Source organism: Hylobates moloch, unplaced genomic scaffold (genome assembly GCF_009828535.3).
Source record: "Hylobates moloch isolate HMO894 unplaced genomic scaffold, HMol_V3 SCAFFOLD_14, whole genome shotgun sequence".
In the NCBI taxonomy this organism is placed as follows: domain Eukaryota; kingdom Metazoa; phylum Chordata; class Mammalia; order Primates; family Hylobatidae; genus Hylobates; species Hylobates moloch.
Genome location: NW_026652289.1, coordinates 61,787,286 through 61,859,374, shown reverse-complemented (window position 1 = coordinate 61,859,374; position 72,089 = coordinate 61,787,286). Strand labels below are relative to the sequence as shown.

The 72,089-nt window shown below is 47.4% G+C and overlaps 1 long non-coding RNA gene across 1 annotated transcript; it reads right to left on the bottom strand.

Moving 5' to 3' along the window:
- Nucleotides 1-40,787: 40,787 nt before the first annotated feature.
- Nucleotides 40,788-66,228, bottom strand: LOC116482333 (uncharacterized). Its single transcript, XR_004251841.3, has 3 exons — nucleotides 66,053-66,228; nucleotides 51,542-51,793; nucleotides 40,788-41,077 (listed from the first exon to the last, which is right to left on the bottom strand). It is a non-coding gene; the product is annotated as an uncharacterized LOC116482333 (long non-coding RNA).
- Between the last annotated feature and the right edge of the window lie 5,861 nt (nucleotides 66,229-72,089).

The window sequence follows — 72,089 nt, the reverse complement described above, 5'->3', positions numbered from 1 at the left end:
GAACATATACCAATAACACACTTACACAAATATAGACCAAAGAAAGCCAAACACCTTTTCATACTTGACAATGCTTCCTGTATGATTTTTGTACCAAATAAGCCAAATGTCATTTTTGGACTTTAGAGGACCTAATATTTAAAATATTAGGTTAGAAAGAGACATAATTTATAATTTGACTTGGGAAAGTTTGCCAAATATCAAAGGTTTAAAACACTGGATATCACAAAATAGAATCCCAGGTTACCATAAGTCATTCATTTGGCCAAAATGATAACTCCAAAAAACTTTTTAAAAAGAAAACCTTTACTCTGATAGAGGAGACTTAACTTTCCAAACAAGACCCAATAATGATAGCATGAGGCTAACTGCATTTGTCTCTTCTCTCTCCTCCCTTTTTTCCCTGCCATTTACCCAAAGGAGAAAACAAAACCATTTCATTATCTTTTAACATTACATAAAAATCATCTTCAAAAGAGAAAACCAAATTTCATGCTTGCATTAGTGCATCTTTCATGTTAAAGGTAGTTTTTTAAATAAAATTTTATATCTCTATCCAGTTTATTATTATTATTATTTTTTGAGACGGAATCTCACTCTGTCGCCCAGGCTGGGGTGCAGTGGCACTATCTCGGCTCACTGCAAGCTCTGCCCCCCGGATTCAAGCCATTCTCCTGCCTCAGCCTCCCGAGTAGCTGGGATTATGGGTGCCCACCACCATGCCCGGCTAACTTTTTGTATTTTTAGTAGAGATGGGGTTTCACCTTGTTAGCCAGGTTGGTCTCGATCTACTAACCTCGTGATCTGCCTGCCTCAGCCTCCTGAAGTGCTGGGATTACAGGCATGAGCCACCACGTCCCACCAAGAATTTCATAAACTTTTTAGAACCCTTTACAATTTTCCATCAAACGGCAGATCAGTTTTCTAAGAACACTCTGTTATTCGGACACATGGGTCCAGATTCTGGCCCCACAACAGTATCATTTTAATGTTTTAACCTACAGAAAAAAGCTAAATAATTTCTTTTAATTCTTAGCCAACTTGTTTATACCCACAGAATTTTTTACAAGATCAACCCTTTACAAGCCCCTTCAGTTTTGTTCCATTACTCTTTTAGGTTAAGACAATCTTGAAAACCCTCTGAACTACACAAAATTACATTCCCTTTAACAAAAGCCATATTCCCATGCCTTCTTACCATCTTTTACCAAAAACACACTCCCTACACACCTTGTATGTAAAACTGTTTCTCCAGTGGTCTCAACTACATGTTACAATGTTAAATCTTAGCAACTTTTATTTTTAGTGAAAAACCTGGTAAGTAAGCGATTTTAATTTTGAACTGGGGTGGAGCCTAGGACATCAGACAGAAATGAAGATAAGCTCTGGCTTTTAGCACAGCTGGCAGGCCTGGCTCTCCATATGTCCCCAGGCCTTATCTATCACCTAATGCTCCAAAGTAGGTAAACCAAACAATTTTCAAAAGTCAAACAGTTTGATCTTAAAGCATTTAGCAAATCTGATATCTGACCTTAATTTAGACCAAATGCCTACATTTTCAAGACATTTTATTTTACTGATGATCTTTAAAACTGTCTTTATTTCCGAGAGATTACTAAAGTCACATGAACCAAAAGGCATTAAAGTTTTTATTTTTCTGACAAAATATTTAAGCGCTTATTTTTCTAAGCCCATTAATCAGAGCTCTTTTATACATAAACATCACACACACACACACACACACACACAAAACATATAAATACAAACAGACAGAAGATTCAGCACTTGTAAAATTTGTCATTTGCCAGTTTCTTAATTGGATGTCTGGCTTCAGGGTGGAGCCCTTGGAGGAACAGGGCTGGGAAAGCATGCATTTCTAGGGCCAAATAAGCAGCAAATAAGCAGCTGAAGGCAAAGACAGATCCCCAAAATTAAGGGTGCCATTTTATACTGGATCCTGGATCCCCAAGAGGAGGGAAATACTGTGGGACAGGACAGTGCAGTGCTTCTACCCTGCATTCCATTCAAGGCAACCCAAAGCCAATCAGCCCATTTTGTAATCGGCCCATCTCTCACGGGAGTCTCATCTCCCAGTAGGGGGCAGGGATGTCTCCTTATCTTCCAGATGGCCAAGAGCGTGCGTCTCTGATCCAAGTGTGCAGAATCAAATATCCCTCCATAACTACTATTAGCCATCCCCTAAAGTATATTTTCTACCTAGTATCATAATGTGAAGTAATTTCTGATACCTCCAAAACTCAAAACCATCGGATAACACAATGCAAAACAGAACAGAGCCTTTGATTTTGAGAGGGATCTATCCGCTTTTAATTCCTGGGGTTTCATGAGGAAAACAGAGGGTGTTTTTTCCTCCAAAATGGGGTCTGTGGTGCCTCCTCTGTTTTTCCCAAGGAGTCCCAGGCTACCAGAAGTTATCGTAGGGCCTCTCGTGTGCATTAAGAGAGGCAAGACGAAAAAAAATAGAGAAAAATAATACAGTCGACTGAGAAGAAAAAATCTTGTTCCAGAAAAACAAATTCCAAGAAAAGAAATACGTAAGGGCCTTTTAAAGATACCTATAGCTTGTTTATCCACTTTAAATTAAGCTGACTTTTAACCATAGCACTCTTAAAAAATATCCTTTTAAATTTTTTTATTACCAGACTTTAGCCACACCAAGCGACCAATTTTTGGCTTTTGAATTCTACCACAAGTAACTTCCCACATGAAATTAATCAGTTTTAACTAAGGTTATAAATTAACCATGGACACATAGATGTCTCAAAGAGATGGTAAGCAGTTTTTTTTTTTTTTGCAAGATTTAGAATCTCCCCCAGGGTAGTTTAGAGAAAGGAAAATTCAAGACAGGAAATCAGAAGCTATCCATGGTGGGGCGGCGGAGGGCGGGGGAACCTCAATAAATGGCAAAGTTATATGAATAAAAAACCAGAAAGGAATTATTCCGGAAGCCAAGAATAGAACTCAGGCTGCCATTGTCAAAAAGCAAAGCCTTAGCTACTGAGTTACAGCATTGAGCAGTTTCTATTGCTCTTCTCAGAAGGAGCCTAGAGAAGCCAATTTCAAGCTTGCACAGGCTTTTAACTGCTAAAGATAATTTTTAGGGCTAACATGAATCTCAAAATTCCTGTCCTCTGGATGGCGGAAACCAAGAGAAAGTATCCACACATGGTCATAAGGTTAAACTCTTAAGGACACAAAACAAGACAAAAAAATTTCATCCGGTATGGGTTTCAGAGACTTGCAGCAAAGTTTGTAACTGACCAGCCTGCCAGGCTGGCTTGAAAAGTGGGCTTATAGGGTCCTAAGCCCACATTCTATTCTGCGATACCCCTCTCTCCATTACAGTACCAGAAAGACAAATTCTTAGCACAAAGTACACCAGATTTGCTACTGCCTAAGACTAGTCTCACAAATCCTTTTTCTATTAATCAAACCCTTGCAGAGAGACAAATAGTGACATTTAATATTTACCCAGACAGAGAAAGAGATAGAGAGACTAGAAACTTGGCTGGTAAGAATTTCTTACCCTTTTTGGTGGCATATCAGGTTTCCGGGTTCCCTTTCTCTGCAGCTTCCAGAACGGAGTGGCTTCTGATGACCCTGCTCACTTGTGCTACAGCTGTGGGGTTCAAGCCACTTTAAAAGAGAAAATCACCCTTTACCGTTTTTTGGAACCACAGGCAAGATTCTTAATTTACAAGATGATGCCCAAGGGGCTGCATGGGGAACCGAATTAACATTTTCCATCCCAGCAAAGCACACATAACAAAACAAACATTAATCACCTCATTCAGCACCCAATATCAGCCTGGGAAAGCTCAAATTTTTCCCGTTGGTCCCTGTTGTCTTTGATCTACTCCAGGTGGGGAGGGATGACTTCTGAAAGGTAATTCACAATGGGGTCTCCGGGCAAGGCGAAAAGCCGATAGTCACCCCAAGAGACAGGCCTTTAGGGGTCACGGAATGTGACCAGACAAATAAGGAGTGTTCTCTGAGTTAGACCTGCTGGACTTCCAGCAGCAACCCCTCTGAGATCCCTTCCACATATACAAACACACACAAAGATGAGATAGACAGAAGGCCTTCCAAATCAGATCCCTAACCAAGAACTCCAAGAGTATGCCTTCCAAACTATCCTTCTATTCTCCGTCTGAGAAACCACCTCGAAATCTTCCTGATTGAGGATAAGTCTCTCAAACCAAGACTCTATCAGTTAGAACCAACCAAGACATCCCCAGGAGCCAAAGAAATACCCCACAATGGGGCTACAGATACAGACACCCCATGGTGGAGCTACAAACAGACAACCCTCAATGGGGCTACAGACACCACACCACAGGGCTGTAGAACCAGTCGGGGAAGAAAGGAGGCATTGGCAGCACCTAGGCTACTCACCAATCCAGACATCCCATAGTGTGGCTACAGACAGACACCCCACCATGGGGCTACAGACAGACATCCTGTGATAGGGCTAGAGTTAAGGGACATCTCCCCAGGACTATTTCTCCACTGCAATTAAATCCATGAACATTGGGTCAGCAGTGCCCTGCCAGTAGAGAGAGTACCAGAGTCAGCCCCTAGTCCAAGAGAATTAGGTGGCCACTTGGGCTGGCTTCTGGATCCATTGCTGAAGGGGGGCCACTGAACCAGGGGCAGGTAGCCATAAAGCCAATCCTGGATGAGCCCCCAAATTTGCAACTGCCCAAGGGGTTCACCTTGCCAGCTGCCTAGACAGAGCCAATTCATCAAGACAGGGGAATTGCAATAGAGAAAGAGTTATTCACACAGAGCTGGCTGTGCAGGAGACCAGAGTTTTATTATTACTCAAATCAGTCTTCCCAAGCATTTGGGGAGCAGAATTTTTAAGGATAACTTGATGGGTGGGGGGAAGCCAGTGAGCCAGGAGTGTTGATTGGTCAGGGATAAAATCATAGGGAGTCAAAGCTGTGTTCTTGTGCTGAGTCAGTTCCTGGGTGGGGCCCACAAGATTAGAGGAGCCAGTTTATTGATCTGGGTGGTGCCTGCTGATCCATCAAGTGCAGGGTCTGCAAAATATCCCAAGCACTGATCTTAGGAGCAGTTTGGGGAGGGTCAGAATCTTGTAGACACCAGCTGCATGACTCCTTAACCATAATTTCAAAATCTTGTGGTTAATGTTAGTCCTACGAAGGCAATCTAGTCCCCAGGCAAGAAGGAGGTCTGCTTTGGGAAAGGGTTGTTACCATCTTTGTTTAAACTATAAACTAAGTTTCTCCCAAAGTTAGTTCTGTTCTGTGTATGCCCAGGAATGAACAAGGACAGCTTGGAGGTTAGAAGCAAGATGGAGTCAGTTAAGTTAGATCTCTTTCACTGTCTCAGTCATAATTCTGCAAAAGTGGTTTCACTGACAGCTTTAAGCCTGAGGTCTATCTTATAAGAAGGTATAGGGGGTGGACCTTCTGGGATACTGCTTCAGGGACCCATAAAAGCCTTGTCGCCTGTGTCTGGCAGGCAGATGCCTTTAGAGGCAATTAACTACAAATCTGTCTCACTACAGGTGAGGAAACCAAGGCCCAGAGAGATTTGGAGATTTTCCACAATGTTCCAGGGTCACACAATGAAGCGAAGGGACAGATATTTCAGGAGCACATTCTTGCACTTCTGACACACCAGAGCTTTCATATACAAATCTCCTCCCCAGTGTGTCTGCACTGCCGTGGGCATCAGCAAATGGACTGGCTGTGCAGACACTGGAGAAGCAGGCAGATCTAGGGCCTAATATCTGTGAGAAGGGGCTAGGAACATGGGGTCTTGGATCTTAGTGAAGACCCTGAGCTGGGGGAGTAGATTGGGGCCGGAGACAGATAGGAGTGGGAGAACATTACTGCAGGCTGAGAGATCCCTCCTGGTGCAGAAAGGAGATGAGCAGATAGCTCTGACCAGCTCAGAGATCAAGTTTTTAATACTCTGATAGAGCAGGCAAGCCAGTACTATCAGTTATGGATAGTATTCAGCAGCAGGTAACTAAGACTCAAAAAGCTAAGGCTTAACAAAAACAAAACACAAAAGATGAGGCGTATCTTTCTGTCTTGCACTGTGCAATCCAGGGGTGATCAGAACTGGGGCCACAGCTCCAAGCTACTGCCAAAGACTCTAGCATCTCCTAGCTTTCTTCTCTGCCAAGTGCCTGTACCAGTGGCTTTCACCCTCAAGGTCACCTTGTAATCACAAGGTGGCCACTGGCTCTCCAACCAGCAGGGCCACATTCTAGATAGGAGAAAGGAGGAGGGGGAAGGGTGTCTGGCAGCAGAGTCAGCTTCCTTTTAAAGGAGACTTCTTGGAACCCCACCTAAGAAGGGAACAACTTTGACTTTTGCCTCACTGATCAAAATTGGTCATGCGGCCAGCCATAGCTATAAGGGAGGTTGGGAAATGCAGATTTTGTAGCTAGTTCATGGCTCCCCCAATCAGGGCTGTGTGAGTAAGGAAGAAGGGAATCACAGATATGGGGTGAACAGACCACAGTCTCTGCTTCCTTCCCATAATTTGCAGGTGAATAAACAGGCTCAGGGAAGGAAGCAATTTGTCCAAGATTGCAGATAGTCAAGGGCATACCTGAGACCAGACTCCAAAATTGCTGCCTCTGAGACTGATGTTTCTTCCACTGTCTTCACCTCTTCACTCTGTAGCCACACACCTGGCCCCACACAATAAAGTTATTCTTTATTAAGCATTAACTATGCACCAGGTACTATGATAAAGGCTTTCGAATCTTGTTTTCATTTAATCTCGTAACACCATTTGAGGTGAGCATTACACAATTCCCATTTAAAGAGGAAGCAACTGAGGCTCAGCTAAATTAGGTGACTGCTGCAGGTCACAGAGCCTGTAAGTGCAGAAGCAAACTTTAAACCCAGGTTCCCGACCCAGGCTGTGAGCAGTTAGTGCTTGTCATTAAAATGATCCAGGGACACCCCCAGTAAGCTGCTGAGTGGAGGTGGGTCTCTCTCAGTGACTCTGTAGTGTCAGGAATGCCTTAGTCGGCCCCGAATAGTTGGGCAACAAGCCTGGCAACAACTGAGGGAGCTCCCAGTCCCCCGCCCACCTGGCCAGCCTCCCTCTCCACACTTCCCCATTCCAGCCAATTACTCCTAATGGAGTGATATGAAATGTAACTAACTCGGGGAAATATCTGTATACTTTAATTAAATCAGTTTGCAATTAGCCATCTGAGTAATGAGGCTAAGGTGTTTTATCTCCCCGCGAGCCAGTGGGCTAAAGGAACCATAGGCAGAGGTACTTTGCGTGAATAGCGTGGTCCTGGGGGCCGAACTCCTCAGGGATGTGGAGGCAGGTGCTGGAAGCCCCAGGAGAGGGTTTGGCCCAAATTTACTCTGATTAAATAAATATGGCACTTTAGAGAGGAGCTACTAATTTGTGGGACTAAATTTTTAATGGCTACAGCATGTTGTCTTATTAAAGAAATAGCGGGGACTTTCATCCAAACACTTCATGGCAAAGAGCTAAAAATTACACATGTCCACTGGGTGTCCCTGATATCCTCAGAGATGGCAAATGCCTGGCTGGACAGGTTGACCAGTGTGCAGCAAGGGGCTTTCCCAGGAGGCCTGCAGCTGGGATGGAGGCCAGGACTAGGTCAAGGTGGGTGAGGCGACTGCATTAAGAACAAATGGGATGGAGGCCAGGACTAGGGCAAGGTGGGTGAAGCGACTGCATTGAGAGCAAAATTTAAGGAGGCATCCAAATACTCAGTAATCAAACAATATTTTAATTTGATTTTTATTTTAATAGATGATAAACAAAATTTTAGAATTTTAAATAAAGACAAGGTCAGCAACATTGCCACGCATCATAGCCATATTGGAGCCTCAGGCCAAAGGAAAAGTTGGTAAGTAATACTGATCTTGTCTTTACTTAAAGTTTTAATATTTTGTTCATCATGGATTTTGTGCATTAATTTTTATTTTAAAAAAGACTGTATTAAAATAGGGTGTATCTTGATTACTGAGCCTTAGCTGTGTTTCTGGGGGATGAGGCCTCACTCACTTCACCCCTGCCCCACACCTGCCACTGGGCTGCCCCTCAATATTTGTGTCTTTTTCGGGAAGGTGCTCATTCTGTGTGCCCCTCCAAGACCCAGCTGGGTTCTTAGGGCTCTAAATGTTAAAACTTCATGGTGGCTGAAAGGGGGGTGGCACTTGGAACTCAAGACCCTTCAAGCAGACAGCAGTCTCATGATGGCTCCAGCATGGCCCAGAGACCACAGGCATCTGGCCTGAGGTCACAGAGCGGGTTTGCAGCACAGCTCAAGCTGGAGCTGGATTTTCCTGTTTCCCTGCAGGGCTCTTTCTCAAGGGAGGAGGGGCAGGCCTTTCAGGTGATCCAGAGTGAACGTCCCCACAGAGCCACCCTGCATACTGGAAGGCTCTAATAAGATGACCCAGGGCACAGAGTGTTGACTGGCTGTCCTGCCTACCCCCAGCGAAACCCTCTTCTCCCTTCCAGTGACTGGGCAGAGGCTGCCAAGTGACCCAGCTCTGGCCATTAAGACATAAGCAGAAGTCACTGAGTGTGGCTAATGGGGACAGACTCAGCTTACGTCTCTCTGGCCCTTTGCTTACTCTCTGCTTCATTCAGGTCTTTGCTCTCTGTCACCTCCTCAGAGAAGCCTTCCCTGACCATCTTATCTGAAATAGCAACCCTATCACTTTCCACTCCCTTTTCTTTTTTCTTTTTCTTTCTTTTTTTTTTTTTTTTTGAGATGGAGTCTTACTCTTTCACCCAAGCTGGAGTGAGGTGGTGTGATCTCAGCTCTCCCGCCTCAGCCTCCTGAGTAGCCGGGATTACAGGCACCCACCACCACGCCCAGCTAATTTTTGTAATTTTAGTAGAGACGGGGTTTCGCCATCTTGCCCAGGCTGGTCTCCAACTCCTGACCTCGGGTCATCCGCCTGCCTTGGCCTCCCAAAGTGCTGGGATTACAGATGTGAGCCGCCATGCCTGGCCTCCATTTCTTTTTCTTGCCGTGTATTTTATGGCCCTCATCAATCCCTCCCTGCCATTATGTTACGTAATTAATTGTACTTGCCTCCTCCACAAGAATGAGCTCCACGTGGGCAGGGCTCTCCTGTCTGGTTTCAGGCCATATCCCCAGGGTCTAGAATGGTGCTTGGCACATAGTAGGTCCTTAATAAATATTTCTTGAATGAATGGACATACTCTGAGCCACCGGGTGCCTGAACCTTTACTCCTGCCTCTGACATCTGCCAGCTCTCTGTGGTGGCCAGTTAACTTTGTCCCTGGAATTAGAATTTCTGCCTCCTCTGGCACAAGCTCTCAGTACCTAAATGTGAATTCCCATTGTTGGCCCCTGTGCTCCTCTGCAAGGGACATGTCTGGACACCTCAGATCCCAGTCAGCTTGCCCTCAAGCTCTGCCACCACCAGCTCTGTCTCACCAGACACCCAGCCATCTCCATCCCCAGTTATGGCTGGGGACCCTCCACCAGGGACATCCTTTCCCATCCTTCTTCATTCTTATCCTCAGTGTCATCATCCTTGTGGGATCCCAGGCAGTGATGACACTGCATGAGGACTTTCCTCCTCCCCCGTTGGCAATACTTCAAAAGCCATTACCTCCTGGTTCTGATTTCCAAAATGGAGCCTGCCTCTAAGAAAACAAAATGAATGGGTTTGGTGTGCCAGCCTCCATTAACTGGCTACCCGAACTAATCAACAGCAGAAATTCAAGGAAATTGCCGGAGCAAATTGAGAAGCCAGATTATTTGGGTTTCTTGATTGAGATTGGAAGAATAATAATTTGAGGGTTCCATTTAATAAGCTTTGTTTACTAACCCCAGGTCCTGTTTTGATATTTCCACTTCTATTATTGGGGGTGGGGCCCCCCTAGGATAAATAATTTTGACATTATTGCTGATAGGGGCCGCGGAACTCATTTAACTCAATCCTTTCACTGTATACATGGAGAAAATGAGGCTCAGAGAGGAAAAGGAGCTGCTCAAGGGTCCCAGGGATTAGAGACTCCAGCCAGGATGCTTCTACTTATAAGAAAACCAGCAAGAAGGTTAAGGAGCCCGAGGGCATCCTTCTGAGATGAGACATCGGTGCATCCTGAAGAAGGCTACAGACCTGAGTGTCCTCACCAGGCGAGGAAACACTGAGACAATTACCCTGGCAGGGAGAGCATGCCATTGTCTCCAAGGACCTGAGTCTTCCTAGGAAGGTAAAAATGGCTGCCACATAGGTGCTCCCTTCTGCTTGGGATCCCCGTCTTTACCTCGTAATTACTGACAATGCCACGAGTCCCCGTACTTCAGAGAATTACCGACTGCGAGGGGTAGTCTGGGGAAGCTTCCATGAGGCCCGGGGAGGGGACAGGAATTGCCCAGTTCCGGAGCAGCCAGGGCTACAGTCCAGGTCTCCAGAGTCCCCAGAGAGGGTACCGCTCCCCACTCCACACTGCCCCAGTCCAGTTCACAGCACTGAGATGTTGGCCTGGGAGGCAGTGAGGCCAGACCTGGATGGCCAGCCCTGGCAGATGTCCTCTGGTCCTTCACGTGAGCTGGGGAACAGGGTGAGAATGGACAGTAAGTGATCTGGGGAACCAGAAGAGGCAGGGTGTGGCCAGGGAGGCTTCCTGATGGGACAGTGGAGTCTCTGTGCCTGAAGGAGGAAAAGATTTTGGTGGGCCAAGGCATATTTGTCAACAGTAATACTGAGTGGGGAATCAGGGTGCATTAGAGGGGTCAGAGGAAACTCATTCCTGCTACACATTTTCTGATCCTTTATTAGGTGCTGGGTTCCTGCATCTGCCATTTATTTTAATCCTCACAGCAACCATCTAAGGAGGCAGTCATTGTATTTTCACTTGGCAGTTAAGGGAAGTGGCCCAGAGAAGTGACATCATTGCCTGTTCACACAGGAAGTAGTAGAGAAGGAATTTGAACCGGGAGTAGATGTCTCTTTCCACTCTAAGATGTACAAACTGCTCATAGTGGATTCCTAGGAATAGGCTTTCAGGGAAGGCTCATAGGTGGGCCCATAGGGAAGGGGGTTCAGAGGGCCAATTATATTCTGGGCCACTGCCACTGTTGGGCCTGGCTCCCTCTTTGAAATATTCACAGAAAGTCTCCTGATCCCTCTAATTATTCATATGTTTGTTCTTCCCACAAACGCAGCCAGCACCTTCTCTGCGTCAGGAGCTATAGTGACTATTGGGGATGTAGAGGTGCCTGCTTCCTTCTGCAGCTCAAGCGTCACTCATATGAAATGACTGCAGGATACCTGACCAGCTCAGCGCAGCAACCCAGCTTCCCTGGGTGGCAGGGCTGCTTCCCCAGAGGTGCCATGTGTCTGATGGGCACCATGACAGTGGGTCTGGCACCACCACCATCTTTACCCCACACTTGCATCAATACAATCTAAGCTGACATTAGTTCTCTTAACAGCTATATGACATCTTTATTTTTTAAGTTTCTGTTTTAGTTCTCTTCCTTGCAAGACATACCACATCTTTAGTTAGAAATTCATTTATGGATTACTAAAACCTTAGGGATTTTTTTTTTTTTTTTTGAGATGGAGTCTCGCTCTGTCACCCAGGCTGGAGTGCAGTGGCGCCATCCTGGCTCACTGCAAGCTCTGCCTCCTGGGTTCATGCCATTCTCCTGCCTCAGCCTCCCAAGTAGCTGGGACTACAGGTGCCCGCCACCACAACTGGATAATTTTTTGTATTTTTAGTAGGGACATGGTTTTAGCACGTTAGCCAGGATGGTCTCGATCTCCTGACCTCGTGATATAAGAACCTGCTATATCACATCAAGTGTCTGCCATCCCATGCTCATGCTCCAGCAATTGATTGTTTGAACCTAAATGGGAAACTTCACACTTTTTGTCTGTTCAATTTCACTTTATTGCATTCAGCCCGTTTTTTGTAGCCTATTAAACACTTTTCTAATCCAGATTTTGTCACTCAAGTGCATCTGCCCCATGCCTGGAGATGCAGAAAGTCTGCCTTTACAGCCTTCATAAAAGGGAGTAAAAAGCGGAATAGAACAGAGATAAGGATGGGCCTGCACAGTTTCACCAGAGACCTCCCTCTAATCAATTGCTCCATATTCTGTGTGCAGGGTTGATTAACCAGCTGTGTATCTGCATGTTTAAACTCTCTTCTTGCCTCACCTCTCCACTTTGTTCACCAGTCTAACAAGAGAGACTTACAAAATGCTTGGCAGAAATAAAAATGCATTAGGCCTAAAGCATCTCATCAGAAGTGAAGCCAGGTGAGTTTGGGGTAACTTTTCTTAGTGAATCCCCATTGACTTTTAGCAGTCACCATTTCTTTTCTAATGACTTGTAAACTAGGAGAACACTATCAATTGCAAAAGAAAGTTCTCCAAAGGGCAGCAACCCCTTTGCAGGTCAAGGATGACATGATTCTATTGTAGCTGGAGACCCAGCTTCCTCCAGATGCAGGAGGTGCAGATCTGGAAGAAACTCACAAAGAAGGCTGCACTGGGGAGGGTGTGCCAGGAGCAAAGCCACAGTAGCATTCTGGGAGAGGACAATTAAAAACCCCAATCTGGGAAAGATGGTAGAAACAGAATGAGCTGGGACCTTTGGTCCTACCTCAAGATTGAGGCCATGGAAGAGAATGGTCCATTGAGTACAGCTAGGGCTGAAGCCTAAAGCCCTGGACCAGAAGCAGGTTAGACACAAGACATGGGCGCACTGGGAGCTAAAGACACCAGAGGGTGTGACAGCAGCTGGAGCTGGGGGGTCGTTTTCAGAGCCATTAGACTTGCAATCACGCAGAGAGGCTGTTTTTCTTTTCTTTTTTTTTTTTGAGACGGAGTCTTGCTCTGTCACCCAGGCACCTCCTGGGTTCAAGCAATTCTCTGCCTCAGCCTACCGAGTAGCTGGGGTCACAGGCGCCCACCACCATGCCCAGCTAATTTTTATATTTTTAGTAGAAACAGGGTTTCACCGTCTTGGCCAGGCTGGTCTTGAACTCTTGATCTCATGATTCACCTGCCTTGGCCTCCCAAAGTGCTGGGATTACAGGCGTGAGCCACCACGCCTGGCCAAGGCTGGCTTTTTAATACAGATATATCCCCTCAAATGCTGGTTAATTGCCCCCTAGGCATCGTGCCTGCAAATCTCAATACAACCACCAGAGGCGGCATTTGCCATATTTGATATAGGTTGAATTTTCCAAAACTTGCCACCTGGTGGCTGCTATTTGAACCACAGGACCGATGCTTACAGGAGACACATGGGTTAGGATAACACATAGGATAATGCTTAGGATAAATCATTCAATTTGCATAAGAGTGCGCCAACTTATTTAATGTTTGTAAATTCACAGTAGCCATAACAATTCTGAGTGGTGAGAAAACCACTTATGGAGGAGAAACAAAGAAAAAATACCAGTGGAAAGAATTAAATAGGAGTATTTATGTGTTGGGGATAGACGGAAGGGGCTGTTCAGACAAGACAGATGACAAAAGGCAGAAATTTAGAAGGAAAAGAAAATGGGTCAGCTTAACAAGATTAGAGGAGTTTCTGATCCATGCATCAGACGCAGCTAATCCCGTCACTCCGAGGGGCCTCCCTCACTTTGCCACTTAATTTAGTTCAACAAGCTTGTATTGAATACAGAAGTGTTTCTCAAGAGGTGGCCAGGCCTAAGCGACCCAAGAGTCTGTTCTTCATCAAGCCTCTCAGAGAGTTTGTCTGCTGACTTCCGTGACATGCTTTGGGTAGGAAAGATATCTTCCTACCTCATGCATTTTAAAAACATTATTTTTAATTGCAGTAAAATATACAGAACATAAAAGGTACCACTTTAGCCATTTTTAAGAGTACAGATCAATAGTAGTTTGTTTTGTTTTGTTTTGAGACAGAGTCTCTGTCACCCAGGCTGGAGTGCAGTGGCATGATCTTGGCTCACTGCAACCTCCACCTCTTGAGTTTAAGCAATTCTCTGCCTCAGCCTTCTGAGTAGCTGGGATTACAGGCATGTGCCACCACGCCCGGCTAATTTTTGTACTTTTAGTAGAGATGGGGTTTCATCATGTTGGCCAGGATGGTCTCCAACTCCCGACTTCATGATCCACCCACCTCGGCCTCCTAAAAAGCTGGGATTACAGGCATGAGTCACTGCACCTGGCCCAGATCAGTAGCATTAAATACATTTACATTATTGTACAGCTGCACCACTATCCACCTTCAGAACTTTTAATCTTCCTAGACAGAAACTTCGAACCCATTAAACCTTAACTCCCCACCCCCTTTCTCTGCAGCCCCTGACAATGACCATTCTACTTTGTCTCTCTGAATTTGACTCCCCAGGTACGTTGTATAATTAGAACCATACAGCATTTGTCATTTTTTTTTTAAGAGACAGGGTCTCACTCTGTCGCCCAGGCTAGAGTGCAGTGGCGTGATCATGGCTCACTGCAGCCTTGAACTCCTGGGCTCAAGAGATCCTTTCTCCACAACCTCCCAAGTAGATAGGACTACAGGCACAGGCCACCACACCTGGATTTTTTTTTTTTTTCTTGTAGAGACAGGGTCTTGCTATGTTGCTCAGGCTGGAGTATTTATCTTTTTGTGACTGGCTTATTTCACTTAGCATATTGTCCTCAAAGTTCATCCATGTTGTGGCATGTGACAGAATTTTCTTCCTTTTCAAGGCTGAATAATATTCCATTGTATGGCTAGACCACATTCTGTTTACACATTCATCTGTTGGTAGACACGTGGGTTGCTTCTACCTTTTGGCCCCTGTGAGTATTGTGGCTAGGAACATGGCTGTGCAACTATCTCTTTGAGACCCAGCTTTCACTTCTTTTGGGTATATACCCAGGAGTAGAATTGTTGAACCACATGGTAATTCTATTTTTAATTTTTGAGGAACTGCCACACTGTTTTCCAAGGCCACCTCATGCTTCCTTGTGAGGAAATGCCACCCCCACTTAAGCCAAACACAAAGTCCTCCAAGGAATGAGAGGCAGAGCATTCCCGAGGTGGAATTCCATCTCCAGCTGGAAAGGAAGGGCTTGTATTTTCCAGTTGTACCTTTTGCTTCTCCCCCTCATAGCCCCCACCCTGAACACGAGTAGAACCCATATATTTAAGCCAAATTTTAAATACTCCAAGGCTGGAGTGAAAAGCCTCAGTTTCCTAGTGGGATTGGAGGAGGCTGAGGCCGGGTAGTGAGTTGGGGGCCACTGTTCTCCGTCCACGGGAAGCCTAGTCCTCTTGACCCTGGAGGAACCTGGGATCCAGACTGAAGACTGGATATGGAAGGAGAATACAAGCCAAGAGGTAATGGAAAGACACAAAACCAGTCTCTCCTTCTAAACATTTGGCCTTGCCTCACTGCAGACAGGACAGCTAGCTCCTCTCAGAGCAAAAAGGCCAATGGAACCCAGTCCTGCCATTACTTTATGCCACCTGCGGGGGACAGCCTGGCACAGAGGAAAGTGCAGCTTTGGAATCAGAGAGAGCTGGGTTTAAATCCTTCCTCTGCTACTTACTGGTCCCGTGATCTCAAGTGTTCCTCCACTTCGAGGCCCATTTCCTAGTCCTGAAGGCTGGCAATGATCATGTCGAGTTCTTCACTTTGTTGTAAAGAAAGGTGACGTGACATAGCAGATGGACAGCATCAAGCACAGTGCTGAGAACTTAGGTATTCCATGGACATTCCCTTTCTTCCCTCATCTCCAACACTTTCTCAGTTATTGATTTAGATCATCTTCTCCCAGTTTTCTTCTCTCCAGGCTGCTAGGTGCAGACTTGGGCGCTGATCTTAGCAACAGTGTCTACACTTTTGATTATTTCATGTCGGTTTCTGGGTCCCCGTGTGTAGCTCAGACTCATCCTTCTCACTCCTCCCTATCCAAAGTGTGACTGGGGATGGGGGGCTGAAACCACCCCACCCCTCCCAGAGCCAATTCCAAGGCCAGGCAAGCCAAGTGCTGTCTACTCTACTCTTTCTTCTGGATGCAGACTCTGTGAGGGGAGTTTTGGTTTTGCCAGCCACGACCAGGCCAGCCCCTCCCTTGTCTGGCTTTTGTTAGATTGTGTTACAACCTTACCGTTACTTAACTGTAGAGGACTTTGGAATGTGCGTGCTGTGTGTGTGAGAGAGAGTCTGTGTGTTAATAGTAACTTGTGATAGATGCCTTTGGCGCCCACACATTCAATAACACCCACACTCACAAAAAAAGAAGGGGGGAGGGGAGCCGTTTTTATGGGAGATAACATAACTGCTTGCAATTTGGCTATTCATTGTATCTTTGGCATTTTATGTACTGTATTAGCGGAGGCAATTTCATGCATATGGATATAATGCATTAAGTGGAGGCATTTAAATATAGTGAAACTAATTTTATGATGATTAGTTGAAGGAAAACATTGCATTCGTATCATCTATATAGAAGCCAATTTGCATGAAAATGCCCAAAGTTGCTATGCCAACATTTTCTGTGCTGCTGGTCGGGGTCGTCTCCGAGTCAAGACTTTGTATTAAAAATCGGTCTCCAGTGCCCATGTCTTTTAATTCATTGCAAGCTGTAGGCCATTTGCTCACAAAGCGCTCGCAGTAAAACAAATGAATAGCTAAAATACTCATTTGCATGATTCCCATTTGAAAACGATTCCCCTGAAATTAAAAAAGCGTGTTACTCGGTTGTGAAGATGGATGGGCCAGTGAGGCGGGCAATTAATATTTTCAGCGTTCTCTTTAAAGCCCTCCCAAGACTGAGAACAGCACATGCTAGACAAATTGGGCCCCACAACAGTTTCAGGGCCTCGGTGGCAGCAGCTTGCTTCCACTGTCTCTCCTTTATTGTCTCACTTACATTATGCAGTAATTAAAACTATTTACCATTCCTACTTATCCGCCATCTGCCACCACGGAAGGTTCCTCTTCTTTAGAAAGCCTTCTTGAAGAGCGGCAAGAACAGGGGAAGGCTTGGCGCTGACTCTGGAAGGGGTCTCAGGGGTCTTTTCCTGCCCCTGCCATGCCCACCCATCCCTCCATGAAGCAAAGGTGTCAAGAGGTCATGGTGTGTGAAGCTGAGTTTCTGAGTGAGTTGGTTGTATGTGGGGTGGGGATGTTAGAGCACAGCTTCCTCCACCTTTGGGAAGGAATCTCGGCTTAGATCTGGGGTTATCTTTATGTCAAGGGAGAGCCTAGGCCTGGATCCTCCCACAGGTGACAGCTGAAAGGGGTCTGGGAGCTTTGGCCATGCAGCTGGCCATCAAAGCCACCAATTACAGTTGTACAGGTTGTTCACTGCACAAGCATAACCAACCCAGGGCATTGTGAAGGCTGAAGTCCATCCTGTGATCTGTTCATCCATCTGAGGTCCTTGTGGAGTATGTCTGCCCCAAGGGGCCACCTTCAAATGCACACAGAAGGCATTCTATGACCTAGCTGGACCCTCATTTGAGGGAAGCCATTTTGAAAGCAAACAAGTCTCTGCCCCCTTTTCTGTGGCAAATGATACCTCCCAGAGTGGTCATTCTACAACGGGACCTAGCTTTGCACAGGCTTAGCATTTGCTTGCAGAGGCTGAGCTAGGCTTTCCAAAGAGCAGCCTCTTCTGTGGGCATTTCTACTACCTCCTGCACCCAGCCCCCAAAGCCAGCACAGACCGTGTAAGGAGAAGCCAAATGCAGTCAGAAATGGGAACTAGCTCTCTCACCAGGACACAGTTGCCAGCCTGGAGCCCACAGACTCGTAGCAGCTGGCAGGCTCTGGGAGGACAGGGCCTGTTTCGAGAGTGGTTTCTGCTTCCTCTTCTTTTCAGAGCCCACCCCAGTGCTGGGCACACAGCACGTTTCTCAAAGTAATTGTTGAATGAAGTGGTCAGCAAAGTTTGCAGCCTTCCCTTCACTGCCCAGCTTTGAAGCCTCCTCTGAAACTTCATCGAATAGACACTCTCAGCTCACATCTTCCCATTTTAGTGATCCTTTCCTGGTACATAGCCAGAGGGTTTGTATCTGCCTAGAACTGATCCTTTTAGCTGTGACCTTTCTGGCTGCATTCCTCAGCCCATGCCCCAAAGCCATGCACAGCAACAGGTGATGTGTCTGCCCAAGACCTGGAACACCCCTTCCCTGTCTTCTCATCTCTGACACTTCATCTCTGTTTCTCCAGCCTCCTAGGAAATGGGACCTTGCTTGCCCAGGCCCACAGACTCAGCTGTCTTGGCCTCAGCTAACTTATGTGGGTTTGAGTTGGTGCTTGGTATGACTGTCACACCCTCCATCTCCAGGGGGCTCTGGAACCTTCTGGCCTTGGGCAGATCGGGGAGGATGTCTGGCCATTCATAATGAAGTGATAATGCTTTATTGAATATATTGGCTTGGGTTCCACACCGGGAAAGATGAATTTCAAACAAGAGCTTTGTCCATCAGTGGTGAGGACTCCATCTCTGGAGTGAGGTAGTGAGTCCCGTGTTGTTGTCACTAAGGATGTGGTGGCATCTGAGAGTCACACGGAAGATTCTCCACCCCTAACTAACAGAAAGGCCCCTGCTGAGCACTGAGGGCTCTCCTGCTGCCTAGGTGAACCAGAAACTCATTCTCACTAATGGGACAGAGAAGGAACATTCGTGGACCATGTGGGTCATAGAATTAAAATAGATAAGTACATACGTGGGGAAATGGCAAGACTTAACCTAGAGAACAGTCCTCTCTAAGGCCTGGCTATGGGCACGGAGGGATCGGGGGTACCTGTGTAGCATTTCAAATGCTGTCACATCAGCAGCTGCTTATACCACCACCAGGAAACACGCTTCCCACACAAACCTCACCACCTTCCACCCAGGCTCCTGCAGACTGGCCAGGGCACCAGAGGCTACCAGTTCACTGGAAAGTACACTGACCTTGGAGTCCATAGCCCTGGGTTGAAGTCTCCCCTCTGCCATCGACTATCTGTCTGATTCTAGGTTGGTCATTGAAACTCTATGCTACTCTCAGTTTTCTCATCCATGAAATGGGCTTCCATGCCTGCCCATCTTGAGAGAGGTTGTCATGTGTCCATGAATTAATAAATATATAGGATTCCAGAGTCCACCCTGTATCCCCAGAGCAGGTGTATGTCCTCCCAGAGCAGATGGAAACACGTTTGTATGCTGAGAGAGTCTCTGCAGATCTAAGATGACAGTTGCTCTTAGCCTGCACCTGAGTATAGTCCAGCTCTGCAATTCGGAGTCGGGCACTTGAAAAGCTAGGCCTGCCCTTGCTGAGGAAGGGCAAGACAATTAAAGGCATATCCAACATTGCTTCACAGCCACTGTATACTGAGCCCTGTGCTAAACTCCCAGCAGCAGCGCTTAAGGTCCTTGTTCCACTGATGAGAAAATTGGGTCTCAGAGGATCCCAGAGGAGGAAAACTGGGGCTTAGAGAATCCCAGAGGATCTCAGAGGAGTCCTGGAGTCCAGTGCACTTCCTAACTCACTGTGTGACCTCAGGCAAGTCGCTTGCCCTCTCTGAGCCTCCATCTCCTCATTTCCACCCATCTGCTGCAATTCTCCAAACCACACTACCTTCCAAATCCTCTGCTGGCTGTTAAGCTTGCCTCTCCTGGCAAAGCATTATAATAATTATTATGAAGCTTTGTTATTAAGACATGAGCGAGAGAGAAACATTCCTAGTTGCTGAGGAAGACATTAGTAAAAGTAAACCAGGAAGCAGGAATCTGAAATGGAAGGGAAAGAATGAGCAGAAAATTCAAAATCAACCCCACGAAAACCTGCACCTGCTTTGTATTGGGAAGGAATTGGCTACAGGAAAAGAAGGGGGAAAAAGCCAACAACCCACTTAGCAACTACCGCTAAAGATCAATACTGGACCAAAATAGAATCCCATGTAGGAAGCGATCTTGCTTCACAGCCCCGGAAAGAAAAAAAAAAAGTTAACATAGAGAAGCCATTTAAAGCAGAAAAAATATTTGTATGTAAAAGGAAATATTTTAGGTAGGAGTTGAATACCAAATGATTTTGGGTCTCTGTGGGGAGTAATGAGGCATGGCAAACACACAATTCTATATGCATGTAATATTATCATCGCACGCCTCAGAAAGCTTTTAAATCACAGAAATGCAGTTAGGGACCATTGTACAAAATAAACATCCCACTTGGTGTCTTGCTTGCCCTAAGTTCCTTGATCTAGAGCGGCACTGCCAGATTTTTACAGCCCCGTAAATTAACGTGGTGCTGATTTGATTGAGCTAAATTAATAAGACTTGTGCTTTGTTGCAAAATAACTATTACAGTATGTTGTGGGGACGCACTGCCGATAAGGAAATTGCTGCCTTTAACAATCCCACTGAAGTTTCATGGAGGATTTCAAAACCAATTTTAATTAAAACAAAAGCCGATGTGTGGCAATAATGTGGGTGTTAAGGAAAGAAAATGCAAAATGCCTTTTTAAATCCATTTTAATATGTCTTAAGGACTGGATGATCGATGTGGTAAGAGCCAGCAGCTGACACTGAGCTGGGAGGCTGCCTATGCGCCTCGCTCCAGTGACAATGGCACCGCAGGCTCACCCGGTGGGCCTCTGCGCTGGCTCTCCATTTCCAGACCTGGGGTCATCTCCCAAGTTGAAGCTCTGGGGAAGGACCCCTTTTCTGGTGCTTTCTCAGTCCAGAGGACTGTGGCAGAAGCTGAGCTTCATCCTCCTGGCCACACAGGCTGGAGCAGAGGTAGACAGTGCCTCAGCCTCCAGGCCTGGCTCCAGCCTCAAACACAGGTTCTCCCCAGCTCCCCACCCACCTGTGACCAACTCCCTGGCCGCTGCCAACACTTAAGTCACCTTCTGGGAAGCTTGGGGATGGGGAGGATTTTGAATAAGAAACATCTGGAGTGCACTAGCAAGAGGAAGGGCTGGTGCCCTGAGGAAAGCGAGGCAGAGCAGTGAGGATGGAAAACCTGCAGACCACGCAGAGGAGACCCTAGGCCCGCAGTGAGTGAGGGCCCCGGAGGCTCGAAGCTGGAGCCACTGAGGGCCTGGGGGCCAGAGAAGTCCCCAGAGCGGGGCAGGGAGTGCTGCTGTGTGCCGGGGCAGGAGTGTGAGTTTGGTTGGGACTTAAGAAACTCACTCTTAAGTCTCAACCTCCTTCACCTCAGTTTCCTCAGCTGTAAAATGGAAACAGTGATAGAATTTACGTCACATAGCTGCAATGAGGATTAAATGAGGTTGGTACCTGACACACAAATGCCTAAAAATGATAGTTGTTGATATAAAAAGAACAGCAACAGTAATATGACCTTCTTTTTACCTGTCATGTTTTCAATCAGGGACAGCTCTTATTTGAGGTCCTGCCATGTGATATGGACAATGATAACACGAACAGGTACCAATATTTAGAGGTCCTAGGATGTCTCAGGTGCTGTTCTGAGCATCTTGTTCACAAGCACTGTCTCATCAGTCCTCACAGCAGCCTGTGAGGGGAAAGAAGTGTCGCACGATGTAGGAAGTGGTGGAGCTGGGATTTGAACCAAACACGCGTGACTTCAAATGCTTGCTCTTGACCACTTGGAACGTCAGTGGCCTTCAAAATTCTTTGAACACAACCCACGGTAAAAAAACAAAACAAAACAAAAAAATAAACACAACTTGTTCACAAGACCCGGCATCATACACACACACACACACACACACACACACACACACACACACACAGAGTTATTAGTAGGTTCCACAAAATGATACTCTTATTACATATGATGCATATAATATTTTTATTCTGTTCTGTTTCCTTTTTCAAAGGAATTATTCATGACCCACTCCATTGTAACCCAGCTTTGAGACTCCCGTTTTGGAAAACGCTGCCTGCACCCACTGCCATTTGAGAAAGTCTCTGTGTGCCTTCTCATTTGACCATCTCCCCGGCCCCGGAAGGCGGGTAGTGGTGTGCCATTGTACAGATGAGGAACTGAGATTCAGGATAGATTAGTGATTTGGCCCTGGCCCCCACACATCCCCATGCCAGCACTGACCACACAGCTTGTGAATGCTCAGGTCTCAGCTGTCCCTCTGTCCCCGTAAGCTCCATGAGGGGAAGCCCCATGTTGGCCTCGGCTCTTCATGACAGGGTGAACTTAGGCAAGTTATTTCAGTGCTCTGAGCCTTAGTTTACCTGTCTATAAACTGTGTTAATTCGGGTTGTCCCCTTCTTCTTGCTGCAGCCCAGAGGGGTCCAGAGGGCAAAGAGTGGGAGTGCCCTCACCAGGGGCTCTCACTCTTTGCAGGAGCCCTTGGGACTCTTCCTTGTGGCCTGATATTGACTGCATTTTTCCTCTTTGTTCCCTAATTTTGTCTTAAAATCACCTCTCTCCTTCTCTCCTCCTCTCTCTCTCTCTTTTTTTTTTTTTTTTTTGAGATGGAGTCTTGCACTGTCCCCGGGCTGGAGTGCAGTGCCACGATCTCAGCCCACTGCAACCTCCGCCTCCCTGATTCAAGTGATTCTCCTGCCTCAGCCTCCTGAGTAGCTTGGGTTACAGGCATGTGCCACCACACCCAGCTAATTTTTTGTATTTTTAGTAGAGATGGGGTTTCACTATGTTGGCCAGGCTGGTCTCAAACTCCTGACCTCGTGATCCACCCACCTTGGCCTCCCAAAGTGCTGGGATTACAGGCATGAGCCACTGCGCCCGGCCTTTTCCTCTTATTTTTAGGTTTTTATTATCTACCTATTTTTTTAATCTCACATTTCTATTTGGATCCCTTTTAATCAATCCTCCCATTTTTATACTTTAAAAATTTATTTTATTATCATTTTAACATTTTGAATGGGAGAAACCCTTTTAGTTACTTCAAGTGAATCCTTCTCACTTTACATATTTTTATGTAAAGCTAGCTTGGGGATGTTTGGGGGCTGGGACCACATCACTACTTCAATTCCTCATCTGTACAATGGCACACCACTACCCACCTTCCGGGGCAGGCAGGATGGTCAAATGAGAAGGCACACAGAGCCTTTCTCACATGGTGGTGTGAGCAGGCAGTGTTTTCCAAACCAGAGATTGAGTCTCAAAAATGGGTTACAATTTAGTGGGTCATGAATAATTTCTTTTAAAAAGGAAATAGAACAGAATAAAAATATTATAGGCCAGGCACAGTGGCTCACGCCTGTAATCCTGGCACTTTGGGAGGCCGAGACAGGTGGATCACTTGAGTCCAGGAGTTCGAGACCAGCCTGGGCAACATGGTGAAACCCCGTCTCTACTAAAAATACAAAAATTAGCCAGGTGTGGTGGTGCACGCCTGAATAATTCCAGCTACTTGGGAGCCTGAGGCATGAAAATCACTTAAACCCAGGAGGCAGAGGTTGCAGTGAGCTGAGATCATGCCACTGTACTCCAGCCTGGGTGACAGAGCGAGACTCTGTCTCGGAAAAAAAAAAAAAAAGAATAAAAATATATGCATCATATATAAGGGTGTTATTTTGTGAAACCTAATAATAACTGTGTATTTTTATTTCACAGGTTCTTTTTTTTAAGATTAAATTGATTTTATTATTTATAAACTCACTATTTTCTACTCTTGAATTCTTTGTAATGTGTTTTTTGAAAAATGTTTCATCTCATTCTCATTCTTTATTTTGACCTTTCACAATTATCTTATCCTACCTTTGTCATCTGACCCTGCTCTCTTTTTTTCAGAGATAGTGTCTTGCTGTATTGCCCAGGCTGAAGTGTCTTGGCACAATCATGGCTCACTGCAGCCTTGAACCCCTGGGCTCAAATGTTCCTGTGCCTCAGCCTCCTAAACAGCTAGGACTACAGGTGCGTGCCACTATGCCCAGCCATCTGACTCTGTTCTTTATTTTCCCCTTCTCTTAATCCCTTTTTGTGATTCTTTCCACCTGGGAGTGGGCATTTACCACAAGAAATAGGATGAAAGGATGCAAAGGAAGTCATAAGAAGGACCCCATTCATACCTCGGGATAATGGGGCACCTTGGCCCCCTATATTTGTAGTTGTCAATCTGGCATGCCCATTTAAGGAAGGGGCTTCAAATCCCTCGCCCAGGCAGTCTCACAGTGAGCTCTCCCCAAGCCACAGTTCTCAGTGTGGCCACAGGACTGATCCATTGGACTGGAGTTACCTCCTGGCCATTAATGTCAACTGAGCCTCAAGAAGACCTGACCTCTTAAACCTGCAGTCTTCACTGTATCAAGTTCATGGATCTGGAATGACCATGTCAACAGGGTGATACTTGTTGGTGTCACTTCCTAATGTCACTCAATTTGCCCACTTCTTTCCCCCTCCCAGTTTCCAGTTCAAGTTCACCTTGACTGAGATTCGGGATGGAGTGGTGATGTGGCCCCAGCCCCGAGACATTGCCATGCTAGCAGTGACTACACCACTTGTGAAGGCTTGTGTCTCAGCTGACCTGAGCAACAGCTTCTGGACTTTTCCACCCAAGTCCACTGTCTTCAATTTCTCTTCACCCAGAAGCCGGAGCCTTCTCTTTTGGAGTCCTATCTGATTTCATTTGCCTGCTTAAAAGCCTCCAATAACTTTGGCCTTAAGCCCTTCTCCTCTCCTCCCTCCAACTTCATGCTGTTTCCTCCCATAATGTCTCCTGCTGTGTCCCTCTCAGGACCCTCTGAGTGCCTGGCAGCGGGCTGGGCATTGGAAATGCAATGAACACTCAAGGAGACTGCTCAGAGTTGGGCACCGCAAGGCCAGAGAGGAATCAGACTGAAGCCACGCCTTCAAGGGGCCCCACAGTCCCAGGGAAAGATGTACCCTCCTCCATAGCCTCCAGGGACAAGGAGAAGAGATGAGGGGTACCCTGCTGCCAACTGGCAGCTCCCTGATGCTAAGGACTCCCAAGGTGCAAAGGGCTCAGGGCCATGCACACAGCAGAAGAATTCTAACTAGAGACGGAGACCTGAAGCCAGACATGTGCTGGAAGCTGACATCAGAGTACAGGGTAGGAACAGGGGCCAGAAAGAGGAATGAGGATGAAGAAAAGTGAGGCAAGTGGCCACTAAGCCAAGGTAAGTGAGGCCAGGCAAAACAACTGGAGGTCAGGACAGTCAAGACAATCTTCCCTGGAGAACGCAGACCAATTACGTAGGTGCATGGGCAAGGCTCACGTGCACTGGGTAAGGCCCCACCATCCTCAGCAGGAGGTTTTGCCCAACAACCACCTCTCCATTACTCACTCTATCCAAGAGACTGGACTGTACCACCTCCTGTTTTAGTTTCTCCAACAGAGGAACACACTAACCTCGGGTTATGGAAAAAGCATTCAGCAGACTGACATTTCCAGTAATATGGCAAATTGGGTTACTTGGACCAACCTTCATGGTAGATACAACAGAAATGGTGAATAAAAGTTAAAATACCTTCTTAAAAGCATTTAGGGGTTACAAGACAGTAAGAAGTTACCAGTCCAAAAGCTAAATGAAAGTAGGGACTCTGAGAGCACTGAAGCTACTTGTGGCCTGTGGGCATTTGCTCAACCAGCAAACTTGAGCTTCAGTTTTGATACCATGGAGGGCTTTGGGGAAGAGAAGATAAAGCTCAGTGCTCAGCAAAGATGAGGAATCTAATAGGACATCCTCCTTCATAAAGGTGAGACTGCAAAGGTAAATCCTCAGGTAAGTGTGAACCAGAAGGAAGACTACCTTACCCCTCCCACACTCAGGGGCTTCAAGAAAAGTTATGAGAACAGCAGGAAGGAAAACAGCCATTCATGAAAATTAGATTTACAGCCCAAATTTACATTACCTCAATGGTCAGAATAACCATTATGATTAATTTAATTTAAAGTAGTCTTGGACTGTCTTCAGGGTACCTGGCAGAAGCTACTAAGATCTTTTCATCCCAAACCTCAAAGAAGTACCAAAAATAATTTTCCTGAGGAAAATGAACAAATAACTCAGGTCAAAAATAACCAAGAACTTGAGTACACAAGGAAACAAGGCTCCAAGCGAGAACAGCAGAAACAGATCTGCAAGATTTCAGATATTGGAATTATCAGGTACAGAATATAAAGCAATGATGCTTACTATTCAGAAGGAGGAAAAAGACAAGATTGATAATATCTACAGGGAACAGGAAAATGTTTAAAAGAGAGAGACAGACTTAGCAGATACTAAAAAGAAGGAAATTACACATCTAGAAATGATAAATAAAGGAAATACTCAATGGATAAGTAAAACAGCATATTAGATATGGCTGAAGAGAGAATCAGTGGACTAGATGAATCCAACAAAGAAAGAAAAGGAGATAGGGAATATGAAAAAGAGTTAAGAGATATGGGAGATAAAAATGAAAAGATATAATATACATCAAATTAGAACTCCAGAAGGAGAAGAGTGAGAGAACTGGACAGAGCCAATAATTCAGAAAATAATGGCTAAGAATTTCCAGATCTGAAGAAAGAAACCAATTTATAATTTTAAGATCAATAAATCCTAGAAAGGTAAAATAAATGAAATACACATGTAGATTTGTCAGAGTGAAACTGGAGAACACCAAACACACACAGAAATTTTGTTTTCTACGAGAAAGTGATTTATTTCTACAGGATATGTAACAGTGTATATAGGACTCACATTTTTTTCTTAACATATAGGACTAAGAAGATTCAAATATTTTTAAAGCTGTCAGTGAAGGGGAAAAACTAGATTACAACATATTCAAAAGGTAAAAGCTAGATTAACAGGTTACTTTCAAAAGCAACAGTTGGGAGCCAGAAGACAAAATTTTAGCATGTGTTGAGCAAAAATAACCACTGACCTGGAATTCTGTAGCCAGTGATAGTGTCTTTCAAGAACAAAGTAAAATTAAGGCTCTCAGGTAAAAAGGAAGAAGAAAATTGCCAGAAGTGCCTCACTAAAGGCAATGCCAAAGTTTGGACTAAAGGGAAAAGGAAAATGATTCCAGGATGAGAAGCTAAAGTATAAAAGCAAACAAAGAACAGGAGAACTGGGAACTATGTAGAAAAGACTAAGTAAGCATTAACTGCTTTAAGCACTCCTAATAATGTTATGTGGAATTAAAAGAAAAGATAGAATCTAAAATATGAAAACATCAACACATAAGTCAGGGGTTAAATGGATTTAAAGTGTTATAAGTCCTTTTTATAGTTTAGGAGAAAGATAAGGGTATTGATTTGTATTAGCTATTGATAAGTTTTGAATACATGTGTTGTAATTTCTAGGTGAACTATTAAAATAATAGAAATAGAAAATATATCTTTCAAATTGAGGAAGTCATTCTGAATTGTCAAAAATATTTCATTAATATAAAAACAGCAAGAAAGGAGAGTAAAAGAAACATAGGCAAGGTGAGGCATGTAGAAAGCACAAAATAATGTAGAAAAAATAAATGCAAATATACCAGGAATTACATTAAAAACAAGTGGATTAAATATTCCTGTTTAAAAGACTCCAGATTGTCGAACTGGGGGTGGAGGATCTTTTTCCAGGGAAATTCACCCTCTTAGCTATTGGCTGGAGGCCTAAGTTCCTCACCCCATGAGCCTCTCCATTGGCTAATTGAGTGTCCTTAAGACATGGCTTCCCTCAGAGCAAGAGATCAAGAGAAAAGAATGAGGAAGTCGCAGTGCCTTTTATAGATGTTGACATTTCCTCTCTGGGTCTCAGTTTTCTCACCTGCATAGCAGATACGTTGGACAGATTATTAATGGCAAATGGGCTTCATCTTGCCAAAGAAATGCATTGGTGCAGCGAGAAAGGTTCTTAGGCTGAACCTAAAGTCAGGGCTATAAAGTGCAGCTATTGATTAGCGGGGAAGCAGGAGCCTGGCAGCTTACTTCCCATGTGTATTTTACCTAGACTGAAGGAAGGATCATGAAACCCAGGGGAAAGCATCTCAGTTTCCCTCCTTGACTAGATAGAATTATTTTGTCAACCCAAGCTCCTTACCTTATCAGTGACAAAAGCAGCCACTCTCCTAACACAGAGGCCTTGTCGTCCCAAGCCCTCATGTTTGGCATCACTTAATTAAGAAGCATTGGCCAGGGCTCTGGGGATAAACCTGGGTTCAGATCTTGTTTGTCACTTCACATCTGTGTGACCTCCAGCAATGTACTCATCTTTAAGCCTCAGCTTTCTCAGCCATAAAATGGAGATTTCTCCAATTGAATGAAACATGGCAACTAGCCAACCAGTGCATCAAGAGTCATTGGCTCACGCACCATGAGCCCGTCCTTGAGCTAGTGGTGTTTTGGAGGATAGAAAGAAATGGACTAGAGTCCCTGCCCTTGAGGAACTTGCTGTCTATTTGAGGAGACAAGCTACATGACACTATTAGAGAACATTTCAAGCAAGTACAAGTAACAAGCACAGTGCCTAATGATCTGAGGTGACTGGATATGCTCTAGGGGCTCTGAAAGTGGGGTCCCCAGATCAGCATCACCTGGGAACCGGTGAGATATGCAAATTTTCAGCCCCCACACAAGACCTCTGAATCTACCACTCTAGGACCGTGTCCTAACATGCCCTCTCAGAGACTCTGATGCGTGCTCAGGTTTGGGAAGCACTACTTTGGGAATTCAGGACACAGAGGGACCAGGAGAAGCCTACTGGAGGATCTGGAATTTGATTCATAAAGAATGGCTAGTTGGATGGACAGAAGAAAGAGCAAAGGCAATTTCAGGGAAAGGCAACAGCCTGAGCAGGGGCAAGGAGGCGGGACAACTCGGCGTGCGCCGACACAGCAAGGGAACCAGCTGGATGGAACAGAGCACAAATGTCAGGAAAAGCAGCAGCTCACACTGAATAGGGAGGCCCTCAAATGCCCAGTAAGGAGCTTGGCCTTGGCAGGGCAGGCCACGAGGAGTCTGTGCAGGTTTTTCAGGAGGAGAGTGACAACAATCTAATACCTTTTCGAGAGCCGGCAGCCACAGTCCTTTCCCAGGTCTCACTGCATTCCTAACTCAGACAAATGCCTCTATTCACTGGCATCCTCCCAAGAGATCCCAGTCACGAGGCAAGGAGACTGCCAGTCAGGGAGGTAGGGAGGAGGGCTAAACCGACCTGTCTCCCGCAGAGGGCCTCTGAAGCCCCAGCCCAGCACGGGCCTGAGCTGCTCCAGCAACCACGGGCCGTGAGCAGGTATTGAATTATGAATGGATGTTGCCCAGAAATAATTGCAAACATTATTGTCCCCCACACATGTGTGTCCTCCACAGGGCTACAGCAATAGATTTTGTTGCTTTAACACTCCAGGGTCATTATAAATTAGAGCTAACACATTAACAGTGGGTCAGGGGACATGGGGAGAGGGAATCCCGTTCGCAAGCTCTAAAAGGGACAGATCCCTCAACGGCACACGTTGGTTACTGTCAACTGTTCCTTTCTTTTGATCTATTCTACCCATCCCTATTAAATAACTAATTATTTAACATCTTTTAAAGCTTTGTTATATATTAGAACAGGCAGGACACAAATGAGTGCTTTTAATAATATAAAAGCCCATTAGCTTCATTTACTGTTAATGTTAAAATAAACATGAGGCAATTTAGATATACTATTCCAATTTCACGGAAACTTTGATGTTTTTCTTCTCTAGTCACATAATTAAGGGAAAAACTACTAATGATATTAAGTTTGTACAGTGTTAATGACAGAAACAGGCACAAGCTGAAATTGCAGCCATTAATATGAAAAAATAAAATATTTAACAGGGGAGATAGATGAGTGCAATTTTAATAAACCAAAATGAAGAAAATTAATTTTAGAGAGTTCCACAGTCTTTCACATGCTACCATTACACCAGCTGTCTAATACATTATATTTGTGGTCTGGATTATTTATTGATGGTCCGGAGGAATGCCCTGGTTTTTGCACATTGTTTTGTGGATGGTGAAGATTTTGCCTTTATTTATTTAATTCTCTTCCTATTTCCTTCACTCTACCACCAGTCCCCAAACTGCAATGGCTTTCTTACAGTGTGTGCTTTGACAGAGGGCCCTTGCCAACAACACATAGGTGAGACGCAAGGGGTGGGGCACAGTAACCTCCTGAGGGGGCCCAACAGGGACCACTGGCCACCAGGGGCTGGGTGGTCACAGGGGCTGAAATGTTGGGGTTGCCTCAGAGGTGACAGTGGCTCCCCTGAGTCTGAATGGGGACAGCCACTGCTTTGTCTTCAGCTTGTCTTTATGGATCATCAAGGAGTCTCTTGGGAGGCAGGGTCCTGTTCTCCAGCTTGCCACGTGTTATGTGTTAACAGTGTTTGCCGAAAATGTATGTCCACTCAGGACCTCAGAACGTGATCTTATTTGGACACAAGGTCTTTGCAGGTACAATGCAGGTAAGAACTGAGATGTGATCATACTGGATAAAGGTGGGCCCTAAGTCCAATGAGAGTGTCCTCATCAGAGACAGAAAAGACACCCAGAGACACAGAGAGAAGGTGGAGGCAGAGATTGAACTGATGCTGCTACAAGCCAAGGAAGTTTCCTGAGGCCACCAGACGCTGGCACAGGCAAGGAAACATTCTTCCCTAGAGCCTTCAGAGGGAGCACGGCCCTACTGACACCTTGATGCCAGACTTCTGACCTCCAGAACTGTGAGAGAGTACATTTGTGTTGTTTTAAGCCATCAAGTTACAGCAGCCACAGGAAAAGAATGTCTGCTGCAGAGTAGCCCCACAGAAATGAGATTCCCTGGCCGTCTCATGAAGGCCATGGAAGGGCTCAAGCAGCAGGCAGAGGGACAAGACTGTTGAAAAAGGAGAGAATGCAGAAGCAGAACTAGAGCCAGCTGCAAGAAAAGGAAGTCCAGCTGGCAGCAGGACATGGCACCCGTAGCACGCATAGCATGAGGCTACAAAGCCGTAGCAACAGGAAATTATTCAGGCAATCCAAAGACATCACGAACAACCAACCCAGAGAAACAGGGAGGAGCTGTGGGGCCTGACAGTAGGTACTAAGCAGGTTATCGAGCTGGTGGCTTGAGCCCAGGGAGGTAAGGTGCAGAGCCTGGCTCTCTCTGTGAGGCACAGAGTATAGCTGGGTTTTTTTGGGTGGAGCATTCAAAGCCCATTTGTCAGAAAAGCAGCATGCAAGTTGATGGCCAGTAACAGTAGCTGAAAGAATGTTTATTGTGTGTGAAGCAGGCCTAGCATCAGCACAACCCAGTGAGACAACTGGTTTTTGTTTGTTTGTTTTTCAAGACAGGGTCTCACTCTATCACCCAGGCTGGAGTGCAGTGGCATGATCTTGGCTCACTGCAGCCTCAAACTCCTGAGCTCAAGGGATTCTCCTGCCTTGGCCTCCTGAGAAGCTGGAACTACAGGCACATGCCACCATGCCCAACTAATTTTTTTATTTTTATTTTTTGTAGGGACGAGGTCTCCCTATTTTGCCCAGGGTGGTCTTGAAATCCTGGACTCAAGTGATCCTTCTGCCTCAGCCCCCCAAGGTGCTGGGATTATAGGCATGAGCCACCATGTCTGGCCCAGATAACTGGTTCTGATACCCTCATTTTGTAGATGAGGAAACGGAGAATAGGAGAGGTGAAAACTGGCTTGAATTAGCATGCTGAGGGAGGGAGCAGATACTTATGCCCAGGAATCCGAGCCAGGGTCCCAGTCCCTCAAGACCACACTAGCTGTGAGGGGGGCTTCAGTTCACTCTGATTAATGTTGACCAATGTAGCAGCCCTGTGCAAGGCACTGTGGGGGTCAAGAGCTGAATAAGACAAGGCTGTGTCAGTACAGAGGCTGGTTCATAACAGAAAAGCAGACCAGGAACAAGCAGCTCACACAGGGAGATATCTACTTTCTCCCATGCCAAGAAACCAAAGTCAGGCAGCTCCATGCATTTTTAGTTCAATGCTTAGTGATGACTTCCATGATTCAGGTGCTCTCCATCTGTGTCGGTTACCAGGCTGTTATCTCAGTTCCAAACTCACCCTTCTACACTGCTTTGTGACACAAGGACCGGGACTCCACAAACCACATTTCTGCTTTGACAACTGCTCCATGTTAAACCCTGGCAATACGGGGAGCTGGATCCCTCCAGCAGGGCTGGAGGAGGGAGAGGGACTTCCTGTGCCTTCCCAAGGGTTTTACTCTTCCTGTCAGCATTGCTCTAGCAATGCCTCTTCACCTCGGCAGAGGCAGTTCCTCCTGATAGAAGGCGAATCTAATTTGCTGCTTTTTCAACACACAGCCTCATTGCACACTGCCTCAGAGTCTGGGTCTGCCTTGCTGGACTCATCCTCTAAGCTCAGGGACACCCACACCAACCATGCGGCACCTCCTTCTCAGAGGTCTCCTTCTCTAAGTAAGTGTTAGTGACTCCCACCCCTTTCCTGTTTCTCCCAGCTCTACAAGTAGCATCTGCTTCTTGCAGTTGCTAACTCCCTTTTCACCCATCCAGTTACCCAGTTGACATGCTTTGTCCCTAGTTAACGTGATTCATAATAAATTCTCCTTGTTAACATAACTGGTATGGCTTCTGACCCCTGCCTGGTTCTGCCCTCCCCAATATGCTGGTGACATCACACCTCATGGTCACACGGTGGCTGCAGCAATCCCAATGGACAAACGTTGAACAGGTCCAGAGGCAGAAAATTACCTCTTTCCTCTTGCCCCATGTCTTTTTAAGCACAAAAGAAACACTCCTTGCAAGTTCTCCTAGCAAATTTCCCCTCTCATTTCACCAGCCAGAATCAGATCTCACGCCCTCTCCTCAGTCAATCCCTATCAAGGGGAATGAGAAACTGTGATCAGCTTAGATGAATCAGGATCCATCTCTCTGGGGCTGGGGCTGTGGTCACTCCCATGGCCAGGCAGAAGGGGACCAGCTGAACGAAAGTCAGGCTTTGCAAGACAGGAAGAAAGATCGAGGATGGGGACGGGTCTTATCTGCTGTGACTGCTCCACCATCCCGCCCTCTAGCGGGAGACGTCAGCACCTACAGATCCTGGTGTTAGGTGCTAGGATGGGCCAGGCGCAGAGGATGGGGCGTGATCTCTGCAGGAGATCCAGGGAGGTCTCACAGAGCAGGTGGGGTGTGAACTGACACTCCAAGCCTGGGTGGACTTTCTCAGGCAACAGGTGAGGTAAGACTTTCCAGATAAAAGATAAGGCCTGTGTGAAGTCACAGGTAGGTGGTGAGAATGTGACACAACTGGGAACAGAAAGTGGTTGAGAGTGATTTGAGCACGGTGGGACACAGGGGATGTGGCCTTTCAGGTCAGCAGGGATGGAACAAGGAAGGCCCGGTAGGGCATGTGGAGGCCTCGGTGGGTGGCTACAGTGCCTGCTTCAGGTCTGTAGAGGATGGAGCCAGGGCTGCAGGTCTGGAAGAAGGGCCTATGGGAGGTGAGCACCTTGGGGGCAGAGAACATAAGGTCCCCACAGCCCCCATCTCTGATCCTATCCCTTCTTTCCTCCTTCCCTCCCCTTCTCTTCACAAAGGCATTGCCGTTGTTGATATCACCGAACAGAAACCAAAGACGTAGGAAGTATAGGCTCTGCCCACAAGGAGCTTAACGCCTTTTTTCCCCTTCATTTTTTTATTATGGTAAAAAAATATATATGACACTTCATCATAATCATTTTTAAGTGTACGTTTCATTGATATTCAGCATATTCACGTTGTGCAACCCTCACCACCATACATCTCCAAAACGTTTTCATCATCCCAAACTGAAACTCAGTACCCATTAAGCACAAACTCCCCATCCCCTCTTCCCCATCCTCTGGCAACCACCACCATCCTACTTTTTTCTCTGTGAGTTTGACTACTTTATGGACCTAATCTGAGTGGAACCATACCGTGTTTACCCTCTTGTGTTTGGCTCATTTCACTTAGCGCAATGCCCTCAAGGTTCACCCATGTTGCAGCCTGTGTCAGAATTTCCTCCTTTTTAAGGCTGAATAATATTCCACTGTATGGATATGCCACATCTTGCTCACTAATCCATCTGTGGACACTTGAGTTGCTTCCACCTTTTGACTGTTGTGAATAATGCTGCTATGAACATGGGTGTACATATACCTGTTTGAGTCCCTGCTTTCCATTCTTTTGTGTACATACTAAGAAGTGGAATTGCTGGATTGTATGGAAATTCCATGTTTAATTTCTTGAGGAACCAACATCCTGTTCTCCACAGCAGCCACATCATTTCACAAGGGTTCCAATTTCTCCACATCCTCACCAACATTTATCTTCCGTTATTTTGACAATAGCCATCCTGATAGGTGTGCGCGGTACAGCCTAGCTTTTGAGCCAAGGCAAACCCATGGGCAAATGAACCAATAGTAAAGCAGTTGAAATATCAGCAACCATGACGGGGAGACAAGGACTGAGCAGATAATGGAAAAGAGGCGTGTGAGAGGGGTGAAGGATGCCTCAGATCCTGGAGGACATGGTATCCCATGGCAACCTTGGGGGAAAGCCCAGCTTTGGTCACTGCCTGGTAGAAGGGGACATGTGGCCAAGAAAGGGGAGGGCAGGTCATGGGTGTTGTGTGCCGGTGGGGAAGGCCATGAATTCACAGATGGAGCCTGGCCCCAGGGCTTGTCAAAACAGAACAATATTCCCAACCAACTCTTGCCCAACCTGCAGACCCTCTCCAAGGTCTTACTTTCCAGGGCCTCTTCCACATCCTTCCTTCTCTCTCTTCCTCAGTTACAGTCCCAGGGCCTCCATCAGAGTCTGGCACACATCAGGACCTTAGTGAATCGTTATTAATGGAAGGAAGAAACGATACATGAAAGATGGTGTTAGCCCCCATTTCATAGACAGGGAAACTAAGGGTGGAGCTGATCTCACTCCACGGAATTGCTGCCCAGCCTGGGTTTTCATGATGCTCCCCAAGCTCTGAGTTCGCTGCTGGCTACAAGGGAGGAAGCATCCCCTTCAGATGTCTGCTGCACAAATGCTACTCACAGGTAGTGCCTCAAACCATTCTACTCTCCGCTCTGCCCACTCTCTCCCTGGGCCATGCCAACTGGTTGCAACCTTTCAAAGGAAACTCCCCAAGCAGAGAGGATGTTATGATTTTCCACCTACCCACCCATGACAGAATATACTTAATTACATAATTAATTAAATAATTTCAGGAATTAATTGAATAAATTCCTTTCACTTGCATGGAACCACTTGTTTTGGGGGCTCCACATATGCATGCATGTGTGAGAGTGTGAGAGAGAGCCCCCGGCAGCTCAAATGGTGGACACAGTCATCTGTTGGCTTCCTCGGCTCTGCTGGCCAGGAATCAAGCCCTCACCTGGAGAGCAGGATTCCACTGGCCTCACCCAGGCATTTAGGTTGTGATGTATAACAGAGCATGTGTGATGTCCCCAACTGCCACTGAGATGGATCCAGAGGCCAAAGGGAAATGCATGAACTACTTCAGCCATCTGGGAATCCAGCATAATGAACATCCAAAGGTGTTTTATTCCTAGCTTACTGTTGCTTGTCTTTACTTATATAACATGTAATTTTTTCTTACATTAATTCTTGGGTGGGAATGTTTCCATAATTTCAGGTCCGAGGAAAGGGCTAAGTCTCTCTGTCAGCGAAGGGCTCAAAGTTTCATAGACTTGAGCCAGGCACAGTGGCTCACACCTGTAATCCTAGCGCTTTGGGAGTCTGAGACTGGAGGATCACTTGAGCCCAGAAGTTTGAGGCTGCAATGAAGTATGATCATGCCACAGCACACCAGCCTGGGGGTAACAAAGCAAGACTCTATCACCAAAAAAAAAAAAAAGATTGGAACCATTTGGTATTTTCATGACATGTTCACTTCTGCTTATTAAACCATGTCAAGGCGGATGGACAAGGATAATTTTGAGACTTGACAATGTGGGTGGTGAGATATGAGGGGCATGGTGGCAGAAAGAGCCCTAGTTGATGAGTCCAAAGATCCAGCTTCTCTTTTCCAGCTGTTGCTAACTCTTGGTGTGACCCAGACAGAGTCACTTCACCCATTGATATGGTTTGGCTGTGTCCCCACCCAAATCTCATCTTCAATTGTAGCTCCCATAATTTGTACATGTTGTGGGAGGGACCCCATTGGAGATAATCGAATCATGGGGACAGTTTCCCCCATACTGTTCTTGTGGTAGCGAATAAGTCATATTAGATCTGCTGGTTTTATAAGGGGAAACACCTTTCACTTTGCTTTCATTTTCTCTCATCTGCCGCCATGTAAGACATGCCTTTTGTCTTCCGCCATGAATATGAGGCCTCCCCAGCCACGTGGAACTGTGAGTCTATTAAACCCCTTTTTCTTTCTAAATTACCCAGTCTCAGGTATGTCTTTATCAGCAGTGTGAAAACAGATTAATACACCCACTTTGGGTCCTGGTTTTTGTAGCAGACGTTATCAGTGCCCCATGAATATCCCCTGTGTTTCTCAACCCAGGCACTGTTGACACCAGGGGCTGGATAATCCTTTGTTGTGGCCCTTTCTTGTAAACTGGAGGATATTTAGCAGCATCTGTGGCCTCCAGATGCCAGCCAGACTCCTGTCCGTGCCATGTCCTCAACTTAGCTCCATGGCAAGGCTAAAACTACTTGAGTGCAATTGAGTGCTCTCACCCTCTCAATGCATGGCCACAGCTAAGCTCAGCAAGGGTTTGTTCACTCACCAATTGCCTGACCAGGGACAGCAAAGCAACAGGGGCAGGGAGTATCTGACCCAGTGACCCAGGGAAGCACTCAGTGGGTATAGCAAAGTGGAGATGGAAACCAACACTTACTGAGCATTAAACTTACATTAAGCACATAACATATATTATCCAACTTCATCCTCAGGATAACTTTTTGGGACCTCTGTTTATAATCTCATCAAACAGATAGGCAGTAGTGACTCAGAGATATTAAGCAACTTACCCAAGGTCACACAGATAGTAAAGCACTGAGCTGGGATTTGAACATCCATCTGTCTGGCTTCAAGATCCATGTTTGTTCAACTATGCCATCAATCGGTCTCAGAAAATCTGTACTTGTGGTTGTGTGATATAAGTCAATGTGAGGTTAAGATTTATCAAGCTCAAGATAATTTCAAAGTCATCTAATCCAGTTACTCATTTTTACTGTTAGTAAACTGAAGCCCTCAGCAGAAAAATGACTTGCCCAAGGTTGTGGCAGAGCCAAGACCAGCCCCTGGCTCTGGGTGACAGCATGGCCCAGCCCCTTTCCTCTGTACCATTCTCCAGGGACAAGAAAGCTCTTGGGCTTGGGAAATCAGGGAAGCTCATCCAGAAGGGAAGAACTCTGGCCTAGTTAGAGAAGGGAAGGGAAGTTTCCAGGACATAAACTTTGTTGGGGCACAGAGAACAATACCACAAAGCATGACTTTTTGGCATGCTGAGCACTTTGAAGTAAGAAAAATTGGAAGGCCTTAATAGCTGCTTAACTTTCTAACCGTCTCTTGTTTCTCTTCCCACAACCCCAGTGCAGAGGGAGGCTGTTTCTGAAATTTTCTTGTCTGACTAAGGAAACTTCTTTCTAAAAGAAATACAATTGTCTTAAGACCCCCTCCCCAGGAATCTCATCAAATAACCGGGAATGATTAACCACTGGAGAAGAAACTAAAAGTCATCACCACGCCCAAACAGGCTTTTTATCTATTCTTCTGAGGGCACCTCCAAAAGGCTACCTGGGAGTCTTTATCTGCATGATAAGACAATCTTTGCTCACAGTGAAGACCTGCCCTCACCTTCCTGCCACCTCCCCCAGAGCTCAGATGAACTTTGTCTCAGGCCATTGTCCTTTGGGCTCATCCATTTTCCTCTGAAAATCATTCACCATCCCTCACAATCGCCTATGTTCCCCCCATTTCTTTCTACCCTATCAAGAGGGTATTGAAGCCTCAAACATCTGGGCCTTCTTTGAATCTCACATTTTCAGGACTGTCATGTTCACATATATGTAAATACATTTTTAAGCCTTTTTCTCCTATTAATCTGTCTACTGTCGGCCATTTCAGCAAAACATCAGAGAAGACAGAAAGGAGCTTTATCTCTGCCACATGACTTCATGCCAAGTAATAAGCATAAGCTATCTCATTTAACCCTCTCACAGGCTCTTTGGATTGTCCCTATTGTACAATTGTAGGAAAAGATGTGAAGGTTTTTGAAATGGGAAAGAAGAAAGAGAGAAAGACAGAGAGAGAGAGAGAGAGAGAAGGAAGGAAGGAAGGAAAGAAAGAAGAAAGAAAGAAAGAAAGAAAGAAAGAAAGAAAGGAAAGGAAGGAAGGAAGGAAGGAGGAAGGAAGGAAGGAAAGAAAGATTACTGGATGTCATGAATAGTGGACTTTTCTGGGTTATCTGTGCCTTTTGTCTTTGAGCCATTTTACAACTCTATACATTGGAGAAAACTATGATAACACAAATGATCTTGTCCACAGAGAAGAAAATAAATGTTGTTTGTTGGAAAGCAATTGATTATCATCCTAAGGATACTGTCCAGTTTTGTAACTATTTATGGATTCATTTCAAATTTCCTATGTTTGTGTATGTGTGCTCTTTTGAATTCTCCTTTGGACTAGTTTTTAACACGTTACTGGTTCCTGCATTAATTAGTGAGTTAAATAAAATCTGTCGACACTTATTCATCTTTATATTTGTATTAAAGTGACTTCTTTACCATATTAGTCTATTCTCATGCTGCTGTAAAGGCCTGTCTGAAACAGGGTAATTTATAAAGGAAAGAAGTTTGATTGACTCACAGTTCTACATGGCTGGGGAGGCCTCAGGAAACTTACAATCATGGTGGAAGGGGAAGCAAGCACATCCTTCTTCACATGGCAGCAGCAGGGAGAAGTGCTGAGCCAAAGGGAGAAAAGTCCCTTATAAAACCGTCAGACCTCATGAGAACTAACTCATTATCATGAGAAGAGGATGGGAGAAACTGCCCCCATGATTCAATTATCTCCATGTGGTCCCTCCCACAACATGTGGGGATTATGGGAACTACAATCAAAATGAGGTTTGGGTGTGGACACAATTATCCTTTAACATAGATGTCAAAACTTAAAATTTAAGCCAGGTGCAGTGGCTCATGCCTATACTCTGAGCTACTCAAGAAGCTGAGGGAAGAGGATTCCTTGAGTTCTGGAGTTTGAAGTCAATCTGGACAACATAGCAAGACCCCATTAAAAAAAAAACCTTAATATTTAAGTACCTTGCCCAGAGTCATAGCTTGTAAAAGCTACAGACTAAGTCCAAACCTCCTGTTCTTTCTGCTATCTGCCCCCATACCTAGCTTTACAGCCTTCCTTCTTATAGCTTCTGATTTGTAAGAGTTATGGCTGTGTGGTCCTAACTCACTAATTAGTGAAGGAACCAATAAGGTGTTCAAAGCTAGTTCAAAGGAGAATTTAAAACAGTCTTGGTTTCCTCAGTTTTCAGCTGATGACTCAAAACCTAACCCTGCTTAGCTCAGTTATTCATGTAGAGTCCTGTATATGGACGTACTTTGAGAAGAGTGAAAGCCCCATGTATGAGTAAGTGTACTACGATAAGGGAGGCCCACGGGGCTGTGGACTTGGAATTAGAAGATCTGAGGGCAAATTCTGGCTCCACCACTTAGCAGCCCTGTGACCTTCAGGAAATCACTCAATCTTGTCTTGGACCCTCAGTCCCCTTTGTTGTCAAACAGGGACCCCATCTGATAGTTATGCTGCCAATATCCCAGAGATATTTTAAGGACGGAGCAAGATAATGGATGTGCAAGTGCATTATAGACTGTAGAGCGCAATAGTGAGGTTAAGCATTAGTGTGATTTTTAATGTGGTTAATGTCCTCGCTCCAACTGCTGCAGAGAGGAAGGGTGAGGAAGTTTGAATGCAGGAGCTCCTGGCCCCTCTCCCTGGGGCCTACTTCTCTTAGCAGGGCTGCTAAGAACAGGGGCTCCCACCTTGAGCTCCCTGCCCCTCACTCTCCTCTTCACAGCCCTCAGCCAAGCCAGCTGCAGTGGTCAAGTCCACCTTCATCTGGAGGTGCTTTCCCAGTGAAACCTGGGCCAGGGATACATTTTCCCAGGTCCCGCAGACACTGCTAAGCCAGTACAGATGTTCCATGAGAAGACCAATCACAAAACCCTTGCATCAGCTCATCCGTGCTTCCCAGTTACTCATGGCTGCATGATTTCCGAGCCCTGTCCACCTGGATATTTCCCTAAGATGACTTTTCCAGGTGTGAGCTCACTCAAGCCCAGCCAGCTGGGCAGGTGTGGAGTTCCTACCTAGTGCTGGTAAGAACAGTGGGAGGAGGCCTGGCCTCTCACCCTCACCCTCCATCAGGAGAGAGCATCACAGAACTTCAGGGGGAAAGACAGGCAGAGGTGATCAAGGCCAAAGGACTCCAGCTCCAGCTGCTAGGTATCAAAATTACTGCGGGAGCTTTCAAAAATTCAGATTAGGCCAGGCACGGTGACTCATGTCTGTAACCCAGCACTCTGAGAGGCCAAGGTGGACGGATCACTTGAGGTCAGGAGTTCATGATCAGCCTGGCTAACATGGTGAAACCCCGTCTCTACTAAAAATACAAAAATTAGTTAGGTGTGATGGTGCATGCCTGTAATTCCAGCTACTCGGGAGGCTGAGGCAAGAGAATCGCTTGAACCCAGGAGGTGGAGGTTGCAGTGAGCCGAGATCGCGCCATTGCACTCCAGCCTGGGCGAAAGAGTAAGACTGTCTCAAAAACAAAAACAAAAACAGAAAAAAACACAATCAGATTACAGAGCCCACACCCTCTAAGTCAGAATGTGAAATGGTGAGGCCAATAAGATTTATTTTTCAAATCTTCCCAAGGCTTCTAGGGCCCAGCAGACTGGTTTGCAAACCAGTCTTCTAAAGCAATCTTCTTTCTATTATTAAGAAGGAGCCCATGACACAGAGGTGTTAAGTTCAAGGTCTCTTGGGTCAGCTTTTGGATCCACTGTTCCAAAGGGACAGGTTCTTGGGGGCTGGCATTTTCTTGGAGTGAAGCAGGAGCTGCTGCAGGGGCTAAGAAAGCAGGAAGGAGCTCTTTGCTGCATTCCAGAGCAGATCTGGCTGTGAACAAACGAGAAAGAGCTTTAGTGTAAGCCGGGCTGAATGGATAATTAAACAGATAGCAAAATGGAATGCAGTTGCACACACCTCCCGGGAGCTGGCTGGGGGGAGATAATATGCCTTCCTGTCGTCAGAAGGCACAGGAGGAAAAACAACTGGGCCTGGCCGTTGGCCATTTAACAATATTGCTTTTGTAAACAAGTTGAAAAATCCAATAACTGTAAAACTTATGGCATGTCCTTAAAAGCCTGTTGCTGTTTTCCGTATGAATGGATGAGCGTTTCCGACTGAAGGTGCTCTAATTAAACAGTCTGCATCCCCAGGGACTGCGAGGTCATCCTAGGGATGGAGGATCTGATCCCTCCTCTTGGCCTCAGGACCACAGGTGGGGGTGGCGAGCTCGGGGTGCAGCCAGGCAGTGTTTTGTTTGTTTTGTTAGTCACTGTGCTGGATTGTAGCTGAACAGCTCTCTTCCTTCCTGCTGTCTACAAGGACTCCAAAGAGCAATCCAGCACAAACTCAAAGAAACAAACTCTTACGATAGAAGCACGGCAGTGAGTGCCCACCAAAGAGGCAGCCCTTCAGGCTGGGAAGAGAGAGAAGTCTGGATCCGTTCATCAGAAAACACTTTGGTGGTGCAAGCAACAGAAAGGTAGAAAGTCTAGTTCTAGGCCTAGAGGAGCTCACAGTCCTGATGGGAAGAGAATGCACTCACACATACACACTCACACATGCACTCACACACATGCTCACACGTACTCACACTTATGCACAGGCTCACAAACTCACATGCACACTCATGCACATGCTCACACATGCTCACACTTGCACACACGCACAGGCTCACATACACACATGCACACTCATGTACATGCTCACACATGCATATGCTCACATGCTCACACACACATGCACACTCATGCACACACATGCTCACACACGCACACACATGCACTCACACTCATACACATAGTCACACACTCACATGAACACTCATGTACGTGGTCACATACATGGTCACACACACTCATGCAGGCACACACACATGCTCACATACAGTCACATGCACTCACAGGATCACACACACTCCCACTCACACACACTCATGTTCACTCACACACACTCATGCTCACACACACACTCACACTCATACACACACACATCCTAAAAAGGGAATCAAGGGGAAGGAGCCCAGCACTGGTAAGTGGAACAGATAGGTGGTGGTGGGCAGGGGGCAGTGCTCTGGAGCTGAGGGTCTTCGTACAGGAATCACAGAAACTCAGGGCTAGGTGGGATTCCAAAGGCCACTTGGTGCAAAAGTCAGCTCTCACTTTCTTCCTCCCTTTTTCTCATCTACGTGGAGCACGGCCACACTTCACAGGTAATGGGCACAGTCCTCTGCAAGACTGTCCTCACTCCAGACATCAGCTGCAAGCTCATGGGTTCCCCACGCCACCTGCACTGTAACCAGTTGGCTACAAATTTAGGAGTTCCCATGATCACCCTCAGGTTTGATAATTTGCTAGAAAGACTCACAAGACTAGAAAGGCACTATATTTAAGATTATAATTTTTTAAATTGTAGTAACATACACATAGCATAAAATTTACCATCTTAGCCATTTTTAGGCGTGAGTTCAGCAGTGCTAAGCACACTTGCATTGTTGTGCAGCCAATCTTGGGAATGCTTGTCACCTTCCAAAACTGAAACTCTGTGCCCATCAAACAACCATTCCCCATCCCTCCTTCAAGCTCCTGGCAACCACCCTGGAACAGTTTCAGTGTCCACAAATTTGGCCCCCTAGGTGCCTTGTATAAGTGGAATCCTACAGCATTTGTCTTTTTGGCCATTATAGTTTTATTATAGCAGAAGGTTACAAATCAGAGCCAACTAGAGAGAGAGAGAGACGTGTATGCAAGGTAAGGGTGGATTTCAAATGCAAAGCCCCCACCACCCTCAGGGACACATCATCCTCTCAGCTTTGAATGTGACCAACTCAGAGGACTGCCAACCAGGGCAGCTCACCCAAGCTTCAGTGTCCAGAGTTTTTATTGGAGTTTCATATAGCCGTCATTGATGGAATTATTGCCCACGTGATGGAATTCAATCTCCAGCCCACCTCCCCTCCCCAGAGGTCAGACTGATGTACTATGACTCAAAGCCCCAGCTCTCTAATGCCATGACTGCTTTTCCTGACATAGACAGTCCTTATCCTGAATTATCTCATTAGTGTAAATGATGGAGGGGCCCACCAAGAGTCACCTCATCAGCAGAAGCTACTAAGTGTGGTCTAAGAGGCTCACAGTGAATAGAAACAATGGGGCCCTATAACCCTCAAAGGGGGATCAGGGATGTTTTTCTAACAGCTCATAGGCCCTACTGCCTTGGTTGAAGGGTGACCCCCAAATATATTCCCACATCCAGGAACCTGTGAATGTGAGTTTATTTAGAACAAAAGGTCTTTTCAGATGTAATTAAGTTGAGGATCATGCACACACTCACACATACTCACACTCGCACACATGCACAGGCTGACATGCTCACACACACACATGCACTCATGTACATGCTCGCACATGCTCACACTCACACATGCACAGGCTCACACATTCACACATGCACACTCATGCACACACTCACACATGCTTACACTCACACACACGCACAGGCTCACATGCTCACACCATGGGAAGACAGAGGCAGAGACAGGAGTGATGCTGCCAAAAGCCAAGATGCCCAGGCCACCAGAAGCTGGAGGAGTGAAGGAAGGATTCTCCCCCAGAGCCTTCAGAGGGATCCCAGTCCTGCTGGCCTTGATTTGGGGCTTCTGGCCTCCGAACTGTGAGGGAATTGATTTATGTTGCTTTAAGCCACCCAGTTTGTGGTGATTTGTTACAGCAGCCACAGGAAATGAACACAAAGAGCCTAAATAATACCCCACACACGCCATGGCCTTCCCTCAAGACAGACCGAAAGAGGGACTAAAGGGACACTGAGGCAGGCACCCAGGCAGAAGAGACGTGAGAGGCTGGGGCAGATGGTGGCAGCATGGCCCATAGGCTTCTCCATCTTCTCGTTGGCAGGAGAAGCCCCCGGCCTCTGTTGCCCACTCTCCTCTGCACAGCCATCCACTGCGGGAAGAGCTCCATTCTGGTTAGTGAAAGCCATTCATGGTAAACCTGCTTCCTTTGCCAGTGACGAGTTAAGGAGTGGGCATGTGTCCTGGCCAGTAAAATGTGAGAGGAAAGATTTCCTGGTTTTTACATAAGTGTGTCGGGGAGGAGACAGTTCCTTCTCTCCTGGACCTGTCAGGGTGGATGGAGCCACAGCAGCCACCTTGTGACCATGAAGGCAGAAAGCTGGCTCACTGAGGAGGGCCAAGGGCAAAACAGGAAAGAACCTGACTTCCTGATAATATTGTCCAGCCCCTGATTCACCAGCCCCGCCCCCTGGACTTCTTGTAGTGGTGATAATTAATTCCTTCTTTGGGGGCCTTTTGGGTCAGACTTTTCTGCTACTTGTGGCCAAAGCACTTTTACTCAATGGTTTTCAAACATTTTTAATCAAATCTCATTGTGAAAATATTTTACACTGGAATCCAGATCCATACAGAGAACTGAAACAAATAATTCACAAAATAGTATGTACAACACATTCGGATATTTTCTATCCTTTTTTTTTCCTTTTTTTAGTTACTGGTCACAACCTAGCATTTATTGATTGATTTCCTGATCCATCAGTGGTCATGACACACGACTTGAAAAGCACTATCTGAAAAAAAGAAAAAAGAAATATTTACAGGGAGAGAGAAAAGTAAGTTGCCCCAGTGGAGGCAAAATCATACAGATCCTGCCCCAGACACCAAGATGGGGGTGGAGAGGGACACGGCGGGTGAGTCAGAGAAACAGGGAGACAGAGATGGAGGAAGAGCCCCGCTCAGCCGCAGCTGCACACCCACAGATGTTGACATGGTCCCCCGAGAAGGGCAGAGTGGGAGGCAGGCAGAATCAAGTGGAAAACACAGAAGCCCAGGGTTGGGAAGGAAGAGACAAAGAGATACAGGAAATTAAAAACGAGATGCAGAGACAGAAGTGCAAGCAAGCTGGAAAGTGGAGATTCTAAGACCGAGACCCAAAGGAGACACATCCTAGACTAAACCAGAGCATGAGGGGCCTGAGCACGGGCCGGAGTCTTAGTGACCAGAGTCCAGCTGCAGGGCTGGACTCAGCCACTGATGAGCCTGTGGCCTTGGTCAAGTCACTTCACTTTCAGCCTCTGCTTCCTTCTCTGGGAAACGCAGCTGGCAGTCCCTCCTTCGCACGAGTGTGGAGAAAGTCAGGCTGCAATGCGAGCACCAGGACTTGACGGTCTCTAAAGGATGGACGGATGTCCGTCCGGAACGACGGTCCACACAGACCCCCGCCCTTGGCCGGACAGAGAGCCTTTCGCTGCCACCCACCCACGGCGTCCCCAGTGTCCCTCTCCCGACAGTCCCCTCCCCCGCTTCTCTGCCCAAAGTAGGGAAACCCATTTCCCTGGGAACAGCTGTGTTTCCTCAACAAACAAATGTTCCCTTAAAACGTTTTTGAGGAAGAGCGGATGGTAATGAACGAACATCTGGCCGAGCGGCACACTTTCGTTTTTGGCAGCTCCGGAGCCCGCCAAGTGACTATTCCCTAATGTTCACCACATCCCAGCCCCTGCTATTCCCAATCAGGCTTGTACCACTACGCCTCAATTAAGAGCAGATGTGGGGCTGAGCGAACGAGGAGGAAAAAATACCCTTCCCCAGCGTCCCTCTGCGCTGCTCAAAATCCAAGGAAGTGGTCTGAGAACTTGTAGCGGCTCCAGCTTCTGCCTTTCTAATTCATCCATCCATCCATCCATCCGTCCATCTGTACATCTGTCCGTCCGTCCGTCCGTCCATCCATCCAGCTGCCTCTGCCATGGCCTTTGGGGATACAGATCTGAACAACAAATCCTTTCCCCCTATCTCCTAGACAGACATTCTTCTTCCCTATAATACAGGCATTGGCAAAAAGGCTCTACGAAGGGCCAGATACAAAATATCTGGCTTTGCAGCCCACGTGGTCTTTGTCACAACTCTTCAACTCCACTGTTGCAGTGTGAAAGCAGCCATGGACAATACATAAATGGATGAGCATAGCTGTGTTCCAATAAAACCTTACTTACCAAAATGGTGGCAGGCTGGATTTAGCCCATGGGTCTAATTATAATGTCTACTTGGGCAAGAGGAGATATGTGGAAAAGCCTGGCCCAGGGAGGATGTTCCCCTAGTGCAGGAGCCCAGAGCTCTGCCACCAGACCCTGCCTCCAGACCCTGCAGGCCACCCCTCTGCCCCAAAAAGGCTACAACATTTGGCTTCTGCATTTTCATTTGTAAGGTGTCTGTCTCGCCTCCCTGCCCACTTGTCTATCTTCCCTCAGCGATCTGCTGACCCCTGCTATATGACAACATCTGAAGTTGAGGTAGTCACATCTTGGGGTATCTGCTTTTACTGTCCCTCACCCACTGCACTGCGTGAGCCCTCCTATCTCCTTCCCACCCTACTCTGGTGGACTCAATTGATTGGCCCACCCTGGGAAGACACCGGTGGTGATACCTGACCCAAGTTGGGCTACTCAGAGTCTTTCCCCAGGCTAAGGAATTGGACCAAGTGGGTCAGTTGGGTCTGGAGCTGATTTACACTGGGAACCAAGGGACCACCATCTTCTTCCTGCCTCCTAGACAGAGATGCAGAGAAAAGGGGGCTGTAGACAGTGCAAAACTGCTTTTGTCTGAATATTTGCCTGTCCCCTAAATTTATGTGTTGAAACCCTCACCTGCAAAGTGATGGTATTAGGAGGTGGGGCCTGTGGCTAGATCATGAGGGTGGAGCCTTTATAAATAGGATTAGTGCCCTTATAAAGAGACCTCAGAAAGGCCCTTGCTCCTTTCATCATGTGAGGATACAGTAAGAAGGTGCCATCTCTGAATCAGAAAGCAGGCCATCATCACCAGGTACGGAATCTGCCAGCAGCTTGGTCTTGGACTTCTCAGCCTCTGGAACCATGAGAAATAGATCTCTGTTGCTTATAAGCCATCCAGTTTATGGCATTTTGTTATAGCAGCCCCAAGGTTCTAAGATAGCAATGAAATAACCCATGTGGAGAGAGGCTGCCTGGCATCCTAATGCCCTTTCAGACTGTCCCCATCCTGTCCTGAGCCCTGCCTACATTCTGGCCCTGTGTTCCTCAAAGCCCTCTGGACCCTTCTTAAAGAGTCTGCTTTTCTGTTTATACTGGGGGCCGGGCGTGGTGGCTCACGCTTGTAATCCCAGCACTTTGGGAGGCCGAGGCGGGTGGATCACAAGGTCAGGAGATCGAGACCACGGTGAAACCCCGTCTCTACTAAAAATACAAAAAATTAGCCGGGCCTGGTGGCGGGCGCCTGTAGTCCCAGCTACTCGGAGAGGCTGAGGCAGGAGAATGGTGTGAACCTGGGAGGCAGAGCTTGCAGTGAGACGAGATTGTACCACTGCACTCCAGCCTGGGTGACAGAGCGAGACTCTGTCTCAAAAAAAAAAGAACTGTTTACTGTTTATACTGGGTTAAGTTGGTGCTTGCTTCAATTAACCAAGCAAGGCATTCTGAACCACTTTCTGCCTCTGCACTCCATTCATACAATTAATTGGCTTTTGTGCCAGGGCTTGCCCTGCAGTAGATACCTATGCAAGTAACATATGTCCTTGCCCTCCAGCAGCAGATAGGTAACAAAATAGGGGAGCTGGACTTCCGTATTCCTCACTCTTGCACAACCCACAATGTACTGATGAGGAGTGCACAAACTGCCAAGGAGGAAGGGGTATGAAGTAGGAGATAGGGGAAATCTGAGAGCCTTGGCAGAGGAGGGACCATTTGCAGGCCTTGGAGAGTGAGTTGACTTTGGGCAGAAAAATAAAGGGGAGGGGGCAGTGCTTGAGTATAGAGCAACGTATTCCAAATTAGGTTCATAGAACACTAATCCCAGAAGGGGTTTTGTGGTATCCATCCTCCTCTTCTTTCTTACCCATAGACCTCCGACTCCATCCAACTGATAATGTGCACCTTAGAAATACTTGTTCTCCCAGGCTCCTTTGCAGCTAGAGTGATCATGTGACATACTTCTGGCCAATGAGATGTAAGCAGAAGTCAGCTGGAGGATGCTTCCAGGATATAAAGGTTCAAACTCACCTTTGCACCTTGTCTTCTCCTTCTTCCTGCCTGGAATGTAGCTGTGGTGCCTGAAAGGGCTGCGGTCATTTTGCAACCATCAGGATGAAAGCTATATGTTAAGGAGGGCAGAGCAGGAAGCTGGAAGGAGTCTGGATTCCCAGTGCCATGTCTGAGCCACCACATCAGCTCTGGACTGCTTATTTCTGTACTGGTTCCTGGCCACTACTGAGGGAGGTGGTTCTCTTATTTGAAACTCAACACATTTCTAACCAATGCAATGTTTAATGATAAAAGAGTTCTAAGGACCAAATCAGTCTGTGTATACCAATTTCCACTGTCAGAGATTCACAAAATAGATTATTACAGGTTCTGAGAAACCTTAACATGAAGATCACTGTCTAACCCAATGTTTCCCAAAATGTTTGTTCACCAACACCTCCACTGCCAGGATGCCAATGGGCATGCCATGGAACACACTTCAGGAAACAAGCTATAGAGAAAGGAGTATGGCTTCTGAGTCAAGAAAGATCTGGGTTATAATGCTGTGTGGCTTCAGGCATCTCACATAACCTCTCTGAGCCTGAGGTTCCTACTCCATAAAATGAGGGAGGGACATTACAGGTTACAGGTAATCCAGGTAAAGCGCTCGGCACTGTCTGTGGCTCCTAGTCAGTCGTCAACGATTCTTGTTAGCTGCTAGGATCATGTTTTGGAAGGAAGATAGCATCAGAGACAGAAGACCCTGGTTTGAGTGAAGGTTTGCCACACTTCCTTTCTCTGTGACCCTGGGCCAGTGACTGCACTTCCCCGAACCTCCGTGTTCTGAATGGCAGAGGAGGAATTACAATGTCTACTTGGGCAAGAGGAGATGTGTGGAAAAGCCTGGCCCAGGGAGGACATTCCCCTAGTGCAGGAGCCCAGAGCTCTGCCACCAGACCCTGCCTCCAGTCCCGGGGCAGGCCACCGCTCTGCCCCAAAAAGGCTACAACATTTGGCTTCTGCATTTTCATTTGTAAGGCGTCTGCCTCGCCTCCCTGCCCACTTGTCTATCTTCCTTCAGGGATCTCCACTGAACCCTCCTGGTTGCTCCCCAGTGCAGAGCCTCCACTTCAGCCAGCCCTGTCTCCTCATCAGTCACACCTGCAGTGCCCAGTGCAGCCTCCCAGCCTTGGCTCAGGCCAGGGTCCCCTCCAGCCCTCCCAGGCAGCCACATTGCGAGGCTCAAACAAAAGCACAGGTGCGTGGCCTAAAGACCCAGACTGCATGTTCACACTGTGTGCAAGGCCTTGGGGAAATGGCTTCCCCTCTGAGCCTCAGTTTCCTCCTCTATAAAAGGAAGGGGTTGCAGCAAATGGAATTGAAAATGAAGATGATAAGACTTGCTTCACAGGGTTGTGAGGAAGAGTAAATGAGGAAAAAAAGCATATCTATACGTGCATTGATGATAACATATAATATTCATTGGTTATTATTATTTACATTTTATTTTCTCAGCCTTACTTTTGAGGCCTTTCATTCTCCTTAGTTATCCTCTCCCCTCTTCAGAGTGAGCTTGACTTTTTATTTGACATGTGCTGAGTGTTAACTGTGTGCTGGGTACCCTGTTTGTATTATCTTATTTCATCTTCCCCCAAATTCTATGAGGTAAATCCTCTTTTTATTCCTATGTTCCAGTTAGCAAAACAAGCTCAGAGAGGCTAAGTCATTGGCTTGGGTCAGATGGCATATATATATAGCAGATCTGAGGCTCAAATCTAGGTATTCTGGTGTTAAAGCTTATGCTTCTAACTACAGCGCTATCCTGCTTCCCTACTGGCTGTCAAAACCTGTCTATCAATCCTGACTCCAGGCAAATGAGGCAGATACTAACTTGCTCATCTGTCTCAGGAACAGATCTCATGCCATATTAGTCATTGACATGTTAGCGTGAACTGAAACCCACTTTCTGAAGTTCTTTTCTGACTCATCTCAGGCAGAGGTCCCTGCTACCTCCTTTGTGTCCCCAAAGCTCATGTAATTCCCCAGCATAGCCTTGCCATGCTGCATTGGAATGATACTTGTCTGTCCCTCTGAACTGAATTTGTGGATTGGTCAAGGATTATATGTATTCATCTCAGTGTCCCCAGTGACCAACACAGCACCTGCCACTAAGCAGACACCCAATTAAATCTGATGAATGAACAAATGAAGTAAGTTAATCATACCTCCTAATGAAAGCCATATGCATAAATGAACCTTGAGGCAGTTTTCATTTTAGTGAACTGACAGTGATACGTACTTACAGTCAGGGCTGGTTCTACCAGGAAGGGGCTATAAATTAGGGAGCCCCCAAAGTTCCCTTCTATTCCCAGAAACGCTCCCTCACCTCATTGCTGCTTACTGTTCTAGCTTTCCTTTCACTGTGGGCAGACTTTCCTTCCCCTGGAAAGCCCTCTCCCTTCCTTTAAACTTCTGTTCAAGTCCTACCTCCTTCCAGAAGTCCTCCACCCAAATCCTGATCCATCCCCCTTGTCTCTGAACTCCTGGGTTCAATTGCAGCTCATTTTGTAGCCAGACACTAACAGAAACCAACCATGTATTAAACAGGGAACACGTTGGAAGGCGGTTGAGCAGCGCTCAGAGCTGATGCGAAGGCGGGAGACCCAGGCATAGGAAATGCACGGGGTAAGGGAAGCCAGGCATTCCGTCCCCAGCTGGATCCACACTGCAGGGTTTACCTGGCGAGGTGGCCACCACTGGCCCTGGGCCTTGCTGCGAGGATGAGCACAGAACTGCCCTTACTTCTTCTCATCACTCACTTATAATCCACTTCCAGCTTGGAAGAAGCAAAGGGGCCAAGCTTAGATCAGATGTCCACGTCCTCAGCGCAGCAAAGTGGGGCTATGTTCCGTACTGGGCCACACACCAGGGTGTGTTGCACAAACGCAGCAAGGGCTTGGGGCCGCTGCAGTCCATCCCTCTGGCTGCCCAGCCTTCATGCCCATCCCTCTCCTGTTCTCATGGTTTGCCAGGGCATGAGAAGTGAGCACATGCAAGAAAGAGCTTTTTAGGAGGCAAACTCAGCAAGGCTTGCAGATGAATTGGATATGGGATGAGGGGAAGTACTAAAGCCGCCTCCTGGGTTTCTGGACTGCAGAGCTAAGGGGATGGAGATGTCATCAGAGGTGAGACCACTCAAAGAGGACTTAGTGTTGGAAACAGGTCAATAGCTCACTCTCCGTACACCACCTCCAAAGCTCCCAGACTCACCTCTTCACCCAGAGCAGTTTCTCCTGGCTCTGCTCCATGCTGTCTTCTGGCCACACCTCTTGACCGGGCCACTATTTCCCATTTTAGGTTCCCTCTTCCTCAGCAAGCTCTCTCTAGCCTCAGCCATTAGTGCTTTTTCTTTCTTTAGCAATATATAGCCTGTAATCCCAGCACTTTGGGAGGCTAGGGCAGGCAGATTGCTTGAGTCCAGGAGTTCAAGACCAGCAAGGGCAACATGGCGAAATCCCATCTCTACAATAACAACAAAAAATTAGCCAGGCATGCTGGCGTGAGCCTGTAGTCCCAGCTACTTGGTGAGGCTGAGGTAGGAGGATCGCTTGAGCCTGGGAGGTCAAGGCTGCAGTAAGCCAAGATTGCACCACTGCATTCCAGCCTGGGTGACAGAGCGAGACCGTGTACCAAACCAACAAGCAAAGAAAAAACAATACATATAGGCCGGACCAGTGGCTCACACCTGTAATTCCAGAGCTTTGGGAGGCTGAGGTGGGAGGATTGCTTAAAGGCCAGGGGTTGGAGGTTGCAGTGAGTTGCAATCATGCCACTGCACTCCAGCCTGGGCAACCGAGAGATACTGTCTCAAAAAAAAAAAAAAAAAAAAAAAAAGACCAGGCACGGTGGCTCAAGCCTGTAATCCCAGCACTTTGGGAGGCCCAGGCGGGCAGATCACAAGGTCAAGAGTTCGAGAGCAGCCTGGACCTGGACAACATGGTGAAACCCCGTCTCTACTAAAAATACAAAAAGCCAGGCATGGTGGTGCGTGCCTGTAATCCCAGCTACTTGGGAGGCTGAGGGAGGAGAATTGCCTGAACCCTGGAGGTAGAGGTTGCAGTGAGCCGAGATTGTGCCACTGCACTCTAGCCTGGGCAACAGAGCAAGACTCCATCTCAGGGAAAAAAAAAATCCCACATTGTACTTTATTGCTTGTCTACCATGCACCTGGCACTGTGTTGGGGGCTGAACTCACCTCCTACCCATCCTGCTTATGGGCTGGTGAGGCAGGCACAAGCTTGCTCATCACAGGCAGAAACTCAGGTTCAAAGCTTAGAAAGAAACTCACCCAAAGGTTCACAGCCACCCCACAGCAGGGGCTGGACTCAGACTCGCATCTTTGTCCCTTGTCCCAGCACAGCCCACCCCACTTGGGGCTGCCTCTCTACAGGCCGTGGGAAGAGAAGCTTTTTCTAATTGGCTAATTCTGTGGGGAAAGTTGAGGGGGTGTTTGGGGGCAGGTAGGGATTGGCATGAGAGATGGGTGATGGAGTTTGGCTTCATTCTGGGACCCCCAGGCCAGGCTTCCTTCTGGTGGTGCTTCCCCCACAGGAAGAGAAAGCATGACTCCACTTGCACAAAGCCCGCTCTGAAAGCAGCTGCCCAGGCTACCGGAGCCCGCTGTAGAGAGAGGCGCCTGAACCCCCAGCAGGGCCAGCTCTGGGGGGCAGGGAAAGGGCCCTGCTCTCCCTCTCTCGTCTCCACATCTTAATGCCAGAGCAGCGGCCATAGGGAGAAAGGGGGACTCTGCAACCTGTACAGCATTGAGGGCCCCTTAGGATGGTCAGAGAGGAGAGGGGAGGATGGGGAGAGGAAACCAAAGAGGGATGGAAATGGCTCCCCACCTCCCTGTCCGGTCTCCTTCCCTCCCTCTTCTTTCCCTTCAGAATGTAGGAGCCCAGGGCCCGCTGCGAGGTCACAGTGCTGAGCCACACTACCTGGCTCCAGGCTGCGGCAGGGGGCCCGGTGGGGCTGGTTTGTGTCCGTGTCCAGTGTGTGTCAGGGGCAGGGGCAGCTGCCAAGCCGTCTTCCCAACTGCAGCTTCCCCCAGAGCCCCCACCTGCCCTGAGAGGCCTGACGGTTCCCTCAGGACACTGAGGAGCCTGAAGACTCAGCTGCTACCTTGATACGAAGCTCTCCCAGCCCACAGCATCACAATGTGTTCTCTGTAAGTTATGTTTTAAGATAAGACCTTCCATTTGGACTCAGTGATGTGCGTTAAGCACAAAGCAGCTGCCAGGCTCCCTGCACACACCCATTTGTGGAGTCTCCCAAGAAGGCCAGGGCTGGCGAAGGATTTTCCCTTGCAAAGGAGGACTCTGCACCCGGAGCCGTGAGGCCAGGCCCCAGGGGCACTGTGCTGGGCCAGGTGTCACTTGGCATGTTTGCTCTCCCCCGAGGTTCAGAACTGCTTTTCCCAGAACCCCCTTCTCTGTAGGGTTCAAGTTGGCAAGATCTGCAAGGTGGAAGTGAAGTGCAGGGCTTGGGGCCAGGCCAGGGACATGCACAGAGGAGTCCCGGGGCCCTGGCTTGTCCCCACCCCAGCAACAAACAGCTCCTGTTTCTGACTCCTGACCCTACCACCCATCAGCAACCCCTAGACCACCACCAGGTGCCTCCACAGGGTCGCGGTCTTCCAGGCCTCCTCATGAGCTCTGCCTCCACAGCTCCAAAGGCCAGGGCCTGAAACCCAGAGGCCCAGGGAATGAGCGGCCGAGCTGGGGTACAGCGCAGGCAGGTCGTGGGGTGTAGTGGCCACAACACAGACAGACAAATCCCAGCCCCATCCCTTACCTGCCTGTAAGAGCTCAGCGGGGTCACAGCTCCCCATGGAGCCTCAGTTTCCCCATCTGAAAAATGCAGGTAATAGTCTCTGTTTACAGAGTGGATGTGAGGGTTTGAGATCATGACGCAAAGCACCTGGCCATGGAAGGTACCGCACTCAGTGGCACACTTCACAATGACCTCCTGTTATAGAAACACTCATATTACCTGTTTTCTAGAATATATGCCCTTTGCACATGAATGTACATTTAAAAAATAATAATGAAGAAAAATGAAACGAACTCCAAGTCTCTGCTGAGCCCCAAGCCCAGCTCCCTGAAAGCCTGGTCCCTCTCAGAGGAACTCATTGAGTTCCTACAGCTGGTCTGAAACCTTCTTTACACTTGGGTCTAAGAAATGTCCCAGTCCTTCAGTTTTCTAAATCAAGCTCACCTGTATCCCCATGCCTTCCATCATACCCCCTTTAAAAGGGCCAATTTCTTTCTTCTTCTTCTTCTTTTTTTTTTTTTTTTGGAGACAGGTCTCACTCTGTCGCCCAGGCTGGACTGCAGTGGCACAGTCTTGGTTCACTGCAACCTCCACCTCCCAGTTTCAAGCGATTCTCCCGCCTCAGCCTCCCGAGTAGCTGGGATTGCAGGCGCCCACCACCACACCGGGCTAATTTTTGTATTTTTAGTAGAGAGGAGGTTTCACCATGTTGGCCAGGCTGATCTCGAACTCCTGACCTCAAGTGATCTGCCCATCTCAGCCTCCCAAAGTGCTAGGATTACAGGCATGAGCCACCGCGCCTGGCCCACAAGGACCAATTTCTAGAGCATTTCTGCAGCACTCTATATTCCCACCCCTTCTTCAATCCTACAAGAAGTTGCTCATGGACACAGTGTCCCAGGACATGGGGCAGAGCCGGGCCCGCAGCCCAGGCTGTGACATTGACATTGATGCTGCCCCTTCCTCTGCAAATGTCTGCTACAGGACCTCTGGCCCCTGCTGCATGGACCCAGCTACTGATATGTTCCAGTCCGCTGGATGTGCCCAGAGCCACCAAAGACCCTTGTCCAATCCCCTGACCCCCACCACCAGCCCAACAAGGCCCTGCCTGCACTGGGGAGCAGGCACAGGACCCCATCTCAGGAACTCACAACCTCCTCATCTCCTCTCCCAGCAGAGTATCCAGAGCCACTATCCTCTTCCAGGTACTTTGTCACCCTCTCCCTGATCCTGAGGGCACCCTATCCCCCAGGCCTGCCCCCACCCCAGGAAAAGCCAGATCCACCCCAAGATGACCAAATCTGGTGGCAGCCCCCAAAACACAAACGCTGTCACTCTTGCTCACCCCTCACCCACCTCTGCCCCACCCTAGCACTCAAAGGCTTGGATTTCCCTTTCCAAAAAGAGGGACTGAGATGCTGCTTTCATTTTCCTCCATCACAAAACTAAACTATGATCTTAAATATCTTTTTCAACAATTCACTTTGTAACCTACACGCTCAGGCCCCTGGGGCCCAGCTGCCTGCCCAAGATCCTGGAATTCCAGAGAAAGAGCTGCCGCCCTGCTAGCTGGCCACCAAGTGCCCAGCCCCCAAGGTGGACTTAGCTCCCCTCTCAGATCGGACTCACTCTCTGTGATTTGTTAATGGTGACACTAACATGAGTTTGCATTCATCGCTCTGACAAGGGTCATGTCCAAAGTGGGATGGGTGGGAATAAACCATTCAAAAATCCATTAGGAAGGGAGCCCACAGGTGGCAGAGTGACTGTGTGATTTATCATTCACCCGGGATATCATCTATGCTTGATAGGGTGACCAGATGATGTATTTTCTGAACAGAGACACTTGTGAGCAAGAACGAGGGGTCATTAGTAATTATGCCGGGCAGCAGGTGTAAATCAGGCTTTCCCCAGATGCCTCAGACATGTGGTCACCCATTAATTGGAAACTGGGACCCATTTTTTTCTCTCATTAGCTCCCGTGAAAGTCTGGGCAAGTTTCATGGTTTCCAATGCAGAAATGAAGAAACTGAAGTTGCAAGCAGGGAGGTGATGTGCCCAAGGCCGGGCAGAGGTTAGGGCCCTTCCCACTGGGCTCCGTCCTCTGCAGCCCTTGTGGCTGGCCCAGCCCCTCATCACACTGGCTCACAGCTTACTTCATGTCCAGAGAACCTACAAGGGGTCTACCCCTCAGGGCAGTTCCCAGCGGCAGGGCCAGAAAGGGATTCTGGAACTCTGGAGGCCGAAGACACAGGTATCTTTATGATCTAGGTGAGAAGAAACCCTGGCCAGAGACAAGAGGTTGGATGAGATGACCTCTGAGGACATCTACAGCTGTAGAGGAGGAACCAGGTGTCTAGGGGTTGGATGAGATGACCTCTGAGGACATCTACAGCTGTAGAGGAGGAACCCCGTGTCAGACCCCACTTGAGGCTTCGTACTGCATTGTGCCTTCATAACCACAAGAGGGCGCCCTCGCACCAACAAAGAAACATGCCTCGAGACGTTCTCCCAAAGTTAGAGCAAAGGCCCTTTCACTTTTTGTTACCTGTTAAGTTTTAATTATTTTTCATTTTGATATAATGTCATACATGCAGAAAAGTTGCAAGTACAGTACAAGTAATTCTCCCCCTATCCCCGAACCATTAAGAGTAACTTGCTGAAATCACTCCCCAGGTTCACCAAATTCTTCTTCTTTTTTTTTTTTTTTTTTTTTTTTTTCCAAATGGAGTCTCGCTCTGTCGCCCAGGCTAGAGTGCAATGCCACAATCTTGGCTCACTGCAACCTCCGTCTCCTAGGTTCAAGTAATTCTCCTGCCTCAGCCTCCCAAGTAGCTGGGATTACAGGCGCCCACCACCACACCCAGCTATTTTTTGTATTTTTAGTAGAGACAGGGTTTCACCACGTTGGTCAGGCTGGTCTCGAACTCCTGACCCCAGGTGATCCACCCGCCTCGGCGTCCCAAAGTGCTGGGATTACAGGCGTGAGCCACCATGCCTGGCCACCAAATTCTTTAGTACCTGTTTCCCGTAAATAAAGTCATCTTCTAACTAACCTCGCTATAGCCATCAAAATCAGCAAATAAACAGTGAAGTATCACTGCCACATAATCTCCAGGCGCCGCACTGTTTTGCCATTTTCCCCGTGATGTTCTTTGTAGCAAATAATGCAGGTCAGAATCATGCTTCTTGTAGTTGTCAAGTCCCCAGTCGGCTTCCGTTTACAACAGCTCCTTGGCATTTCCTTGACGTTCCCACCACCGCGCTATTGTGGGATGTCCCTCAGTTTGGGGTTGTCTGATGTTTCGCATGACTAGATTCAGGTCCTGCATCTCTGGCGGGAATTCCGCAGGGCTGTTCTGTGATGCTGTCTCCTTGCTGCAGCCCACAGGTGGGGCAGGGTTTCCATCTGTTCCGTTCCTGTTGATGTCCATTCCGATCACTCGATGAGGGTGGCATCTGCCAGACTTCTCCCTGCGACTTATTCTTTCGCTCTTTGTAATTGGTATGTATTTTCGTGGGAGGCCCTTTGATACTATGTAACTATCCTGTTCAATTTATTGCTTTATTTATTCATGCGAATATGGACTCATTGTTTCTTATTTTACTCAATGGATTATAACCTGTTACCGACATTACATATTTTGGTGCTACCAATGGGAGCCCCTTTGGGGTGGTGCCTGTGCCCTTTTGACATGTCCCCATCATTCTGTGAGCACTTCCTTGCCTTCTGGCCCCACAAGATGCTCCACACTCATCTTGCACTTTCTCTGCCCCAGTTCTGAATCAGCCATTTCTCCAGGGAGTCCTGGTCTACAAGGCATTTCAGAGATCTTCAAGGGAAGCTCAGACCTAGATGCCAAAGTATCCAGAGAGGCGCCTGTGGGACCTCTACACTTGCTGCCCAGGGCTGCCTCAGGGCTCTGCTCCTTGTATTCTGGTGCAGTGCCCCTTGGCTGCCCCAGCAATGACTCAGCCAGGCCGAGTGGCAGCTCGTGCTGCAGCTCTGAAAGGCACAGTAACCCTTGGAAGCAACCACATCATGCTGACTCTGCAGACGTATGGAGTGCATGAGCTGTGGGGCCATGGTGGCCTCCGTCTAGATTTCAGAAGATGTCATGTGATAGCCTGAGGGCCTAGATAGAAACCTGCCAAGGGGGCAGAGCTGCCACAGCCACCACAGAAAGTCCCACTAGTGCAATGCCTACTGGAGCCATGAGGGTGGAGCCACTCCTGAAACCCCAGAATGACAGAGCTACCAGTGTGCATCACATTCCCAGGAGGGCTGCAGGCACAAGACTCCAATCCATAGAGCCGCATTACAGGCCGAGCCCAGCAAAGCATAGGAGTGGGGCTGCCCAAGGCCTTGGGGGCCTAACTCTACTCCAGTATGCTCAGAAGGTGGGACATGCAGTCAAAGATTATTTTCCACTTTAAGATGTAACATGCACCCTGTCAGGTTGTGGACTTACTTGGGACCGGTTATCTCTCTTTTCTTGCCTATTTCTCCCTCTTGGAATGGGAATGTCTATCCTATGTCTGTCCTACCATTGTATTTTCGAAGCACGTAGCTTGTCTAATCTCATAGGTTCACAGCTGGAGAAGAACTTGTTTCAGAATTCATCATGCCTTGAGTTTTACCCATATCTGATTTAGATGAGACTCTGGACTTTTGGGGCTATTGTGATGGAATGAATTTTGTATGTGAGGACATGAATTTTGGAGGCCAGGGGCAGAATTCCGTGGTTTGAATGTGTCCCCCAAATTTCATGTGTTGGAAAGTTAATCCCCAATGCAACAGTGTTAAGAGGTGAGACCTTTAAGAGGTGATTAGGCCGTGAGGGCTCTGTTATCATGAATGGATTAATGTTGTTATCATGGGATTGGGTTTATTATCAGAGGAGCGGTATCCTCATCAAAAAATCAGCTCAGCCCCCTTCCTTCTCTTTCTCAAGTGCTCTCTCACCCATGTGCTGCCTCCCACCATGTTATATCAAGGCAAGAAGCCCCTTACTAGATGCACACCCTTGATTTTAGATCTCCCAGCTTCCAGAACCATGAGTCTTTTTTTTTTTTTTTTTTTTAAAACGGAGTCTTGCTCTGTCACCCAGGCTGGAGTGCAGTGGTGCAATCTCAGCTCACTGCAAGCTCCGCCTCCAGGGTTCATGCCATTCTCCTGCCTCAGACTCATGAGTAGCTGGGACTACAAGCGCCCGCCACCATGCCCAGCTAAATTTTTTTTGTATTTTTTAGTAGAGATGGGGTTTCACCGTGTTAGCCAGGATGGTCTCTATCTCCTGACCTCGTGATCTGCCCGCCTCGGCCTCCCAAAGTGCTGGGATTACAGGCGTGAGCCTCCGCGCCCAGTCAATAAATTTTTATTCATTATAAATTACCTAGTCTCAGGTATTCTGTTAAAGCAACAAAACATGGACTCAGACACTGGACCACCCCAGACCCCCACCTCCAAGAACACACCTACCTACGTTATGCTGCTCCACCTAGTGGCTCTTGAACCATTGAGAGGAAGAGAGGAAGTGAAAAGGAAGAGCTATTTATATAATTTTTTCATAGGATCCTGTTCTTGTTTCATGATTATAATCTCATCTGTTAAATTAAGTGTATCCTAAAGGCATCTTCTTACGTATTTTGAGTTTGACTTACAGGTTTCTCTGTACATAGTAAACTGCAGCCTAATTGGATGTGTAAACAGACTGTAACCTACTCTTGTGCCAATCACCAAGTTTTGGCCAATTAAAGATGGCCAACTCTTCAAACCATGTTTATATAAGGCAAATGCCAAGCTGTAACCAGTCCAGCTGTTTCTGTACCTCACTTCCGTTTTCTGTACATCACTTTCCTTTTTCTGTCCATAAATCTTCTTTGACCAAAAGACGATGCTGGAGCTTCTCTAAACCTATTCTGGTTCCAGGGCTGCCTGATTTATGAATTGTTCCTTGCTTGATTGAACTCCGTTAAGTTTAATTTGTTGAAGGTTTTTCTCATAGCACGTCTCATCTATTTCTGGAGTAATGACAAGTTTTCCTTGTTTATTTTGCAATTTCTTCCCTTGCAGAGTCTTATTCCTCCAAATTGCATTTTGTTTGTTTGGTAGATACATAGAGATCTTTCATGTTAGAGGCTCTCTTCGGCTGCCTGTGAATCCTTGGCTGTGGGCTCATGTGTGATGATGAGGATCGAGCCAGCTAGCTGGAAGTGGGTTGTCAACTGCCGGTGCCCCTGTAAGGAGGTCTGCCAGGTCACTTAGTTGGGGAGCTCCTAATGTCAGCATCCCTGTCTTTTTGAGGTGCTCAAAATCTTCAGGAAGGACTATTCCAGTCTCCTGCCTGAAAGGAGAAGCCTGGCTGCCAGGGCTTGGGTGGAGAATAGGGGTGGAGGGCTAGGAGGGAGGTGGTGTCAGCACCAACACGATACCCTCACTCAATTCTCTAGCAGGTGATATGGGACCTCTGCCCTCAACTTGTGCTGGTACCCATCTGCCAAGAGACCCTCCTATACCCCTTCAAGAGAATAGCCCTCCAATCTTTGAGGGGAGTGAGAGATCTAGCTGTAGACATTAATTTATTTAGAGGCAGAGAGAGAATCTGAGATCTGTCTCTTTCTTAAACAGACTTTCAGTCAGTTCCCTTATTTAGCCCCTCTTCATTTCCACTTCCAGAGGCATCTGGAGCCTCCAGTTTCTGAGCCTTCTAAAAATTCTGAATGTAAGCCTGGTTGACTCTTGCTTTTCCCACTACTGGGTAAGTATTCAATTTTCTTGGGTTTCATTTACAGTGGCCCATCTGCTTTCCATCTTCCAATATTTTGTTGCTGTTGTTTCTTCTGCTTCCCAATCTTTACTGATAAATAGATATATTTTAAGCCACTATTTACTGTTTTTCTAGTGAGTTCTGAGAGGCAGCAAAAGTAGATGTGGTTGTTCAGTCATCTACTTTTCTAGTCCGAAGGACAGACTGACTCTTAAAATTTTTTCCTTTTATTTTTACTTGACACATAATAACTGTACATATATATGGGACACAGAATGATATTTCAATACATACATACAATGTGTAATGATCAAATCAGAGTAATTAGCATATGCATCACTTTAAACATTTAGTCTTTCTTTGTGTTGTGAACATTCAAAATCCTCTCTTCCAGTTTTTTGAAAATATACACTAAATTATTGTGAACTGTATTCACCCTACAGTGCTACAGAACCTTAGAAGGTATTCCTCTCTAATAGTTGTAACATTGTATCCATTAACCAACCTCTCCTCTACTCTTCCCAGCCTCTAGGAACCACAATTCTACTCTCCACTTCTACCAGCCCATTTTTAAACTCCCACATATGAATGAGAACTTGCAGTATTTATTTTTCCATGCATGACTAATTTCACATAATGTAATGTCCTCCAGGTTAATCCATGTTGCTGCAACAGAGAGGATTCTATTCTTTTGTAGTTCAATATATTCCATTGTGTGCACGACATTTATCCATTTATCTGTCTATGGACATTTAGGTTGATCCCATATCTTTGCTATTGGGAAAAGTGCTTCAATCCAGTAAACATGAGGGTGCAGATATCTTTTAAATATAGTGATTTATTTTCCTTTGAATAAATGCCCACTGGTGAGATTGCTGGATCATATGGTAGTTCTATTTGTAGGTTTTTGAGGAAGCTCCATACTGTTCTCCATTGTGGCTTTACTAATTTATATTCCCACCAACCGTGTGTAAGAGCTTCCTTTTCTCCACATCCTTGCCAGTATTCATTATTTTCTGTCTTTTGTTAGCGTGATAGCCATTCTAACTTGGTGAGGTAGTATCTCATTGTGGTTTTGATTTGCATTTCGCTGAGGAATAGTGATGCTGAGCATATTTTCATATACTTCTTGGCCATTTGCATATCTTCTTTTGAGAAATATCTATGCAGGTTCTCTGATCATTTTAAAATCAGATTGTTTTTTGCCGTTGTGTTGTTTGAGCGCCTTGTATATTTGGCATGTGAGTCCTTTATTGGATGAATTAGTTTGCAAATGTTTTCTCCCATTCTACAGGTTGTCTCTTCACTGTGGATTATTTCCTTTACTATACAGAAGCTTTTTTGTTTGATATATTCCCTCTTGTCAATTTTTGTTTTTGTTGCCTGTGCTTTTGAAATCTTACTCATACAGTCTTTGCCTGGACCAATGTCCTAAAGCATTTCTTCTATGTTTTATTCTAGTAGTTTTGTAGTTGTGGGTCTTACCTATAAGTCTTTAATCCATTTTGATTTGATTTTTGTATATGGTGAGATAGGAGTCTAGTTTCCTTCTCCTGCATATGGCTATCCAGTTTTCCCAGCACCATTTATTGAAGAGGGTGTTCTTTCCCCAATGTGTGTTCTTGGTGCCTTTCAGACCGACTTTTTGATTGCCATTTGTGTTCATCCCAGCTCCTCAGCTGGACTGTGAGGCTTTGGCTAGACATCTGGGAGAAACTTGGTACCTCTTTGTTGAACAGAGGTGTCCTTTCCACAAAGGATTTGGCCAAGGAGGGTCCTCCCAGCTCAATGCCACCTCCACCAGGAAGGCTTCCCTGACCACACCACCTGGAAACACTTTGTCATTTAATCATTCCTTTAACATGCCACAGATTAAAGTGGCCCTAGCCAGGACATCCATCCCAAAGGCCTGCTGACCTCATCCTGTCCCTGGAGACCCTATAACCATCCCCAGGCTGCTTCTGAGCCCTGGGCAGCCTTCTTCAGGGTCAGGATGGTGCCAAAGAATGGGCTCAGCTTTGGGGCAATTATGACTGCATTAGCTCCCAGTGTGGCTACTCCCTTGTGTGCCCATGGGCAGGCTTCCAACTGCCATGTCCACAAATGTAAGATGGGAATAATTAGTGCTGTTCTTCCCCTGCTCCTGTTTCCAGGTGTTTCTCAGCACCTGAGTGATTGCATGGGGGTCACATGACTCATTCTGGCCAATGGCTTCTGAGCAAAAATGATGTATGTCATTTCTGGGCTGGCTCTTGTAATCACTGATGCAAGGCCCTCCAAGCCTTTTCTCTGCCATGGGGACCAGCCGTGTTTCTGATGGCAGCTGCTCTGCCAGTCTGGGTTGCAGAGTAAGAACAAAGAGGACATGGAACAGAAGTCCCCGCCAGCCTTCAAAAGTCAGAAGTGAGAGACAAACCTGGTAGAGACCATGGAAATGAGAGGTTGCTGGAGCATAACTTAGCTTCCTTCGCTGACATACCTCGTGGAGCTGCAAGGAGTCAGTGGTGACCTATGTGAACCCGCACAGGGCTCTGCCTGGCACTACGCAGGTATTCAAGAAATGTTATCTTTTTGGTGGCTCCAGGAGACCTGAGAGGCAGAGACTGTGTGACTCAGGCAGATGTTCCACATCCAGACACAAGAGTCAAAGGTCACAGAGGGGGTCGACAGGGACTCCTCAGGGACAAATAAATACACACTTATTCTGCTCCCAACTCCGGGCTGGGCTTAACCAATGGGCACTGTGCAACTGCCTCTTCGAGGAAGGGAGACTCTCACTGAGTCGATTGATGGGCAGGGGAAAGGCATGTGATGGGAAGAGAGGGTAGTGATGGCACAGGGGAGATTATGGGGATTGCAGGCTTGCCCCATCCCCCAGCAGAAGGGCAGTGGCGGAGACCTGGGTGAGTGGCAGTGCCCTTTCTGGCTTTTTAACACCTGACTGGAGCTCTCAGACAGGGCGTCCCCACCACTCCCTCACCCAACAGGCTGAGCACAGGCACCTGAAATTAGCTCCAGCTTCACCGTTAACTGGCAGTTTGACCCTGGGCCTCAATTTCCTCATCTGTAAAATGAGGATCATACACACGCTTGCCCTGTGTACCCCACAGGAGCCCTGTGAGACTCAAATATGAAAATGGGTATGACAGGCCTTTTAAAACATGGCAGTTCTTTGAGAATGCAAGTTTATTTCAGAGAGTTAAATCTTACCCTTCCCACAGAGCTGAGCAGAGCAGATCATTTTATCCCCATTTCAGAGATAAGGAAACAGAGGCACAGAGGTTAAGTGACTTGCGCAAGGTCCCACAACTGGTGGGTGGCAGAGTTGGGGTCACGATCTGGGTCCTGTGAGTCTGAATCTAGTCTCTACTTCCCCAAGTCATCTCCCTACAAAGACCCCCATGGAAAGAAAATCCCTGTGGATCTGAGCCCACTGGAAAGGACTTCCCCAGCCTTCAGGATCGACTCTTTTGGAAGCAGGTAAGGAGACACGCCCCACAGGTACAGATAGGAGTCCTGCCTGTGGCTAACCTGACGCCGTAGTATTCAGGGAACAGAGTGAAGCCCATGATGGCCCGAGGCTGGAGTTGAACAATATGGAGCAGAAACAGCTCACTGGCTGCACCTTCTCACAGTGTCAGGCTCTTTCTGATCATGAAAGTGGACTTGCCCTCAATTCCATGTGCCGAGGAGCTGGGTGACTCACAGAGCCCTCAATCTGCAGTTGTTAAACATGTCAGGCCTCCATCTGCTCCCCAGTCTCAGCCCCTGTGCAGCCACCTGTGACTACACCTTCCTTAGTCAACAAGCAAGTCAATATACTGGGGACATTTGGTGGGTAAAAGCTGTTGAAGATGTTGGGGGGCTGTGTGCTTTTTCTAGCACCAGGATCAAGGTGACTAACGCAGGCATGCGTAATCATGGGAACAACCCCTCCTACTTAGGCAGCCTTGATAGTCTTCAAACATTTTTGTGCATATGATCTTGTTGATCTCTGCAAGTATTTTATAAGGTGGGGAAGACAGAAATATTCACCCTGGGGCACAGAGAGGCTTACCTGGGCAGAGACAACAAACAGGTGGAGCTCAAGCCAGTCCTCAATTCCTTTGCTAGTGGCAGACATCATTAATCAATCATGCCATTCTTTCCAGTTCATCTGGGATGAGGCCTCAGAACGTCTCAATACAACCCTTTAGGCAGTCACTACCAATCGATTAAGGATTGCTATCCTAGGTGTAGTAGACATCAACAACCTAATCAGCTGGGTGACCTTGGGCAATTCTTACTGGTCTTCCCAATGGAAAAACAGGAAGATGGACTAGATGTCCTGTGTTTCTGTGGAATGGCCTGTTGATGAGTCCTGTTTCATCCTTCTTTGCTTCTTTCCACACAGTAGTAGCTCAGTATCTTGTTACCTCTTGCATGGAATCCCTTGGTGGTCTCCTTTCTGGGCTCTAGTGCATTGTGGAAACTGTTGCCTGTTTACCCTTCTTAACATTGTCTGCTCAAGAACTTCCACAGGGAGGGGAACATCACATACCAGGGCCTGTCAGGCGGTGGGGGGTAAGGGGAGGTAAAGCATTAGGATAAATTCCTAATGCATGAGGGGCTTAAAACCTAGATGACGGGTTGATGGGTGCAGCAAACCACCACGGCACAAGCATGCCTGTATAACAAACCTGCAAGTTCTGCACATGTATCCCAGAATTTAAAGTAAAATAATAATAAAAAAAAGAACTTCCAAAGGCTCTCCCTGCCCTTCCCAAGAGAGTCCCGCTGCAGAGTGGCCATGCTCTGGCCCTTCTCCCCATCTCCAAGGAGATGCCAACTTGGCAACTCAATGCCAAGACTCCTCTTTACCCATCTCAGCTTTCAGCCAAAGGGCGCATCCGTTTGTTCCTGTGTGTGGCCCACACTATGCCCATCCCACCCCCAGGCCTTTGCCCATGCTGTTCCCTGTGCCTGGGGAGGCCTGTCCTCACCACCATTCCTCGTGTCTGCTTCTCAAAACCTCCTCCATCTTAAAGGCCATCTTAGCCAATGCTACCACCTGCTTGACAACTTCAATGAATTCTCCACAACAGGGGGTGCCCAATGCCTCCTCTAAAATATTAGTGCTTTTTTTTTCTCTTTCCGCATGCCTGTTCGTGCCCCTCCTTCAACCTTCCGACTTACTCACCTAGGAAACTCCAGGTGACTCACAGCCAGCACTCTGGGCAACAAACAGGAGACTTGCCTTCCTTTCCAATAGCCATCATGATGGAGGCATTTCCCCAGACCTACTATGCACAAGATGCCAGGGTGGTGGAGAGGAGCATCTGGCAGGGGCTCTTGGCAGTCACTGGAGTTCTTTCTCCCTAGGGAGGGATGCAGCTATCAGAGGGGTGGCTTTAGTTCTGAAGGGGGATGGGCTTTGCAATGTCTGCACTTCTGAGGGGTATGAGGAGATGGAAGAGAAAGACTGAGGCCAATGAGGGAACACAGCTCCTTTCTTCTCTCTAGAAAGCCCACATCTTCCTCCTCTCCAGGAACCGTCACTAACCATGCACTCTTACAGAGAACTTGCTGGAGAGAGTGAGGACCCAGACCCTGCCTTAACCATAGGAACAAAAGTGACAGACACTCACAGGCCTTAGTGCCCGTGCTCAGGCTGTTCCTACTATTGGGGCTGTACTTCTACTCCGTCTCCTCAACCCCTTCTAGGTCTTCCCAGCTCAGTGCCACCTCCTCCAGGAAGGCTTCCCTGACCACCCCACCTGGAAACGGCCTATGCGCGTGGACTTCCTTAGCCCTTTCACTGAGCCTCTGGTAGAGTATTCAGCCAGTCCCACCTCCCTGTGGTCACTTATGTTCAAGTGACACTGCCATCACCTAGTTCCATAAGGCCTTTGAGGCTAAGGTCTATTTCTGAGCCTCTCTGACTCCTCTGGGCCTAGACATGCTGACACACTGGGCACCCAGAAGTGTCTGTCGTGCAGAATGAACAGTGAGCACCAGGCGTGAGGCAGAGACTCTGGAGGATGTCTCATGGCGTCCTTTCTGGGAAGTTGTCTAACCCTTGCCCTGCCTTCCAGGGGAAATGGCCTGGAAAAGCCAGCTGGGCCTCAGAGAGCAGGAGAAAAAGATTTTGGCATCCTCCGCTGCCCCTCCTGGCTGAATACCTTCATGCTGAATTCAAGGGAGTGACCATAAAAACTGGAGCCTCCTTGACTTATTTCTAGTGCCAAAGCCAGGTGTCTGGGCTTCCCCTCATACCTGCTCTCACACCTGTGACACCAGTGGGCCTCAGGCTATTTCACCTGGAGTAGGGAAGACCCATGAAGATGCCAGCTAACTCAGAAGGGCAGTGTGGCAGGCCTGGGTTAAATCCTAGCTGTCACTAACCAGCTGGTGACTGTGGGCAAGGGGCTTAGTCTTTCTGAGCCTCCATTTCCTTCCTTTATTTTTTACTTTTATTTTTTGAGACAGGGTTTGGCTCTGTCACCCAGGCTGGAGTGCAGTGGCACAGTCACGGCTCATTGCAGCCTCGACCTGCTGGGCTCAAGCAATCCTCCCACCTCAGCCTCCCAAGTAGCTGAGGCTACATGTGTGCACCACCACACCTGTCTAAATTTTGTATTTTTTGTAGATATGGGGTCTCACTATGTTGCCCAGGCTGGTCTCAAAATCCTGAGCTGAAACGATCCACCCACTTCAGCCTCCCAAAGTGCTGGGATTACAGGCATGAGCCACTGAGCCCAGCCTCCTTTAAAATGGAGCTAATAATCACAAAAAGACAAACACTGTAGGATTCTACCCACATGAGGTTCCCAGAGTGGTAAATTCATAGACAGAAAGTAGAATAGTTACTAGCGGCTGGCGGAGGAGAGGATGGGGAGTTGGTGTTTAGTGGGCCCTGAGTTTCAGTTTGCGATGGAAAGTTCCGCAGATGGAGGATTGTGATGGTTGCACGGCAATGTGAATGCTCTTTCTACTGAACTGTACGCTTAGAAATGGTTATGAAGGGCCGGGCGCGGTGGCTCACGCCTGTAATCCCAACACTTTGGGAGGCCGAGGTGGGTGGATCACAAGGTCAGGAGATCGAGACCATCCTGGCTAACACGGTGAAACCCCGTCTCAACTAAAAATACAAAAATTAGCCGGGCGTGGTGGCAGGCGCCTGTAATCCCAGCTACTCAGGAGGCTGAGGCAGGAGAATCACTTGAACTGGAGAGGTGGAGGTTGCAGTGAGCTAAAATCGCACCATTGCACCCCAGGCTGGGCGAAAGAGCAAGACTTTCTCAAAAAAAAAAAAAAAAAGAAATGGTTATGAAGATAAATTTTCAGTTACATGTCTTTTATCCCAATTAAACATTTTCAAAAATCTTTTAAAAAGTGGAGCCAGTGAGAGCACTTCTTTACCTCATGGGGTTGTGGTGGGAATCAATGAGCAGATCCCACCATCACTGGGTCCAGTGTCTAGAATGGAAAGGACGCTTAATAAGTCCTGTTCCCTGCCTCCCGGTCCCTTCTCCCTGGAGGGGAGGCCAGGGTCCCTGTGGCTGAGGCTGCAGCTTGTGTCAGGAGGCAGTGGCAGTGGCCCAGCTGCTCACAGTGGAGGTAGTGAGCTCCCCGACAGAGGCAGTGTGTGAGTGGTAGAGGCCAGGCAACTATACGCGGCGGTGGATGTGGGCCCTCAGCTCCCTTCTCACCTGAGAGTTCAGACAGTTTCTCAGCTCGACCTGTCTTGCCCTACCCCACCACCATCTTCAGTGGCTGCACTAGGGTGTCCTGATCATTCTGTCCTCTGCCAACCAGACCATGTCTGGGAGCACCCACCACACGCCTCCCTGGGCCAGGCAGGCTGTAGGGGCTATGACCAGCCTCCAGGAGCCTATGGTAAGGTGGAGGTGAGCGAGGGAGGGAACAGTGGCAGAAGCAGTCAAGACAGGTGGCACTTCCTAGGTCCTGGGTTGGGGACAGAGCAGGGACAGGAGGAGCAAGGTGAAAAGAATGGCGAAAACTGCAGGGCAGACAGGCATGGGCTCCATCCAGCCCTCTTGTCTCTGAGTTGGTCTCTTCCTCTGGAAAGGGACCTGATCATAGCGCCTCTTCCATAGGGCTGTGACAATAGACGACGCAATGCAGAAAGCGCTTGGAGCACAGCGGACCCTCAACAAATGGTGGTGGATGTCGATTGTTAGCTTTTGAGTGTTGAGTGATGTGTGTGTGTGTGTGTGTGTGTGTGTGTGTGTGTGTGTGAGATTTGCTTTTGACAGACAGAGTCAGAGAGAAGAGCCCAGTCCTCACCTCAGGAAGGAAGCTGGCATCCCTCTTGGGGCAAGATGTCTTCCAAACTGCCCTCCCCACAGCTCAGCCACCACCACTGTCCCCTCCCTTCTTCGGAGCAGGATAAGAAGCCCAGAGACCCAGATCCCCAGAACTTCTGCGAGCCCCTAAAGAAGTCCCCACTTCAACAGTCCTCCTTCCCGGTACAGTCCTCCTTCCCTCTTCTCAGCCCAAGAAGAGCCCCCTCCCTGCCCATTCACCATAGAGGGTCTTTGGCTCTGCTGGCGTCCAGATGTAAACGGAAAGCTCGCTCCATTTTCTTTGTCCCAGGGGAATTTACTCAACCATAGAAAGCTCTCAGTCAAGAGGAAACCTCTGCTGGTTGTCAGAAAGCAATTCAGAAGTGACAAATTCCCAGGAGTAGTCTTGGAAACCCACCCCAGGACAGCCCCTGGCAGGTGACAGTGGAGAGTACAGTGGTAATCAATTCTCTGTTTAACTTTCTATGAACACCCCCCAGTTCCCAGTCAGAAGCCAGGAGGGTATGGTTTAGGTGAGGTTAGGGTTCAAATGAGACTAAAAGCCAGGACCAGCCCCTACAGTTTCCCACTGGCATGGTGACAATAATCATCACAATGATTGTACAGTAACACCAACAATAAGAAAGTTTATGTCTTTCACTCACTTTTTGATTAGATGGTTTATCTTCTTGTTACTGAGTTGTAAGAGTTCATTGTAAATTCTGAATATAAGTACCTTCCTGGGCATATGTTTCACCAAAAAAAAAAAAAAAAAAAAAAAAGACCTAACACATATTGTGTACTTGCTGTGGGTTGCAACAATGTTAGTGCTTTGGCCTCAGTTAGCTCCCTCAATCTTTACCATGACCAATGAAATAGACACTATTATTACTCCCATTTTACGGAGGAGGAAACTGAGGCTCAGAGGAGGGAAACCCAAGCCACATAGCTGGCACATGGAGAGTAAGATTCCAGAGCCCACCTCACAGCCCCCCAGGTACAGTGGATAAAGGAGACAAACCCTGCCTCAGACACTTGTGGGGCTCAAATGAACCAGTGCGTACAATGGTACTTAGTAAACTGTGAGTGTGAGTTCAGAATAAAATAAAGGGTTCCTGGACGGGGGTCGTGGCTCAAGCCTGTAATCCCAGCACTTTGGGATGCCAAGGAGGGCGGATCACGAGGTCAGGAGTTCGAGACCAGCCTGACCAATATGGTGAAACCCGTCTCTACTAAAATTACAAAAATTAGCTGGGCATGGTGGCACACGCCTGTAATCCCAGCTACTTGGTAGGCTGAAGCAGGAAAAGCAATTGAACCTGGGATGCGGAGGTTGCAGTAAGCCAAGATCATGCCACTGCACTCCAGCCTGGGCGACAGAGCAAGACTCTGTCTCAAAAATAAATAAATAACAATAAAAAAAAGGGAACCCTCTCTAGAGGGCTCCCCCAAACGAAACACATAACCCATCTTTTTCTTCATGAACAGTCAGCAAGATCAAAGGAGGCCAAGAAAAGAGTGGGCTGAGTCAGAACCGGGCTGGACTCATTAAAACCAGTCAGCATTGCTTTGATCTGAACAGAACTGGTTTGATCCAGTTGGATTTAGCCAGAACCCCTTAGAACCAGTCAGAATTTGTTTTAAAAGGTCCAAATTGGTGTGATCCAGTCATATCATGTTAGAACCAGTTTACTTCCTGAGATGATCGACATTGGAACTGGCTTGGACTGGTTAGAAGCAGATTGAGCTGCTTCTGTGACTGGCTAGAAGCAGCCACTGGCTCTGGTTTTACACCAGCATGCTTCAGTAATGTATTTATTCAAAGCTGGGTTGCAGTGGGATGAGATGTGAGTAGGAAGAGGGAAGTGGCTTTGGAAGGTCAGGGAGTTACAGCCAAGCTTGGCTCTGCCTGGGGAGGGCCTTGAATGCCGAGCTGAAGTGCATATGATGTCACGTCCATATTCAAGCCATACATAACCCTGTGGGGTGCTGCACGGGCCATATGCTGTAAATCAATTCACCTCTCACCCAGTGATTAATGGGAGGGAAGCTTTCATCACTTGTTCTGGGTAAGTTATTGCATATGGAAGCACATCTTTGATTTTATGAGTTCTTGCTGGAGCATGAAATTTCTTGGAGGAGGTTCCCTGAGGAATGTGGAGCCCCGACAGTCCCTGTTCTCCATCCCCTTCCCCCTCACAGATCCCACTCCCCACTTTCTCCTTGCCCACTCCTCCTCCTGCCCGGCTTTGTCTCTCCGGGAGCCTCTGCTGCACCTCCCCAGGCCAAAGGGCTCACCAGGGCTTGGAGGAAGGGCTGGGGGAGGCTGTGCTCGCTGCCACCTTCCGCTTAGGAGAGCAAGGACTGATGGTTCTTTGTAGACAACAGGTGTGAGGAAGGAGGGAGGAATGGCACGGAGCAGAGACCAACTTGCTATCCTGGACAAGATAGAATCCAGATAGTCCAAGCCAACCTACTGAGGGCAGGGACCCGAGGAGTGGAGCGGGGCCAGGACACCCAAGGGGCTTCCTGTCATAGCTGCTCTACAATGCCAGGATGGCTCCAGATGTGAGTCCAGTTAGAAATCCAGACAGTTAGAAATTCTAGAGAAGATCCTTTGAAATGCACACAGGTCGGACCCTCATTTTCCCCAGAGTCTCTGAGGGGGAGGGACTTGCCAGGCTACACGACCCAGACGAGAAGCTGCTCCAACCCCCAGTCCAGAGGGCTGCCTCTCTGAGGAAGTGATGTCTGTCTTTTGGGCTTTTTCATCCACCCTGCCAGCACCTGCAGCACTAGCTGGACACTTCTCAGAGTCCCTTGGGGACCTTGTGAGCTCAGATCACCATGACATTGAAGCACACCGGCCCTACAGGCTCTGGAGCCAGACAGACCTGAGTCTATGACCCTGCTTTACTAGCTGTGTGA